This window comes from Callospermophilus lateralis, chromosome 17 (genome assembly GCF_048772815.1).
Source record: "Callospermophilus lateralis isolate mCalLat2 chromosome 17, mCalLat2.hap1, whole genome shotgun sequence".
NCBI lineage: Eukaryota > Metazoa > Chordata > Mammalia > Rodentia > Sciuridae > Callospermophilus > Callospermophilus lateralis.
Genome location: NC_135321.1, coordinates 40,028,194 through 40,100,282, shown reverse-complemented (window position 1 = coordinate 40,100,282; position 72,089 = coordinate 40,028,194).

The following is a 72,089-nucleotide window of genomic DNA, read 5'->3' as shown; positions in this document are numbered from 1 at the left end:
CAGTTTGTGTATCCAAAAGAAAAGCAGCGTTTCAGAGTACCTGAGAACAAGTAGAATCTTTTCTGAAAGTCATGAAAATAATAATAATGCCTAATCATTCTGTATTACAAGTTATAGTAAAAGGAGATTTAAGTATATATGGACATTTCCTTATACTAATCTTAGACTGAAACTTTGGAAGTATATGGGTTCAAATCCCAAAATCAGGCTCTTATTTTTTTTAGGAAAAACATAAGTGAAAAGACATAAAATGTAAGAAGATGATAAGCGTTTTCTTTTTGGCATTTCCATTTTCTTAGTAGCAAACTCCTTTGGAATCTTTCACTTTGGTTACTCAGCTTGCCAAATTCTGAAACTTCCATCTGTGTCAATTTGGACAGTGCTTTGGACTGTCTCTTAAGCATCTGCTAGTATATCTGGGCCTTGATTATGGGAAGAAAGGTGAGGTAAGGTTGTGCCACATGTAATCTCATTCTGAGTACAATTATCAGGATGTGTGGTTATATTTTAGGTTCATTTTAAGGTAAAGGACACTTTTTTTTAAATTTTTACTAGGAAATAAAAAAAGAAAAATCTTGAGAAAATAGACTGGTTTCACTGAAAATTTTGGTCCATGAAAAATGTACCATGGAACATTTTTGGTTTGCAAAGTAAATTAGAATGGTGCACTGTGATTGCGGCATAAAGGGAAATCATGTTATGTGTTTATTGCAAGAGCATTAAAAAATTATGAGTAGCAATGTGTGGAAATTGAATTTGGAAAACATGGAAATACCTAGAATAAAAAGGACAATGAAATAATTTGTCAAAATTGTCTAAGCTATTGAAATGGTACTCTTCCTGGATCCAGAAGTAGGATCCAGCTGAGAAGATGCCATCTCCAGAAGAGAAAATGGGACTATGAAAAATCTGTACGACAGTAGCTTAATAAGGAGAATGAGAATAAAAGTGGAAATCCTAGATAGTAACAGTGCCTGACTCAAGTTTTCTGGCTAATGCTGACCGTCTCTAGGGAGTGAAGTAAGGACAGAATGAAATGTTACACAAGCTACTGCTTCAGCCAGAAACTTAGATGGTTGATGAATATCTGTCACGTGAAGTATCCATAGAAGCCACTTGGAATTAGGGAATAGCATCAGTTCAGTGTGTCAAAGGGGAAGATAGGGTGGCCCAATTCAATCCCATGAGATGCTAACATTCGGTATGACTCATTGCATTGCCTTCCCTTCCATTCAAAAGCTTGGAAAGTGAGAGCCTCCAAAGTTTTGGTCTTATTAGCAACTGATATGATTGTTGAGAAATTTACTTGGGATGCATGATAGAAGACTTGCTATAACCAGTATATATGTACACTTGGGAAGAATTATGAAATCCACCACCCGATAATAGTGGCAAAGGAAATGATGCTAATGGCTTTGGGATCATGGTAAACACAAGTCTCTTCATATCTAGAAAATAGAATAATGGCCAAGACCCCATGGGCAGGAGCAGCTGTGTAGGTCTGAAATGATGCTAAGGGTGGTTTCAACACATGGGGGGCAATGAATATTTTTAGTTACTATTCATTTGTAATAAAAGGATAAATAAAACAAAAGAAATTTTAAAAGAAACATTAAGCCATGAAATAATAAATGTGGTAATTTTAGGAAGACATAAACATTTAGAAGAAGGCATACCAAAGGTTGGAGGGAAAATCTTAATGAATGAGAAATTCTATTATATAGTAATGGTAATGAAACATTTACTTTAAAAAATAAGTGGGATTCCGTATTACAATTTAAGAGACTCAAATCTCACAGTGAATTTCTTGGAGAAGCATGAGTCTCAAAAATGTTGAAGTTATGTTGTTGTAACATCCACTAAGTGGATTGGAGGAAGTTTTTGCCCTTTGAATTAAAAATAAAAATTCAAGGAAAATTGTACAAGTCAACCAGACACAGAGCAATATAAAAGAAAGGGTAAAAATTAAACTAAATTGTGAAATGTATTGGACTTCTTTGACTACCAAAAAAAAAAAAAAAGATGCCCTTCAACAGATGAATGCATAAAAAATGTGGCATATATATACAATGGAATATTACTCAGCAATAAATGAGAATAAAATCATGGCATTTGCAGGTAAATGGATAGAATTAGAGAAGATAATGCTAAGGGAAGTTAGCCAATCCTAAAGAAACAAATGCCGAATGTTTTCTCTGATATAAGGAGACTGATTCATAGTGGAGTAGGGAGGGGGAGCATGGGAGGATTAGACAAACTCTAGATAGGGCAGAGGGGTGAGAGGGGTTGAGAAGGGGCATGGGGTTAGAAATGATGGTGGAATGTGATGGACATTATTATCCAAAGTACATGAATAAAGACACGAATTGGTGTGAATATACTTTATATACAACCAGAGATATGAAAAAATTGTGCTCTATATGTGTAATAAGAATTGTAATGCATTCTGCTGTCATATATAAATTTAAAAAAATTTAAAAAGCAATGAAAGCAACAGCAAAATCCTATTTGGATAGGTTCAAGGGCGGTAAAAGGACTGAAACTGAGTGAATTCTATTCCCTGAAGACCTGGTAATAGAACTTTAATACTAATAGAATTATGCTGAAGAAAATTACATGTAAATGAAATACACAGCAATTAAGAAGTCTAACTTAACTTTTGGGAAAGTACTGGACACAGGGATTTGCTTTGGTTTGCGCTGCAGGCAAAGAATGAATTCATGTGATAAAGATTAGAATTTGGAATTGTATAAAAAATTTGACTTAACTTCTGGAGAATGCCACTGTTACCTCTCCAGAGGATCAGGTTCAAGGTGCAATAAATTATAGAGTTTATCCATGTTACATTGTGAATACTTCCCATTGGTTTTCTATTGTAGAAAAAGGGAAGTTCAGTTTCATTTTTCCTGTATTCTGGGCAATCATCATAAACAGCAGTTGTATATTATCTCTGAACACTGGGGCTCCTAGAATTGGACTTGAGCTTGGCATAAAAGTAGATACTTTGTCTACTATCTTGGCATCCCCTAGAGTTTATTTTCCAGTCTTATTTGTAACTTCTTACCATTAAAAAATTTAATCCTTATGAACATAGTAAACCATTATACTTTAAAAGAAGTTAAATGTCCAAGAAAATAAAACCTCACTGTGCATTTTTAATAAAAGCATGGGCCAGAATTATGCTGATCATGTATGTGGAAGGGAGCTCTTCTCCTTGTGGACCCATGCAGTTGCACAGTGCCCTGATTTATGGTTTATAAACACAAAGATTTCCAATTCCATAAATGACAGTTTCAAGGCCAAGTCACTTACTGGGTATTTATAGCTTCCCATTATAGCATTCTGTCTGAATAAATATAGATAATCCCTGTTTAAAAATAATTCTGATCAAAATGAGATCACAGAAATCCATTCTGCAATACTAATAATAAAATAGTGAAATGCAATTTTATTCTGAAGTTTTGAGCAGAACCATGGCATGAAATGGCTGAGGGAGGACATATGGATATGCAAGTTATGTCAGTAAATCCAGCTTTCAAATATGCTGCACTGAGAAGTATTCAATTCATTTTAAGAAAACTACATAAGTGACCTGAACATAATCATGCTATGCTTCTAATGGGCTTTAACACAAATGTTGATGCTCATGAAATTTTTCATAACCTCCTGGTTCACATAGAACTAACATACTTGATGAACTTGTAAAACTATTAAAAGAATATTTCTTAGTAATAATATTATATACATTTAAATTTCACAAATGAAGACAACACTGTAATTATGGAATTTCTTAAGACAGTATATTTTTAAAATATACAGTCTCTTCAAAGGAGTGTCTTAACTTTATACACTTATAATGACTTGGCAAATACTTCAGATTTAAAGTCTGTATATTTCATTCTTGTCTTTCTTTACATTTTCTATTTTTTTTTCTTTCTTTTGTGATAGGGGAGAGACTGAGGATTATACCTAGGGTTTCATAACCACTAAGCCACATCCCAGCCATTTTATTGATTGATTGATTGATTGATTGTATTTTGTGAAATGGTCTCACTAAATTGCTGAGGCAGGCTTTGAACTTATGATCCTCCTGCCTCAGCCTCTTGAGGAGCTAGATTTACAGGCATGTGCCACCACTCCCAGCTATATTTTCTATTTCTTTACTTCCTATTTATTCCTCCAACCAATCCAAACTGTTTCCCATCCCCTAATATACTCTACAGACTTCTACTCAATATATGGATTAGGTAATTTTTAATACAACATAGTTTGATTGTAATTTTTCTTGATATTTTGGCAATTTTTAACAATAATGAGCATTCCTTTTTCGTGAACCATTATCTTTCTTTAGACTACAAGGTGTTGTAGTAATAGCCTGGTTTTATTCCTCTTTGTAACACTGCCCCATTCTCCATCTGTTTTTGTAGCTTTGTCTCTCAAAGCAAGAATCATACCAAATTTTAAAGTGGCTGTAGGGTTTTGGAGATCTAGGGTGAAGGGGAAATCATAAACCTTTAAATAAGTGAAACTTTTTCTCACATAGAGATAGAAAAAAATTTGACAATTAGAAGTTAATCTTAAGTAAACACATTAGGAAAAAGGAGATCAAAGCCTAGTTAGAGTCAATGAGAGACAGTCTGAAGTTTGGTCAGGCTGAGAGAAAGGTTAAAGTCAGCCATCTTTATCAGACATTTTAATTTGGGCTTTCATTTTTCAATGCTTTTTTTTTCTCCTTTTAAATCATTCTTGTCTATTTTCTAAGGTTTCCATCATCTGTGTTAGAATGACTCTCAAATCTTTAAGTTCTACCTCACACAAACATTTGCACTCCAGTCCTGACTGTTCAGCTGCCTTCACGTCACTGTTCTATGGACCCTTCCACATGCACTCAACCCAGATTCTACACCTAACCCTCACACTTTCCCATGCATCCAACAGCCCAAATTAACATACATTTTTCTTTAGCTCCAAAGAGAAGTAATTATTAAGTTCTCTTAATTTTCTCCCCCAAATATCTTCTAAACAAATTTTGTTATCCAAGTTTCCATTATTTCCCAGATCATTCAATCCACTGTGACAGTGTGTCTTGCTGCCACCATTACCTTCACCGGGTCTCCCTATGTTCACCACTTCTGCCCACCCCCCACTTTCTTTCTTCACTATACCTAAGATATTTTTAAAACACAAAGACTGTTACATAACTCTATGGCTTAGAACTCCTCAACCAAATCCTCTGAGATAAAGTTCAAAATGTTTTACAAAACTTGTGTGTCCCTCTACAACAGAGCTTCCGTCCGTGGTTCTAGACTGATGGCTGGCTGTCTGTGCTCCAGGTATTACATCATGCTTTCCCACTTTATAGATTTCATTACAATGTTTTCTCGTTTTCCCATAAATCTTTTGATTGGTTCTATGCTTCCTTTCAATTTCAGATTAAACACTACTTTTTAAAAAAAATTTCCATCTACCAAACTAGATTCATTTTCCTTTTTATGTGCTTTCTTCCTATTCTGCACATCCTTCTGGGTACAGTCATCACAGATCCTCAACTTCTGTGTTCCCATAACCAGAACCTTCATGAGGGAGAAACCAGAGCCCAGCTTTATGCCAGTAATTCAGGCACCTAAAAAAGACTGGACAAATATGGAATATATTAAATGAGCCAAAAATTAAAACTGTAACTCCTAATATAAATGCTAATTATACAAAAACATTTATAACTTGCCAGCTCCAACACATACCCTTCAAAATAACTAAAGATTTGAGGCAAACTAATCACGAATATGGCATTAGAAAGTTATTCTAAAGTAGCTCTATCATATTAAAGCATGTGAAGTGCATGGTTTTTCAATGCCGAAAGAACCATATTAAAAATATTATATATGTATGTTTTATGCATACATGCACGTATTAAATGATATCTGATAAAATTATATAATAAATAATATACAAATTATATGTAACATAAGTGATATATAATTAATAGATTATATACTATGTATAATATTATCTGATAAGATTGTGTTAATATAATACATAATATTTAAATGTACTTTATATATTATATATGTACGGTATATATATATATATATATACATATATATTTATTTATATGTGTGTGAGTGCATGCAATAATGTATTGATTGGACATGAAAGAATGCCACAGTAATCACATCAACTAATATCAGTTGTCCTGTTCATTCATATCATAATTTAGTTCACATAGTACATCACAGCCAGAAGGTTAAGGGCAAGAATCCTGAGGAGGCTGCCAAACTTACAACAGTATTAATAAATATTTATGAATCTACAACATTTCCTTAAGATGCCCTTTGACAAACTTTCCAGGAGAATTGAGACTTTGTCAGATTTCAAAAAAAACACATGATTGATGGTTCTGTTAGCTTGTAAATATTCAGTGTGACTTTTTGTGCAAAAAGCTTTTTCTCATCACTAGATAGTTGTTGAAAGACTTTGGAAGCAAGTGTTTTTTTTTTTTTTTTTTTTTTTTTACCGACAGTAGTACTAAGGAGCCCATCAGATCACTTTGCCATAGAAAGTAACCAGCAGTGTAATCGGGATATGATCTGAGAGACTGGAACTTACTGAATCAAGAGACTAGGATAAACATTTATTCACAATAAATCTAATATGCAAATTTACAAACAAAAATCCTTAAAAAAAAGATGCAGAACATTTATACCCATATTATATTCTGAAAACAATTGTGCCCATCTAGTTAATGATGTCATGAGGATTTATAAAAAATGAAGTGACACTATGGATTTTTGAAAAAATAATAAATAAACCTTAAGGAAATTCCCAATCCTCTGTATTTAATCAATCTATATTTTTTCCAAACAAAAAAGATGGGGTATATTAAATAAAATACTGGAATTGTATTTTTATTACTTTGTAGAAACATAAAATGGTAAGGTTCTATGAGGAAGATGAAATGTGAAAGCAATTCTTATATGCTTCTAGTACTGGTAACATTTGATCTAAATTTTTGGAAAGTATTTCAGCATATTCAACAAAAGCCTCACAATTGTAATAGCCTAAGCATTGGCATTTCACTGAGAGTAATGTATCCTAATGAAACATTGAAATTACATAAAATGCTAGTATAGGGTTATTACAAGCATTGATGATTACAATTTTCCCAAATATCAAATAATAGGAAAATGTTATGTTAATATGTCTGAATATTAAAGAATTAAATATCCTTCAATACTGCATATAAATTTATGAATTCCATATATAGCATCATGTCAGTAATTTTAAATATGCTTACAGTCAAATGTAATAAAAGTTCAAATTAAGAGTTATTTTAGACTATTTTATTATATCACTTTTATAATCAGAAGACAATATTTTACATCAGCATTTCAAAAATGTTATTTTTAGATTTTTTTTGTACATGGCAAAATAGACACTAAAAAGGGAGTCCTCCACACGCTCCCTGACCCACACATGCACAGCCTCCTCTTTTAACATCGCATGTGAGAGTGGTATATTTGCTACAGTCCATGATCACACATAGAAACATCATCACCAAAAGTCCATGATCTACTTGAGGATTCACTGTTAGTGTTGTACATTCTGAGTTTTAACAGGTGTATACTGACACGTGTCCACCATTATACTATCATATAGAAAAGTTTCAATGCCCTCTGTGTCCCACTTATTCATCTCTTCTTCTCTTCTAAATATTTGCTACCACTAATTTTTTTTTATTTTCTCCATAGTTTTATCTTTTCCCAAATGTCATGTGGTTGAAATAATGTAAGATTGGCTTCTTTTACTTAGTAATATACATGAAATGATCCCCCGTGTCATTGCTTGGCAAATCATTTCTTTTTTTACTGCCAAGTAATATCCCATTGTATTAATGTACTACCATGAGGACTCTTGGACCCTTCGGGTAGGTTTCAACATTGATTATTATCTCCATAATTATAATATAGAATGCATATCAGTTATTTCCGCAGAAAACACAGTGAGAATTGAAACTGACATGAAGAAAATCCATAGAGATATTGTATACTTAAACATATTTCTTTTTTCAGGAAAAAAAAAAGTAAATAAAATGGTTTAATAAAACCAGTAACCCAATTTCCTCATGGAATTTTACAGGGAGCATGCATATTGTATATAAAATATGTTTTACTGTGACATACTAAAGTCAAAATAATAAGCAAACCATCATGCATTGTGAAAAGAATGTTAAATATGTATTAAAAATTTTAGTTATTTTTCCATGAATGCATTTTCTGTTTTGGCACCATAAAACTATAAGGAAAGACAAAAACATTTTCATGAGTGATTAAGTAACCGGAGGCATGGTACATGGGACTTTGCTGTCTATCCCTAGCCACAGGATTGAGGGGATCTGACCCAATATTATCTGTTCTAAGGTGGCATGACTTTCCACCAAATCCAAGGGGGTGGTTGGGTTTCCCCAAAGAATTGAAGTCTACATATCTGGCTGCACTAGCCTTCTGAAAAATAAAGTATTTTTCTTGTGGTTTTGTTTTGTTTTTTTCCTAATGACTCTGGACCATAGCTTTGGAAGGTAGGATCTTATTTGCATAACCTCCCAGTTTCTATCACCACAGGGAACAGGACCTCAGCTGGGAGACCTCCTAGCTGAGACAGCTCCATGGCCTCCAGTTCTAACTATTTGAACCCCCTATGGACATCTCAGAATTCTGGGATAGCAGGAGAGTGGAAAGAATTTTAGAGACAGAGTAGGCTGGCCTGCAAAGTTCCAGAATTACCACTAGCATTCATCTGTTAAGCTCCATTAACACAAATTCTGACAAAGTGATCTTTAAAATCCGAAATGCTTGCTTATTTTGGTAACCTGTACTTAGACCCTCAGCCTGTACCTGCTTAGATAAATGCGACCGTAATCAAGATAGTAAAGCTAAGCAAATAGGCTGTGTATCATATTAATGAAATTACTTATTTCATTTAATCAGAAGCATCATGTAAACAACTGTGAGTATAGAGAGATATACATATGAATGGCAGTAATAGGGAGCTTGGACCACCTTTAAACTGTTATGTAGAAAAAAGAACATTTGATAAAGGGGCTAAAAGCATGCAATGGAGGAAGGATAGCATCTTCAACAAATGGTGCTGGGAAAACTGGAAATTCATATGCAACAAAATGAAACTGAATCCCTTTCTCTTGCCATGCACAAAAGTTAACTCAAAATGGATCAAGGAGCTTGATATCAAAACAGAGACTCTGCGTCTGATAGAAGAAAAAGTTGGCTCCGATCTACATATTGTGGGGTCGGGCTCCAAATTCCTTAATAGGACACCCATAGCACAAGAATTAATAATAAGAATCAACAAATGGGACTTACTTAAACTAAAAAGTTTTTTTTCTCAGCAAGAGAAACAATAAGAGAGGTAAATAGGGAGCCTACATCATGGGAACAGATTTTTACTCCTCGCACTTCAGATAGAGCCCTAATATCCAGAGTATACAAAGAACTCAAAAAATTAAACAATAAGATAACAAATAACCCAATCAACAAATGGGCCAAGGACCTGAACAGACACTTCTCAGAGGAGGACATACAATCAATCAACAAGTACATGAAAAAATGCTCACCATCTCTAGCAGTCAGAAAAATGCAAATCAAAACCACCCTAAGATACCATCTCACTCCAGTAAGATTGGCAGCCATTATGAAGTCAAACAACAAGTGCTGGCAAGGATGTGGGGAAAAGGGTACTCTTGTACATTGCTGGTGGGACTGCAAATTGGTGAGGCCAATTTGGAAAGCAGTATGGAGATTCCTGGGAAAGCTGGGAATGGAACCACTATTTGATCCAGCTATTGCCCTTCGGGGACTATTCCCTGAAGACCTTAAAAGAGCGAACTACAGGGATACTGCCACATAGATGTTCATAGCAGCACAATTCACAATAGCTAGACTGTGGAACCAACCCAGATGTCCTTCAATAGATGAATGGATAAAAAAAAAATGTGGCATTTATACACCATGGAGTATTACGCAGCACTAAAAAATGACAAAATCATGGAATTTGCAGGGAAATGGATGGCACTAGAGCAGATTATGCCTAGTGAAGCTAGCCAATCCCTAAAAAACAAATACCAAATGTCTTCTTTGATATAATGAGAGCAACTAAAAACAGAGCAGGGAGGAAGAGCAGGAAGAAAAGATTAACATTAAACAGAGACATGAGGTGGGAGGGAAAGGGAGAGAAAAGGGAAATTGCATGGAAATGGAGGGAGACCCTCATTGTTATACAAAATTACATATAAGAGGTTGTGAGGGGAATGGGAAAATAAACAAGGAGAGAAATGAATTACAGTAGATGGGGTAGAGGGAGAAGATGGGAGGGGAGGGGAGGGGGATAGTAGAGGATAGGAAAGGTAGCAGAATACAACAGTTACTAATAGGGCATTATGTAAAAATGTGAATGCGTAACTGATGTGATTCTGCAATCTGTATTTGGGATAAAAAATGGGAGTTCATAACCCACTTGAATCTAATGTATGAAATATGATATGTCAAGAGCTTTGTAATGTTTTGAACAACCAATAAAAAAAAAGAAAAAAGAACATTCTGTCATGTGGAAGAAATTTTAGGAAGGCACATTTTGTTAGTCAGCTTTTTATTGTTGTTATCAAAAGAACTGAAAAGAAAACAATTTAGGAGAGGAAAAGTTTATTTTGGCTCAGAGTTTCAGTCCATGATAGATCATTTCCATAGATATGGGCCAAAGGTGAGGCAGAACATCATGGCAAAAGAGCATGGCTGAGGGCTGGGTTTGTGGCTCAGTGGTAGAATGCTTGCCTAATACGTGTGAGATACTGGGCTCGATTCTCAGCACCACCTAAAAATAAATAAAGGTATTGTATCCAACTACAACTAAAAAAATAAAAATAAATAAAAAGAAGGGCAGAAGGAAGCAGCTCAGATCATGACAGCCAGAAAGCAGAGGTTTGAAGTGCAAAGAGCCAGGGATAATTTAATCCCTAGGCATATGCCTCCAAGTGACCTACTTCCTCCAATCACACCTTACATGCCTACAGTGACCACTCATTAATTCATTCAGGTTATTCATGCATCAAATGGATGAATCCACTGATTAGGTTAAGGCACTCATAATCTAATTGTTTCACCTAGGAAAAGAAGGATCACAAGTATTTAAACTGCTGTGTACAGTGCTGTATGATTGTAATCCCAGCAGCTCAGGAGGCTGAGGCAGAAAGATCGCAAGTTGAAAGCCAAACTTAACAACTTAGTGAGTCCCTAAGCAATTCAGCAAGACCCTGTCTCTAAATAAAAAACAAAACAAAAAAAAAGGGTGGTGGGAATGTGGCTCAGTGGTTGAGCACTTCTGAGTTCAATCCCCAGTACCAAAAAAAAAAAAAAAAAAGTATTTAAGCTGCTGGAAGCACCCTAGCTTCTATAAAACTGAGATCTTACTAGTATGGCAGTATGTAAAAACGTGGATCGTGGATGTGTAACCAATGTGATTCTGCAATCTGTACAAGGGGAAAAAATGGGAGTTCATAACCCACTTGAATCAAATGTATGAAATATGATATGTCAAGAGCTATGTAATGTTTTGAACAACTAATAATAAAAAAGGTGATGAATAAAAAAAATAAAAATTATTTCAATGGAAAAAAAAATGAGATCTCCAAGTCATCCCTATAAACTTTCAATTTATGAAATTATTAGGGGATAAACTCATCTAAGGAAAATTAGAGAGGTGCTCAAGAAATTTAAAATTATAAGTGAAAATAATGTTTAGAGCAAGAATAGACTGATAATCACTGACATGATCTTCTAGCCCTGTCTTCTCTGTATCAGAAAAAGTGGACTATAAAACAGTGTAGTAAAGATTATCACAAAGTTCTGTCAGTAACTTAGAGGTTCAGGCCTACAAGTTCAGGCCCAGAAAGTCAATATAAAATAAACGTTTTATCTTTAAAATTCCATCTTTTATACTCAGATCAGTTATAAGATAATTAATTTTCATTTTAAACATTTTTTATCTATATCTATTATTTCTATATATGTTTAGAGACCCATATCACTTTTTAATTTGAGATAAAGTGAGCCATCTTTTCTTATCTTTAAACAGTCCTATTGCTAGTCAGAAGCTACAAAATTTTATAGGAAAAATGTAAAAAAGGGAAAAAACCTGAGTCTCCAATGGATATGTTATCAATATCTCAATATTGACCGAGAATATATTTTGAACCAAGTGTTGTCAATAATTTAAAAAAATAACAGAATATGTTCCCTCAGGAGGCCTAGAATCTTATTGGGGAAATCAGCCTCACTGCATATGAAACAATTGCAAAACAATTAAGTAGGTGACTATTTTGTACTGACTAAATAATGAGCACATTGGGAGCAGAGGGAGAGAAGATAACCTGTGTAATGTCTCCACTGCTGGCAATCTTACAAGTAATTCCGAAGCAGCTGAGGTAAGAAAAAGCAGTTACCATGCAAGTTCAGACAGCGCTTCAGGAGTTGAGAGGGACCAACACACGGGTTGACAAGACATCCACCATCACTTCAAATACCATGTGGCTTTATTAAAGCCAGGCATAAGGAGTGTTTTTGTTTGATTTCTTTCTTTTCACACTTCTATCAATTCTGACCTCACAGTTCACCCAAGGTATTTTATTCCTTTCTATGCATCCAGGTCATTGCTAATTTTCTCTGAGGAGATTATTTTGATGTGTTGCCTTTAGGAACATTACCAAGAACAACACACCTAGCAGGTGCTGATATCTGCCATGACAGAGTCTCTCTCTCCACCCACTGTAGGGAGTGACTCATTTGACTCCAACTTCTCCCCATGTTCAACTCCAGGGGAGATGTTGGTTGGGGACAAAGGGTAGCATTAATGGGAAAGTGATTTGTAAATTTTTATAGGCAAGTGATTCAATTCTTATTAAATATCTAATGGAATGTTTAAAACTGAATGAGAATTAATTGAAGCCCTTCATTCATTCAATGAAGTTAATACAGCAAATCAATTCAGTAGTGAACACCTATGTTTATAGTGCATATATTTACATGATACAACCGACAGCTGAAGCATCAAATCTTAAACACCAATAACCAGGAACATTTCTTATAGTGTATTCACATAATCACAGACATTTTAGTGATTTTCTACATGGGATGATTTTAAAAGAAATGTGAGGATGATTGTTATGATATTTCCCATAATAATTAGAAAAACTTTGAAGTAGTTGTTTGAAGTCAGCTTTATCATGTTTTTCATACTTTATATATATTTGTTTATGATTCTGTGATAGTATTTTCTGTCATTATCACATGTGGTTTTTTTTTTTTTTTTTTTTTTTTTTTTTTTTTGAGCTCATGGGAATTCGACCACTGAGCTACATCCCCAGCCCTATTTTGTATCTTATTTAGAGACAGGGTCTCACTGAGTTGCTTAGTGCCTTGTTTTTTCGTTTTTGTTGAGGCTGGATATCAACTTTCGATCCTCCTGCCTCAGCCTTCTGAGCCGCTGGGATTTCAGGCATGCACCACTGCACCTGGCATACATATGTTCCTTTTGACGGAATTTTTCTTCAATTTACCCAACATATTCTCTGTTACTTTCCATTTTTTAATTTTGTTGAATGGTTTTTTGTTGACTATTGCACCCTTGACTGATTCTTTGCATTTTTCTTTTAGAAGGAACTATGTAGAATGTGTATTTTCATAAATTCCTGGAAGGACAAAACTGAAACAGAGATTAAGATTATTAGGGGAGAAGAGAAAAGTAGATTATACTCTTTTGAAAGCAAAGTCCTGGTAGCTAATCATTCTATATTGTTGACAGATTTATTGAATGTATTTATAATTAAATACAGTCACAGTACAAATGAAAGTCTAATAAAAAGACATTTTATTTGACTGACAAATACAAAATCCTTCTTAATAAAGTAAGAGCACTTGAAAATATTATCAGTCTTTTCCCAATACCTCTAAAACTTGTTTAAAATTTAAGCAAAACGTTGCACTTAATATAAAGATGATTTTATAAAACCACTTTCAAGGGAAAAAATGTCATGCTAATACAGATATGATTTCCTTAAGTAGCAAGAAAAACATTTTATTTATCAATTATTCCCATTAGGACAATTGTTTGAGCAACTTTTACTACCATTTAACAATGTGTTGGTGCCTTAATGGCATAAAGCAACCAATTGTGATTTTGGGAGGTTTGTGATGATAAATCTGTCACTTACCAGTAGTTAGCAAATAATTTTCAGACCTTCCTAATGCAGAGCATATCCCATTAAGTTTAAAAATTCATTAAAGTTTCTATGTGCCAGATGGCACAATGTAAGGAACGTTTGAAGTACACAGCAATTAAAAGTCTTAAACATATAATAGCCTTGCGGGCAATTTGTTATATATACTGCATGTTAAAGTACCCTGGAATGCTGGCTAAATAATGCCCATCTGTGGATATGCTGACTTTCTAAGAATGTAAGTAAATGGATGAGGATTGATAGAAATTCACATTCTGATTCCTAAAGACTACAAAAGTTTCAATTAATTGTCCAATGTTTCAAGGTACAATTGCTATTCAATTGTGAAAAGCTCAGAAAGATGAAGGATACCATGCTCTTAGAAATTCATCTTCAGAGTCCAATAGCTTGATTTGCCTAGGATGGAAATTCATTTTTGAAAGCACTCTTGCAAATACCTTGTTTAAAGAAAATGTAGTTTAAATTAAAGAGAAGAATCACAAAAATGCAAAATTTCAAATTTAATACCGTATTTTATAAGCTGGATTTTCAACCTGAAGAATAATTCATTTGTATGCATGGTGAATATATTCATCAAAACTAATATATTCTCTATTTACACAGGAAAATCCACAAATTACCTTAATTATGTCATTAAAAATATTACTCATCCAATACCCAATTCTAAGACTTATTTGAGAAATCCTACAATGTATTATTCACCCTATGCATTATTCAGCACTCTTTCCTTTATTAACTAAAATACACCTTGTTGTTTAATTCAGTATTACTAAAGTGAAAATAATTCCCCAAATTCAGAACATACTGAACCACCATAAATCTTCTATTTACTTAAAGTAGTATTAATTAGATACTTAAAATAGCCTTGATTTTTTAGTAGAGCTGAACTGACATAAAATTTCCTTCATTCTATAATAAGAAATATTTTTTAAAATAATAAATAAACTATTTATGTAAGTCATGCATTCATTTGTTTATTTTCTATAACAAACTTTGCTGTACAATTTATTATTCTGGGTTTATAGATAAAGAGACTGAAATTTCAGAAGGTAAATACATATAAAAGTGGCTTTAAATGTGTTATATTATGATCACATGATGATATAAATGTACACATTCATATACATGCAAATCAGAGATAAAATTATGGCTTTTCCAATGACTATGCAGAAGAATTAAAAATCTGTGGAATCACTTGGTTTAATAGCTTGAAAAAGAGGTTAAAATTTAGTGAATTAATAAATTAAATGTCTGCATTATTTTCCTAGATCATAAATGTCTTAAAATATAGTACACTTGTAAAAATGAAAAAAAAATAACTGGTAAATTAAGAAGGAGTTTAAATCAAGTTTGTTTACTGCATCATTTTAATACTGAATCCATTTCCAGTATTAAATGAAGAAAAACACTTGTGTGAATTTAAAGGAGTATACAAACCCTGTTTCCCTAAGCAACTAACCTGGACTGTATTTAGAAAAATTACATATATAATGATTCAAAATAACCCCCAATCTATAATATGACAAACTGTTATAAAAATGGGAAATAAAATATTAAGTTGTAATCAAGACTATCTAAATATTCATGTATTTTGCTAAGAGGTGCAATATTTGTATAAAACCACAATAAAATCTCAATTTGAAGCATTATCAAATTATAGACAATTTTTAAGCAAAAAAAAACCCTCAAAAATCAAAATCCAAAGTATATGATTCAATACAAATCTTCTAACTTATTTTACCAGAGCAATGTTAGTTCAATGAAAATTATCTAGGTAATTATTTCATGAAATATTGTCCAGATAGATTATTTTCTTTCCAAATATATATGGATTTAGCTAAAAGCATATTTAAGCATTTTGTAAATATAACAAAATGTAACAACAGAAAAGCAAATATAAATTTACATTCCAAGAAATGTATTATAATGACTAATATCCCATAAAAAGAAATACAAAATGGCTCTGTTCTCTATGATGTCTCCTCTCAGAATAATTATATTGATTTATGATAGAACTACAGTACATTCAATTAGCACAGAAAGAGATCATACAGCATTTTAGTAACAATAACAATATTACTGGAAATTACAATTGTAATAACTAAAGGTAACTATGTAGAAAGTAACTTGATATATGAATTATTTTGATGTTTAGCAATCTGAAGAATAATAACTATTTCAAGTTATTTTTAATCAAACAATAAATTCTGAAAAATAAAGTCAAATAAGCATATTTATTTTTGTTATTTTAGATTGAAAATACCTCTTCATTAGGTATTAATATTTATACTTTACCAAATATAAATATTACATATTTGTTATTACAGTTTTTTTTTCTTTATGTTGTTGTCTGGTACCAGGGATTGAACCCAGGCGCACTTAACCAATGAGCCACATTTCCCAGCCAATTTTATTTTTTATTTTGAGACAGAGTCTTCCTAAGTTGCTGAGGCTGGCTTTGAACCCACCATCCTCTTGTCTCAGTCTCATGAGCTACTGGGATTACAGGCATACACCATCACACGGGTTTACATGTGATAGTTTTAATCTAAAATCTATTTAAATATTTTCAGAGCCAGTAATAGTTATATTTATCTATGTGTGAAGAAAAGTTTTATATGTGCATTTTTTAATTTTTAGAGAAAGACCATATTTTAAAAAACCATCCTCAACATTATTTTTCCCTCCACATAGTTTTCTTGAGACATGGCATTTCCATCAAGTTGGACTCTGGTACACAGGTGGCCTTGTGGTGGTGATTTGTTTTTTTTTTTTTTTTTAAAGATTGAACCTGCTATCTCAAAATTTCCTCTCTAGTTGGTTCTACACATTTGCTGTAGGTCTGGACATTTCCCTTCCTCCTCCATCCTGTTACATTCCTTACTAGACAAAGTTTGATTCATATGACCCTGAAGATGGTTGACAGCTGTTCACTGGCTTCCTCCATCACTATTGTATGTTTTCTTCCTGTAGTTTCACCATGAAAAGCAGACACTGAATTGTTTCCACTTGTGTTTTGTATCAGGAAGTGCAAGCTCAATGTATAATACTCATTGTGTAATAAATATTGTAGAATTTATTTCATAAGCAAATATTATGTCTCTGAATTTTTGCTTTAATCCCATGCCAATATAGTAAGTCCAAATTTACTGTCAATTTAATTCTGCTGACCATAATAGTAATTATGATTTAGTTCGTTTCAATACAAATAATATGCACCAAGACACCTAACAACTCCAAAGTAAGCAAAGCAAAATATACAATGAACTGAGAAGAAAACAAAAATGTTAAAGAGATATAGTTAATGACTTTGAAGAACAAGAGGAGGTATTACTTTTTTTTAAACAGAGAATGAGAGAGAGAGAGAGAGAGAGAGAGAGAGAATTTTTTTAATATTTATTTTTATTTTTCGGCAGACACAACATTTTTGTTTCTATGTGGTGCTGAGGATCGAACCCAGGCCGCACGCATGCCAGGTGAACGCGCTATCGCTTGAGCCACATCCCCAGCCCCAAGAAGAGGAGGTATTACTTTTAAGGAAAAAATATAACAAAAACTCAATTATTAATTATATAAAAATTTTCCATGAAATATAAATATCATGGAAGAATTTTTTTAGCTCATAAAGTAATTACAACTGTAAACCTAAAAAAAATTAGTGAATAAAATAGTCTCATCTAACTAATTTTAAAAGAAAAACTGGAAAGATATAAACTGTTTTAAATAACTTGAGTGCACATCAGAATAAACCTTAAGATTATTTAGAGGGCTAATCTCCAGGATATATAAAGAACTCAAAAAAAAAAAAAAAAGAAAAAACTAAGTCAATAAATGGTTTAAGGAATTTAAAAGACATTTTACAAAAGAAAAAATTACAATTGATTAATGAAAATATGAAAAAAAATGTTCATTATCTCCAACAATTAGAGAAATGTGAATAACAATTACTCTAATATTTCATCTCACTCCAGTCAGAATGGCAATTATCAAGAATACTAGCAACAGTAAGTGTTGGTGAGGATGTGGGGAAAAGGTACACTCATACACTGCTGCTGGGACTGCAAATTGGTGTAATCTCTCTGGAAAGCAATATGGAGATTCTAAGAAAACTAAGAATGGAACCACCATTTGACCCCGCTATCCCACTCCTTTGGTTATACTCAAAGGACTTAAAAGTCAGCATACTACAGTGAGGCAGCCACATCAATGTTTAGAGCAGCTCAATTCACAGTGGCTAAACTCTGGAGTCAATCTAGATGCCCTCCAGATCCAACAGATAAATGGATAAAGAAAATGTGGTATATATACACACTGGAAAATTACTCAGACTTAAAGAATGAAATTATGGCATTTACAGGTAAATGGATAGAGCTAGAGAATATCATGCTAAGTGAAATAAACCAAGCTCCCCAAACCAAAGGCCGAATGTTTTCTCTGCTAAGCAGATGTTGATCCATAATGACAGGGGGCAGGGTGGGGGGAAGAGTTAGAGAAGAATAAAGGAACTTTGGATTGGGCAGAGGAGAGTTAGGGGAGGGGAGGGAGCGTGAGGTTGAGAAGAATGGTGAAATGAGACAGAAACAGTTACACTATAAACATGTATGACTATACTACCAGTGTGACTCTGCATCATGTCAAAGGAGTGAGAAGATGTGCTCCATTTGTGTACAATGTGTCAAAATGCCTTCTACTATCATGTATATCTAATTAGAATAAATTAAAAAAAAGAAAGAATATTTATAGGAATATAAAACACCAAATACTGAAAACTTCACAGTGTCTGTTATCAAATAAAATATTGCTATGTATGTAAAGTAGAAAAATGCTAAACTTTTGGTCTTTGAAAGTCACTTTTACATTGCTGGTGGGACTGCAAATTGGTGTGGCCAATTTGGAAAGCAGTATGGAGATTCCTTGGAAAGCTGGGAATGGAACCACCATTTGACCCAGCTATTCCCCTTCTTGGACTATTCCCTAAAGACCTTAAAAGAGCGTACTATAGGGATACTGCTACATCGATGTTCATAGCAGCACAATTCACAATAGCTAGTCTGTGGAACCAACCTAGATACCCTTCAATAGATGAATGGATAAAAAAAAAATGTGGCATTTATACATAATGGAGTATTACTCAGCACTAAAAAATGATAAAATCATGGCATTTGCAGGGAAATGGATGGCACTAAAGCAGATTATGCTAAGTGAAGCTTGCCAATCCCTAAACAAATGCCAAATGTCTTCTTTGATATAAGGAGAGCAACTAAGAACAGAGTAGGGAGGAAGAGCATGAGAAGAAGATTAACATTAAACAGGGATGAGAGGTGGGAGGTAAAGGGAGAGAGAAGGGAAATTGCATGGAAATGGAAGGAGACCCTCATCGTTATACAAAATTACATATAAGAGGAAGTGAGGGGAAAGGGAAGAAAACAAGAGAGAGAAATGAATTACAGTAGATGGGGTAGAGAGAGAAGATGGGAGGGGAGGGGAGGTAAGAGGAAGGGAGGGGGGATAGTTGAGGATAGGAAAGGCAGCAGAATACAACAGTTACTAGTATGGCGGTATGTAAACACGTGGATGTGTGTAACCGATGTGATTCTGCAATCTGTATATGGGTAAAAATGGGAGTTCATAACCCACTTGAATCAAATGTATGAAATATGATATGTCAAGAGCTATGTAATGTTTTGAACAACTAATAAAAAAAAGAAATTTCCAAAGAACACTCATTTGGTAGTGACAGAGCTAACATGTAAACCAAGGAAATTTCCCCCTATTCGCCATGCTCTTAATATTTGCTCACCCATTCTTGCCTTTAGTAAATATCCTAAGTGTTCAAAAGTGGAAATTTGTTAAATAAATGTACCACTCTATGGAATGTTATTCAACCATTAAAATTACCATGAAAAACAAACAAACAAAAAAAGAAAATAAAAACATGAGTTTCTGACTGGAAAACATATTTTCAAATCAAATATTGGATAGAAAAACTTTATCCCAAATATATAAAACACTTTAAAACATGGATTTTAAGAAAACAAATACCTAAGAAAATGGACAAATACTGGAACAGGCACTTAAACTTAATAGATTATAGAGAAACAGACAGAGGTATAGACAGAAGGATAAATGGACAAATAGATACAATGATGGCAAATGGACAAATAGATATAATGATGGCAAATGGACAAATAGATATAATGATGGCAAATAAACCCATTAAAATGTCAATAATAATTATTAATTATTAGAGGGTTACTAATTAAAATGAAAATGGAGGTTAATATGCTCTTTTTAGAATGAGTAAGATTTAAAACACCATCTACATTAATTTCTGGGGAAAATATGGAAGAACAAATTCGCTCATTCCATGCTGGTAAGAATGCAAAATGATAAAATCAATTTGGAAATAATTTGAGAGTTTTATGAACATAAACACATAATTAGCATATCATCTAGCCTTCCGACTCAAATGCATTTCCCAATAGAAGTTAAAGCACATGTCCATAAAAAGACTTATACAGAAGTTTACCAGTCATCCTATATATACAAGGATGTCTCTTATCATATGGTTTTTGGGTTTGTCTTCTTCATTGGCATTGTCAGGACACCCTCAATATAGTGTATTTAGTCTATATTCTTTACTTTTTAAAATAAATTAACTAAGCAGAGTATGGTATTTGGCCATATTGAACCCAGGGGTGCCTAACCACTGAGCAACATCACCAGCCCTTTGTATTTTATATTTTGAAACAGGGTCTCACTAAGTTTCTTAGAGCCTCATCTTACTTGCTAATGCTGGCTTTGAGCTTTCTGACCTCCTGCTTCATCCTGCTCTTTTTGACATCAAATTAATTGTTGTAAAATACTATTTTTACATTATCTGTGTATCTTGAATTGAGTTATTATAAAAATATTTGTGTTTTTGTTGCTATTCTGTATTCTTGAATTTTGTTGCACTCAAAAGACCATTGGCTTTCTTTCACGAACAGAGTATTTGGATTTTATTTAGAGTATTATAATTATGCTTTAATTCTGAAGGTCTCAAAATTATTGTGGAGTTTTAAAGTAATCCACTGAGTAGAACCTATTAATTTATTTTGTATAGTTTTGAATCTCTTCAGCAATGAGATTATATAAGTTGAAAGAAAAGCAAAATTAGGTTACTAAAGTGTTCCATTATTTAAAAGAATTTGTTGAGTATGGTTAAAAACTAACTCATAAAAAAAAAAACTCTTTAATTGTCAAAATTTCCCTTCAAAGGGAAAACATGGGGCTGGGGTTGTGGCTCAGTGATAGAGCACTTGCCTAGCATGTGTGAGGCAATGGTTTCGATTCTCAGCACCACATATAAAATAAAATAAATAAAATAGAAATCCATCCACAACTAAATAAAAAAAATTTAATAAAAAAAAATTTTAAAAGGGAAAACATTCCTTATAAACAGGGGGAGAATTTCTACCTGTAAGTGAATGATTATTATTGCATTTGCCATGGCTGCTTTTAAAATGAATTTCATTCCTTGAAGAATCTGATTTTTTCACAAGGATTTTAGTAAATATCTTTTCATCTTGGAAGCAAATGTAATCATCATATGGAATATTGAAAGAGAGGGAAATAAAATTTGATGGCAATGTTTTTTTTCAGTAGCTTATATTTTTAAAAATCATTGATCAAGAGATACAACATGATATTTTAAAAAGAGGTAGAGGTTATTTCATGAAAAGTGATGCATGTGTTTTGTTAAACAAATTTGAAGAATGATTCTTAGATTTGTTAGTTTTATGCCAGAAAGTTTAGTATGCTAATTTTTAACTCAAATGGTTAAGGTGTTTTCTTATTAATGAATGTTCAAATGGACAAAGAACAAAGAACAGATGCACTACTTAAAATGTAAATGGAACATCAGACTATAACTGCAAGGGATTTTATAAGCAAATTATGCAAAAAAATTTTTAAAAACACATAAATAGAGCGAAAATCCTTAGAGAAATAAAATTCAAGAAAGAAGTTTGTTAATTGAGACAATTGTACTGTTTCACATAAATAATGAATAATTTTTAGTATCAGTATAACATTATTCTTTTACCTTAGTGAACATAGACAGAAGCAATTAGAAATAATTCAAATTTAAATGTGTGCTCTGTGTTTTTACTTGCTAAATAAGGCAGCCCTATTTGTACATAGATAACTGTAATATGTTTGTTTTTAATATCAAAACCTGTGAACAACCCAAAAGTTGATTGCATTGTCCACTGAGACTACCAACACAAAAGACCACAAACTGAATGACTTAAACAATAGAAATATGTTTTTCACAATTCTGAAGCAGAGGAAATTAAAGATCAAAGGGACGGTCAGTTTTGTACCTAGTAAAGCTGTCTTCCTGGCTCACATATGAATGTCTTCTCCCTGGATATTCCCTGGGTTTTTCCTTTGTGCTCTTGAGAAGAGAGAATTTTCTTGTAAGAAGGAATTTTTAGTTCCTTCTTACAAGAAACTAATCCTATTGGATCTGTATGACCTCCTTAATTACTTCCTGAGGTTCCCCTTGTCTAAATGGAGCCATACTGGGGTTTAAGACTTCAACATAGGAATTTTGGGAGTGACATAAATATTCACTTAATAACATTCATCAACAAATACATGGGTATACAAATTGGAAATGACAAGGAACTACTGATACAGCTACAAGAATGATTCTTAAAATAACATGCTAATTAACAAAATTAGACACAGAAACACTCATACTGTAATATAGCATTTTTATAACAGTTTATATAGTACAATCAACCTATGACATAAGAAAATTAGTGCTTGCCTGGAGACTGGTAGGAGGTTGGAGGAATTGTGGTGGGGCAAGAATTAAAATAAAATGCAGACAATTTGGGGAATGGGGGATATGTTCATTATCTTCATTGCAGACTTTATTTGTTGATAGATATATGTATGTAATACAACAATAAAACTTTTTAAAAGTCTTATGAGAGGCACAAAGTGCGTGCGAGGTCCACAGTTAATGTTGTCTACAGTTGGGCGCTTTGGCTGGAATTGTACTGGTAAAGGCTGATCTTTACCAAGATGCAGAGATACAAGTGGGCACAGGCGTTGTCCTTTGTATCCTTCTTACTGGATTTTCTCAGTCTAAAACTACTCCTGCCCTCAGCAAAAATACCTGCTTCCTTCTGTTCCTTGTTCTAGTTAAAGAACTGGATCCTTTAAACTGGCACAATTCCACCAGGAACAATTTGGATTTAAAGGGACTGCTTTGAAGAATTTTGGATGTTAACAAGATTGCTTATTTGAGAGATGTTTTAGATGGAAAAATGAGAAAAGAAATTAGGACTATCACATTATTTAAATTCCCTAATTGGATGAAGAGTTCAAAATGCAAGTTGAACTCAAACTTTCCCTCACTAAACATTTCTTTAGATGACACCAATGGAAAGCTAAAAACTTAAAACTAGTTCATTTACTAATCCATCCAAATCCTGATCCCTTCCTCTTATTTTTTCCTTTTCTTTTTCCTCCTCTTTCTCCTTAGTTAGATGTCTTTTGTTTTCATCTAAGATTCCAGCCACCATGTGGAGAAGAGATTGCATGTTGTGTGGATGGTGGTCAGGGTACTGTTTTTAAAGAATGAGTACTCTAAGGTAGAATGGCAATGAAAAGTTCAAACTTCTCCTTACCTCAAATGTTCTAAACTCTGCTCATCTGTACCAGCCAGCATATATTTTGGTTGGCCCAGATGACATAACATTTGGGTTGAAAGTTAATTGATACAATTGTGAAAAAGGTTTAAAAACTACTGAATCTTTTAAAAACAAATTAACAGGTTAAGAAAATAAAAGTAATTTTTGATTGAATTAAAAATTCATATATAATGTGCATATAATATACCATGTAGAAGACTACTTTATATATCTGTATTAAATACAAACATCTCAGTGTTAACTTTATTTATATCAAAGTTTCTCCCCACTCAAACATTTATGAAGAAAAATCTAATGCTTTACACTATCCCATTTTCCCATGGTTATTAAATCATGCTAAATATGAAAACATAGAAAGTGTTCAATAAAAATGTATGCAATTGTAAATAAATGAATGATGTTATTACTGGCACTAGTAAACAAGTAACACTTAAGCATTTTTATTTAACCCCAATCTTGATTGTAACTTCTTAACAAGTGAATAACATACATGTGTCTTCCCTTTTGCAACTTTTACTGTGCTTCTAAAAGGCATTTGTACTTTCATTGTGTACACATTCAAATTGCTTTCAAAAATAAATTTTTGTTGTTAAATGCAATTTTGTACCTATAAATATGTCTCTTTGCTATTTCTATATGTTAAAACTTTTGAAACAGTTTTGACTGTGCAGCTATTTTTTTCTTAACTCTCACCTCTGTACCTATGCAGAGAATTTATCTCTTGACTGCTCAGACAATTTTTCCCTGCCAAATTTGTCTCTTTCCCTTTTCAGATCCCCAATGATTTCTTCAAGGCTTACTCAGGTCATCTCCTAGTGTCTAATTTTACAAGTCACCTCAAGAATTATAAGATCATGTGGATTACTTTTGTCTGGATTTCTTTCAAACACAAGAGGTCTTATGCTTTTCAATTTTTTTCTTTTCTCTGAGAATTCACTCTTGACCCTTTCCACTGAGTTTCAGCCTGCCATGAGCTCTTCATCTTCTATATTCTATTACCCTTACAATCAGTGTCTCAATCTTTGTATTTTAATTGGTCCTTACTTATTTTCTCTGGGTCTTTATGGACAAAGACACTACCTTTTATTTTTGTCATCCATTTAGTGCCTTACCATAGTTTTTACAAATGATAGATGACTGCTGATTGCTTAATATATGTGATATATATGTTCATATATATACATATAAACCTAGCAAATATATAAGTATGTGTAACATACCTAACACACACACACACACACACACACACACACACACACACACACCTAGCAATTACTTATAACTGCTTCATGATAAGGAGTCCAAACTTACAGATACATATTTGATATAGATGAAAACTTACTTAAAATTAAGTAGAAATGAATAGAATTTCAGCTACATCATAAAAAATGAGCTCTCTTCAGCTAGTTTTTGAAGGAATGAAATGCTATCTGATAAGAATATTGAATGTTCAGTAGTTGGGCAAGGCTAGAGCATTAGAGAGCAATCAAATGGGCTATAAAACACCCATTTCTAAGATGATATTACATATACTAAATTATCTATAAACCACTAGTTAAATTTTATAGTTTAGATTATTTATTATTCTCTTTGTGGAGATTTAAAGTCCCCTTTGATCACTAAACCCAATCCTGATCCCTATCCCATCAGACACAAATTTACACACGTACTGTGCTCCTTGGAATTTTTTCAGGTTTAATTTTATGCAGTGTTATGTGACATTGTGATTTATTTTCCATTGAAACAGGCATCTATTGGTACATGATAGGGAAAAGTATGTTTAAAAAGCAAATCTAGAACTGAAATAAATTTTTATGTGTTAAGATAAAATTTTTAAAGATTTACATACATGATTTTAAAAGAATTCAAGGCTGGGATGTAACTCAGTAGGAAACTGTTTGCCTAGCATGCTCAAGGACCAGATCCAGATTGAACTTAGCATCACACACACACACACACACAAACACACACACACACAAATACACACAAACACTTCAATGCAAATATTTACAAATATTTTATAAATGGTCAAACTATATTTATTAACCAGGGTTCCTTACAAATACATTTTAATTTACATTTACTGTAAATTAAAGTAAAAATTAAAATTTACTGTATGTATGAATCACAGAAGAATTACCAGTCTTTGTGAGGTTCTTACAAAACAGTAATTCAAGCCAATCATTATACTGAACTGAAAGATAAAAAATACTGGTATAAAGAAAGCTTCAGTTTACTTAAAGCTTCAGTTACTTGATTAGTAAATGGCAGACCCAGGAAAGGATGGCTTTAGTAGTTGGCTTTTAAATACTATACTCTATCAACTCTCCATCATCTTTCACACATAGTAAATGTCAACACTTATATTCACACTAGTTGCCCAATCGTGTGTGTGTGTGTGTGTGTGTGTGTGTGTGTTTCTGTATGTATATGGCAACATGGATGAAAATGGAGGAAATCATATTAGGTGAAATAAGCCAAGTGAAGGATAAATAGCACACATTCTTACTCTCATCTGGATGCTAAAATAGTTGAATTCATAGAAATAGAGAAGGAAATAGTGGTCATTAGGTACTATTCAGAGCAGTGCTTTGAGAAAGATCCTAGAATTAGCCCAAACAACAGGCGAAGAAATTAAGGCATAGAAGTTAAGTAAGGTAAGTTTTCACTTATAAAACTGACAGTTAACCAAGTATTTTCTTGTCTTTAACTACTTTAACACAGTGGCTTACATAGAAAGCACACAAAGACAGCAAATGCATTAACATTGTTGTTCATATTTTACATTTAAAATCTTTATCTATAATTAGTTTTTATTCACCATTACTTTTTATTTTAATATGTTTATCCATTCTCTAATTTCTATTTATTTATTGGCACATAATAATTGTACATATTTACAGGTGCAGTGTGATGATTCAATACATGTATACAAAGAATAATGATTAAGCCAGAGTGAATAGCATTTCCTTTTCCTTAATGTTTATCATCTTTGTGTGTGTATTAGGAGACTTTGAACGCCTCTCTTCTAATTATTTGTAAAATAAAAATGGTTGTGATTTGTAGTCACTGCTATATTATAGAGCATTGGAACACATTCCTTCTGTTTAACATTGTACCTTCCTACAATCTCCCTTTGTCCTCCCCCCACCCCTTCTAGTGAATATCATAACCACTATCAACTGTCTTAGCATCCATGTATGAGAGAGAACATGCAGTATTTCTCTTTCTGAGGCTGCTTTATTTAATTTAACATAATATACCCCAATTTCATCCATGTTTCTGTAAATCACAGAATTTTATTCTTTTTTGAGTAACAGTACTATGGATGATAAATAAATATCAGTCGACTGGATGGTGACTGCCGGATGTGGTGACTGAATTATAGTCTTGAACTGTCCTGAGACAGAGGTGATGTTTATTTTGGGAACTCTTGGTGTGAAGGTGTTGATTTGAGACTTCCCAGTTGCTAAGGTGATGTTCTGTTCAATAGGAGGTTCTGTGCCAGCCATGGAGCTATTCATTCTTTACCTTGAGGTTCAGGTGCCAGCTGCTTGGGGGTAGAAAGTTATGGGTTCAAGCTAATAATCAAAACTGTGCTGCTCATACTCATGACCTTGGTTCTGCTTGCTTTGAAAAAGTTTCTCACAATAAATGCTTTTGATGTTATACCTTGCTGAGCTTGTTGTGTGTCACTACCTCTCTACCAGGTTATAGTTAACCACCAAGACCCAGATTTTTCTTTATTCCTGTGTCTGTTTGTCTTTTCTCTATTCCCTCACCTCCTGGTCCTGTAACCTGAATTAATACCCATGCAGGTCATGTCAGGTGGCAAAACCAAGTCCTGATTTTTTTTTCTATTACTAGGATGTGAGATATTTTATTTTCTATTTGCTCAGAAGAATATAAAAAAAAATTCATATTTTGCAGTCTCCAGGGATTTCATTCAAGCATTAATTTCAACAAGAATTTTGAACCTAAACCATTGTCATTACCTCAATAACAATTTCTTTGACTACCCAGGGTAAGTCACTTAAAGAAGTGTGATCCTGAAAACTATGGATTCTATCTTGTGCTATGCTACTAATTTGCCTTGTCCAATTGAAGTGATTTTGAATCTCATTAAATAATATTTTTATTTTACATTATTGAACGTAAAATAAAAAAGTAAAGATAAGAGAAATTGTAAAAGAAAAAATTTAAAGTATTTTCCTGAGGCTCAATATTAAGGGCAAATACTGCATCCTAAGTGATAATGCACATGAACATGAACCTGTTGATAACTGAAATTGGTGAAGACTAAAATGTCCTAGTGTTTGAATAACAGCAAAATACAGGAGGCGATTTAGCAAAGCAATTAAAGGCTTACACTCATAACCAGATGCCTAATTCTAACCTCAGGTATTTTGCTGGAAACTACCTTGGATAACTTACTTTATCTCTCTTTGTCTCCATTTTCAAAATTATGAAAAGAACCATGGCACTATTATGAATTAAATAAAAATATCCTTTATAATTCTCCCTGATTTATGTTAAGCATAGGATAATCATTTGTGAAAAATGTTATTTATTTTTTTTCATTTCATTATATGATATAGTTTGCCCAACGTTTTATTTCAACTAATTTAAAAACTTTCTTTATATATAAATTGCTTGATAAGGTCACTTTATGGTAAGTTCAAAACTAACTATCGATATGCTTTATTAATCTACATCCCTCTAGGGTCTCTCAGAATCAAAATGGTACTTCTAAATTTTGTTTTGTTTCACAGTGGCTATTGCACACTAATAGACCTGATGTACAACAAACAACATAACAACATAATACTTATTATAATTCCAAATTGAAATAATATATCAAAATATGATCTACTGTCATGTATATCTAAAGAAAACAACTAAAAAATAATAAAAAAGAAATATTCACATTATATTCCATTTTATACACATGTAGGTTACTAATGTTTCAATTTCAGATAATTAATATGTCTAGACCATAGAATCTATAGAAAGAATTTTTATTGTTTTCATGAATCCATTAATATAGCATAACTATTATGCCAGAATCTTGATGATATTTTAAAACCTAATTTTACTTTGCTTTGATGAAGGATTCAAACTATTTTTTAAAATGAAAGTAATGAATATTCCATTTACCTAAGTTCTACCACCTTTCTTTGCTTGTAAATATAATGATCAGAACATGGCAAATCTTACCATGTCAGATATCCTACCTATGGTTATGCTTAATGTCACATTTTATAGCCCAGACAATTTGTCTACTTTATGGAAGTGCTTACCATCTCACATCACTGATTCAAAGCACATGAAAGAATCAAGGTGTCCTTGATAGATATAGTAACAAGCTCATCATGTAGTTCTTTATTCACCAAAAACTAAAGCAATGAAAAATGTAATCATCTCACTATATTGACTATTTGATCATCCTTAATACAATAAACACACATACACAGCAAATAAGAAGATGAGGATATGAATTCTGGAGGAGAATTTGTCAAACATGTTCCTACAAGGTGTTGTTTGTTATTGTCATTGTTTTGTTTTGTATTTTGAGAGAAGGTCTTGGTATGTTGCTGAGGCTGTCCTCAAAATTTACCATCCTCTTTCCTCACCTTCCTGAGTAATCAGGATTATAAATATGTATCAACATACTGGGCTTTCATGTGGCTATGATCCTAAAATCTCTTCAGTTAATCAAATGTTCAGTAATTTTCTCATATCTTAACCAATGACATATAAACTTCAAAATAGGTCATTTAATTGCTTCTGTTCTGGAAATAAATGCAGTTACTGAGAAATAATTCCAAAATATAAGAAAATATATTTGTGATAATTAGAAAGTTGTGGAAAAATACTTTAAAAACATGTATTTGAAAAATTAATCCTCACACAACATAAAATGAAATTAAGAGTAAATGAAATTAACAGTTCATTCATACATAATTCATTTTTGTATCTGTATACCCACATGCTCTCTACCCAGGAATCTCAGGAATTAGCAGAGGTGATTCTAACCTCACCAATTAGAATCATGTGAACCTAAAATTTATTTCTTTATTAGAATTCCATGCTGTTGTAATGATTAAGTGAAGTTCTGAATATAAAATAATTAGCACATTCGAACTTATAACATTTGTTCAATGTATATTATCCCTTTTATTATCATTCCACACATTTTGATGAACAGTTTGAGTACGAACTTTAATTTCAAACAAATGACTACATTATGAGATAAAAGGAAAATGAATAAATATAATGTAGAAAGTGAAAAGAAGGAAATAGGAGAAATGTACAAATAAACTCAAGAAATTAGAGACTGTAGAGACTGTAGAATAATTGTGAAGTATAATATTTTTGAATACTATTATGTAAATTTTATTCATTTGAGCTATTTTTATCTTCTTCCTCACAGGAATAGTAAGCACAACTAAAATATTTTCAGGTTTTGTGTGATCCTGTGTATTTTGATGTTTAGCAAAATATAATTTTACGATCATTTCACTCATCATCATCAGAATGGACATATTGAAATCCTCCAAACAAAGTTTTACTGACCGAATGGACTGTTTATATTAATTTATAAAAATAAACAATTTTAGTGTTAGCTGAGTTTGAGTTTTGACCATTAGTAACATAAACTTGAAAGTTGTTTTGTGACACATTAATATCCAAAATACTAACTAGCAACAAAAATTAGAATGTAAGTAGCCAAAAGAGTTCTCAATAAGTATTATTAGAGTCTACATTTTTAAAATTCTGATTTCTAAGATTGGAATCTCAGGTCCTCAATTTACTGGCAGTCAGAATAAACAATGTGAATTTGAAATGCTCAAACTCAATATTTACATCTATCAAATGGTCACAAAATCATCAGCCTCTTGGGTTTATTATGAGCATATAATAAAATAATACATGAAAATATTTTTTAATGCTACTGGCACTTAATTTTAATTTAATAAATTTTAGTTATTATATTATCATCATTGCTATTATTAGTGATTAAGTTTCTGTGTTAGCTACAGTATAATTGACTTTCCCCAATTTAGAAATATTAGTGACACCTAAAATCCAGGATTGGAAAGGAGTTTTCATTTGAAAAAGTAATCTGTTAACCAACATTTGATTTTCTTCTGTATGCCTTATATCATCTGGCTGGGTCATCTCTTTTATCTTGGTGTCATAGCCTGTTTTCTTATGAGTGCTATAAAAACAAGCAAGCAAGTTCTTTTCATGTGGTCCTTTTTAAACTACCTCAATTATTACAAAACTTCCTTTCACTGCATAATATTCTACATCATTTCACCCATTTTTTTTCAATTTATTAAACCATCTTGCCAAAACAATTCCTTAGATTTTGTATTTCATACTTTATTAAAGTTAAGTGTCAAACATATTTAACATGAATAAAATTAACACACACATACATACACACGTACACACACATGAATTCCTTTTTTGTGTGAGCATCTTGGAAATTTCTTAACAAGAATAATTAACAGGTTTTGATGATAACTCATTAGAGGTTGTGTGTCCAAGGTGTAATTTGGGTCCAGGGCACAAATACACCTGTGAGCTTTTCATTATCACAATAATCATGAAAAAGGTTTTAATTTTACATGAGATTCTTTCTGCTGAACAATTGGATTTTTTTAGTTGCGTTAGGAATCATGATAATGTTATTCATCATGTTTTATGCCCAGGTCTCACTTGTAAACTTCCTACATCATCTTTTTTTTAATATTTACTGTAGAATAAAAGCAATAGCATAATGTGTGGAACTGAACATGATATTTATTTAAATCTTTTGTGCTTAGAAAACATAAAAAGAAATGAAGAGAATTTTTTTCTTTCTAATGAATTCTCTGTAATTTTGGTGGATCATTTTAATTAATGTATAATGTCCTAGTTAAACTTATTTTTTAAAAAAAATTTAAAGCATTTGGCAGAATGATAATTTACAGTAATCAAATTTCTAATCATAGAAGAAACACAGTGTTTTTCTTATATACTGTTATACAATCTGTGCTATTACTTCCAATGCAATGATATAGAGCACACTTCACCAGCCTGGGTTTATCTACTTCACTGCAAAATTTCACACATGACAGATTGCAAATTATTATTGTGCAGCTCTATCACATAATCAGCTGCCATTATCACATAGTTACCACTGTGGTGAGGAGATTTTCATAGGGCTATATTTTAAATGGACTTCAGAAAACAAAGCAAAGAAAAGAAAAATGCCTTCATGGAAACATTTTTTAAAAACTAAAATCATCACACTATTTTTAATGCTTTAGTGACTTATTTTAGAAAACCTTGACTGTACAGTAGCCTGTATTCAAAGTTTTTCATTGAATTCATAGCATTATTAAAATCCATAGTTAAATATCCATAATGGAGGGGGAACAGGGTGAGATTGCCACCCATATAAAATGTCAAGCTATTCCAATCAAGACAAAAGGTTCACTTAAATCCAAATATGTTATTCTTCATGTCCCAAATTGCTAATCATAGGATACATATACTTACATGAATTAAATTTCTTCCATTGAAAACAAACACACTCAACTTGTGTTCTCTGTAAAAATTTAAATAATAGTTTTTTACATCAGCTCATTGCCAAACAAAATGTCTGACAATAAAATTTTGTAAATACTTTTTTTTTTTCCTTAAGAGTTTACGAAGAAACACCTAGGAAATGACACTTTGTTCAACCGTCCAATCATTGTTCAATGATACCTACCGCCCCCTGCTGATTCATCACAGAAATCAACACTTTCCTTTTGAAATTTATGCAAAACTCTGAATAATCAACAAGAGTATGGGAGATATATTCATTAAGATGTAAAACTGACCCACCCAGGAAAATGTGGTCAAAAGACATTTCCCTTTATTCCTTTGTTGGAATGAAAATCTGAGCACGGAACTTTAAGATCTAAACAATTTTGTTTCAGCTCTTTGGAGACATTGGTTTCTGGCAACCTACATCACAGCTGAGAAGTCAGATGTCAGTTTCATTCTCTTTACATGTAAGCCATCTTTTTTTGTTTTTTGATGGGGGAGATACTGGGGATTGAACTCAAGGGCATATGACCAATGAACAACATCCCCAACCCTATTTTGTATTTTATTTAGAGACAGGGTCTCACTGAGTTGCTCAGGGCCTTTATTTTGCTGGGGCTGGCTGTGAACCAGTGATCCTCCTGTCTCAGGCTCCAGAACCACTGGGATTACAGGTGTGCCCCACCACATTTGACTCACATCTGAGTTCATAAATAACTTATTCAATATGACTTTTGTGTGTTCTCAAGTGATCTTCTACTACCCTCCCTTTGACCCAAAAGATCTACTTATAAATATAAAGCTAATAAACAAATAATTAAAGAAGACCACTTGAAGTGTGAAGAACTTGATGTTTTAGGGAAAATGAGTAAGATTTATTCAGTAAATCAGAAATACCTTTTCACTATTAGTCAGTGTTTCTCGCTATTTCAATTTTGCCCACCAGTTTGACAACATAACTTCTTGCTAATATATACATTACATGTATGTGAAAAGGCATATTTTCACATGACTAATGAGAATACCAAAATATACATTTAGTCATTATACAACTTATATTTTGAAAAAAGTGCATAAAATAGTAGATCAAAACATTCCTCTTCAATTATTTGTTATTTTTTACTTTTTTGAGTACATTGTGAAAATATTAAGCAGTGTTTTTATAATTGATATAAGAATTGATGACATTTTTTCCCTTAACATTGATTAATCTGTAAAATGGATTTTATTTTAATCACACTAAAGAGTTGTTATTCAAAAGAAATTATTGTCCAATGAGAAGATGGCCGCGAATAGAGTGCATCACACCTCGTGTACCGCATCACTGCGCAGGTGAATAACGAGTTAGAACGACAAAAAAATTATCTTGTTAGGAATTTACAGCAAAATTGGGGTGCACTGAAACCTAGAGGAAGGATTTCCAGCACCGAGGTCCGGTAATTGAGTTTCAAATATGAGCCAACTGTGCGACCGGAGATCCAGGCTGACTGATCTGTGCAGCCTGCCCCGCGGCTACAGATGCGGAGCACCACCGAGAAGCGACCAGCAAGCAGAGAGAAACATTGCTATGGATTCAGTGGAATCCTGCCGGCTGTGCCCTCACTGAGCCCTGGGCTGAGTTCGAGATTTCAGACGGGGAAGGAAGCGGTCCAGTTCTATCCCCCACAACAGAAACTCCACCAAGGAAGTCAGTGGCCACCATCTTGGAAAGCTGACATAACCACCGCCACTCTCCAACAGATTGCAACAATAAAAACAGGTGTGTGTTACTCAACCCATCTCCCATACAGTGGGGAATTCGCATAAAATCTCTCCTAGGCTTTCTGGGGGAGGGATTATCAGAATGAGCCTGCAAGGGAAAACTAGAGACACCTGACCTCCAACTGCCCCTCCCAACAGCAGCGAAAACGAAACCTGCGCTGGGGGAGGGGCAAGTGGAAAAAATCAAAACAATGGAGTGCTGGGGTTTCCAATAGCCACCCTCCACACCCAGCAAACTGCAGGCCCAGAGTACAGTTTGAACTGCCGAGAGGCATCACTCAGGGGAAGACTGGGCTACCAGGAGAAACCAGGACTAGCAGGAGAAACCAGGGGACTAGAGGCCAGGCCCTCGCAACCGGGCAGCAGGAGACTGCATGCCCACTGGCGACCAACCGCGCGACTGGGCGGCTAGAGATCGCCCGCCCGCCGGCGACAGCCCACACGCTACCACCGATTGCCCACCGGCTGCCCGCGCAACTGGACAGCTAGAGTCCACCCACCCGCCGGCGACCGATCGCCTGCCGGCTGCCTGTGCAATTGGGCAGATGAAGACCGCCCACCAGCAGGTGACTGCCCACAGGACTGGGCGGCCTGAGACCGCCCACCTGCCGGCGACTGACCGCCCGCCCACTGCCCGCACCATCGGGTGGCTAGAGACCGCCCGCCCGCCCGCAGGCGACCACCCGCGGCCTCCACAACTGGGCGGCTGAAGACCGCTTGCCCGCCAGCGACCGCGCAGCTAGACCCCGAGGTGCGGCCCAGCAGGTATGACGCAGAGACTCTAGGAAGAGGTCTATAGCCAGGCCTTCATGAAGTAGCCAACCAGGAGCTGAAACGAACCAGAGACAGTCCAGTCTCACCGCCCCCTTCGGACACCCCGGCAAGGAGTCTGGGCCCTCAATAGCAGAGAGGTGATGTCACTGGAGCTCGGCCGAAGGAATTGCTTCCCAGCGGAATCCACTTTAGCAGGCATAGTCTACCAACCCAAAGGAGAGACAACAGAGATATACAAAACCAAAACAAATATATAGGAGAGAGCAGAAACAAAGGAATCAAATAGAGCTAGAAAGTAACGTGAACAACATGAAAAAACAAGGGAAAAAAGGATTACAAACAATGCAGGACAACTTAAATCTACAGGAGGACCTAGAAGCATCAGAAACATGGATAGGGAAAGAAATCAAGGCATACCTAACTCAGATGGAAAGGAATATTAGAGAAGACATGAGATAGCAAGTCCAAGGAATGAAAGTATATTTTGAAAACGAATTAAACAAACAAATTCAAATGGCAAAGAACGAGCTTTACCAGGAGATAGAGATCTTAAAAAAAAATCAAACAGTAATCCTAGAAATGCAGGAAACTATAAAACAAATTAAAAACTCAAACAAGAATATTACAAACAGACTAGATCAAGTAGAAGTCAGAACATCAGATAATGAAGACAAAGTTTATCAACTTGAAAAGAATATAGTCAACACAGAAAAGATGCTTAAATCTCATGAGCAATCTATTCAAGAGATATGGGATGTCATAAAAAAAACAAATTTGAGAGTCATCGGGATAGAAGAAGGCATAGAGATTCAAACCAAAGGAATGGACAACCTATTAAATGAAATAATTCTAGAAAACTTCCCAGAGATGAAAGATGGAATGGATTGCCAAATCCTGGAAGCCTACAGGACCCCAAACATTCAAAACCGTAGTAGACCAACTCCAAGACATATAATTATGAAGATAGCCAACATACAGAACAAGGAGAGAATATTAAAAGCTACGAGAGAAAGGAGGCAGATTACATTCAGGGGTAAACCAATTAGTTTAACGACTGATTTTTCATCACAGACTTTGAAAGTGAGAAGATCCTGGAACAATATATTTCAAATGCTGAAAAAGAATGGATTCCAACCAAGAATACTGTATCCAGCAAAATTAAGCTTCAGATTTGACAATGACATTAAAATCTTTCACGATAAACAAAAGCTAAAAGAATTCACATCAAGAAAACAAGCACTGCAAATCATCTTGAGCAAAATACTACAAGAAGAGGAATTGAAAAATAGTGCCCAAAACTAACAGTGGGAGGTATCTCAGTAAAGGGGGAGGAAAATAACCAAAAAGTAAAACCAGCCAAACTAGAATAAATAAATAAATAAACATGACTGGAAGTACAAACCATATTTCTATTGTAACATTAAATGTTAATGGCCTAAAGTCACCAATCAAAAGACATAGGCTAGCAACCTGGATCAAAAAAACAAATCCAACAATATGCTGCCTTCAGGAGACTCATATGATAGGAAAAGACATACACAGGCTGAAGGTAAAAGGTTGGGAAAAATCATACCACTCACATGGCCCTTGGAAGCAAGCAGGAGTGGCCATACTCATATTGAATAAAATCAACTTCAAACCTAAGTTAATCAAAAGGGATAAAGAAGGACACTATATACTGTTAAAAGGAACCAACCACCAACAAGACATAACAATTATCAATTTGTATGCACCAGACAATGGTGCTGCAACGTTCATAAAACAAACTCTCCTCAAGTTCAAGAGTCAAATAGACTACAACACAGTAATTATGGGTGACTTCAACACACTGCTCTCACCATTAGACAGATCCTCTAGACAAAAGCTGAATAAAGAAACTATAGAACTCAATAGCACAATCAATAACCTAGACTTAATCGACATATATAGAATATATCAACCATCATCAAGTAGATACACGTTCTTCTCAGCAGCACATTTATCCTACTCAAAGATAGACCATATATTATGCCATACGGCAACTCTTAGTAAATATAAAGGTGTGGAGATAATACCATGCACCATATCTGATCATAATGGAATGAAACTGGAAATCAATGATAAAAGAAGGAAGGAAAAATCCTACATCATATGGAAAATGAACAATGTGTTACTGAATGATCAATGGGTTACAGAAGACATAAAGGAGGAAATAAAAAAAATTCTTAGAGACAAATGACAATACGGACACAACATACTGGAATCTATGGGACACAATGAAAGAAGTTTTAAGAGGGAAATTCATTTCCTGGAGTTCTTTCATCAAAAAAAGAAAAACCAACAAATAAATGAACTCACACTACACCTCAAAAACCTAGAAAAGGAAGAGCAAAACAACAGCAAATGTAGTAGAAGACAAGAAATAATTAAAATCAGAGCAGAAATCAATGAAATTGAAACAAAAAAAACATTGAAAACTTGATAAATCTAAAAGTTGGTTCTTTGAAAAAATAAATAAGATCGACAGGCCCTTAGCCTTGCTAATGAAGAGAAGAAGAGAGAGAACACAAATTACTAACATACGGGATGAAAAAGGCAATATCACAACAGACACTACCGAAATACAGAAGATAATTAGAAAGTATTTTGAAACCCTATATTCCAATAAAATAGAAGATAGCGAAGATATTGATAAATTTCTTAAGTCATATGATCTGCCCAGATTGAGTCAGGAAGACACACACAATTTAAACAGACCAATAACAAAGGAAGAAATAGAAGAAGACATCAAAAGACTACCAACCAAGATAAGCCCTGGACTGGATGGGTATACAGCGGAGTTTTACAAAACCTTCAAAGAAGAATTAATACCAATACTTTTCAAGCTATTTCAAGAAATAGAAAAAGAAGGAGCTCTTTCAAATCCATTCTATGAGGCCAACATCACCCTGATACTGAAACCAGACAAAGACACTTCAAAGAAAGAAAACTACAGACCAATATCTCTAATGAACTTGGATGCAAAAATTCTCAATAAAATCCTGGTGAATCGAATACAAAAGCATATCAAAAAAATTGTGCACCATGATCAAGTAGGATTCATCCCTGGGATGCAAGGCTGGTTCAATATACGGAAATCGATAAATGCTATTCATCACATCAATAGACTTAAAGAAGAGAACCATATGATCATCTCGATAGATGCAGAAAAAGCATTCGACAAAGTATAGCACCCCTTTATGTTCAAAACACTAGAAAAACTAGGGATAACAGGAAATTACCTCAACATTGTAAAAGCTATATATGCTAAACCTCAGGCTAGCATCATCCTAAATGGAGAAAAACTTAAGGCATTCCCTCTAAAATCTGGAACAAGACAGGGATGCCCTCTATCACCACTTCTATTTAATTTAGTTCTTGAAATACTAGCCAGAGCAATTAGACAGACAAAAGAAATTAAAGGCATACAAATAGGAAAAGAAGAACTTAAATTATTGCTATTTGTGGATGACATGATAATATATTTTACAGACCCAAAAGGGTCTACAAAGAAACTGCTAGGGTTAATAAATGAATTCAGCAAAGTGGCAGGATATAAAATCAACACGCATAAATCAAACGCATTCCTGTATATCAGCAACAAAACGTCTGAAATGGAAATGAGGAAAACCACTCCATTCACAATATCCTCAAAGAAAATAAGATACTTGGGAATCAACCTAACAAAAGAGGTGAAAGTTTTATACAATGAAAACTACAGAATCCTAAAGAGAGAGATAAAAGAAGATCTTAGAAGATGGAAAAATGTACCCTGTTCATGGATAGGCAGAACTAACATCATCAAAATGGCGTTATTACCCAAAGTTCTCTACAGGTTTAATGCGATGCCAATCAAAATCTCAATGGCATTTCTTGTAGAAATAGATAAAGCAATCTTGAAATTCATATGGAAAAACAAAAGACCCAGAATAGCAAAAGCAATTCTAAGCAGGAAGTGTGAATCTGGAGGTATAGCGATACCAGATTTCAAACTGTATTACAGAGCAATAGTAACAAAAGCAGCGTGGTACTGGTACCAAAACAGGCAGGTGGACTAATGGTACAGAATAGAGGACACAGAGACCAATCCACAAAATTACAACTTTCTTATATTTGATAAAGGGGCTAAAAGCATGCAATGAAGGAAGGATAGCATCTTCAAAATGGTGCTCGGAAAATTGGAAATCCATATGCAACAAAATGAAACTGAATCCCTTTCTCTCGCCATGCACAAAAGTTAACTCAAAATGGATCAAGGAGCTAGATATCAAATCAGAGACACTGCGTCTGATAGAAGAAAAAGTTGGCTACGATCTACATACTGTGGGGTTGGGCTCCAAATTCCTTAATAGGACGCCGATAGCCCAAGAGTTAATAACAAGAATCAACAAATGGGACTTACTTAAACTAAAAAGTTTTTTCTCAGCAAGAGAAACAATAAGAGAGGTAAATAGAGAGCCTACATCCTGGGAACAAATTTTTACCCCTCACACTTCAGATAGAGCCCTAATATCCAGAATATACAAAGAACTCAAAAAATTAAACAATAAGATAACAAATAACCTAATCAACAAATGGGCCAAGGACTTGAACAGACACTTCTCAGAGGAGGACATACAATCAATCAACAAGTACATGAAAAAATGCTCACCATCTCTAGCAGTCAGAGAAATGCAAATCAAAACCACCCTAAGATACCATCTCACTCCAGTAAGATTGGCAGCCATTATGAAGTCAAACAACAATAAGTGTTGGCGAGGATGTGAGGAAAAGGGTACACTTGTACATTGCTGGTGGGACTGCAAATTGGTGAGACCAATTTGGAAAGCAGTATGGAGATACCTGGGAAAGCTGGGAATGGATCCACCATTTGACCCAGCTATCCCCCTTCTCGGACTATTCCCTGAGGATCTTAAAAGAGTGTACTATAGGGATACTGCCACATCAATGATCATAGCTGCTCAATTCACAATAGCTAGACTATGGAACCAACCTAGATGCCCTTCAATAGATGAATGGATAAAAAAAAATGTGACATTTATACACCATGGAGTATTATGCAGCACTAAAAAAATGACAAAATCATAGAATTTGCAGGGAAATGGATGGCATTAGAACAGATTATGCTAAGGGAAGCTAGCCAATCCTTAAAAAACAAATGCCAAATGTCTTCTATGATATAAAGAGAGCAACTAAGAACAGAACAGGGAGGAAGAGCATGAGGAAAAGATTAACATTAAACAGAGACGAGTGGTGGAAGAGAAAGGGAGAGAGAAGGGAAATCATATGGAAATGGTAGGAGACCCTCAATGTTACACAAAATTACATTTAAGAGGTTGTGAGGGGAAAGGGGCGGGGAAACAAGGGATAGAATTGAACAACAGCAGATGAGGTAGAGAGGGAAGATGGGAGGGGAGGGGAGGGGTATAGTAGGGGATAGAAAAGGTAGCAGAATACAACAGTCACTAATATGCCATTGTGTAAAAATGTAAGTGTATAACCGATGTGATTCTGCAATTTGTATTTGGGGTAATAATGGGAGTTCATAACCCACTTGAGTCAAATGTATGAAAGCTGATATATCATGAGATTTGTAATGTTTTGAACAACCAATAAAAAAAAAGAAAGAAAGAAAAAAAAGAAATTATTGTCCATACTCACGCCACAAGTCTACATTACAGGAGATGAGTGTTCTAAATAAATTATTGCTGACATTTTCAATAATTAGGGCTAAGGAAGAATGCATATAGAAATTGATATTCTAATAAGGCTTCAAGAAATCAGCTCAACTGTGCAACTGGTTTTTCTTAACTTTCACCTCTGTATGCAGAGAATGTGTCTCTTGACTGCTCAGGCAATTTTTCCCCTTCCAAATTTGTCTCTTTACCTTTTCAGATCCCCATTGATTTCTTCAATGTTGAGAATCTTATTACTAATTACCTTTCATTTTGTTTTTTATTGGGCAGGGGGTGGGGCGGTTACCTGAGATTGAACCCAGGGGTGCTTAATCACTAAGTAACATCCCAGCCCTATTTTGTATCTTATTTAGAGACAAGGTCTCACTGAGTTGCTTAGTGCCTCACAGCTGCTGAGGCTGGCTTTGAAATTGTGATATTCCTGCCTCAGTCTCCCAAGCTCCTGGGATTACAGGTGTGCGCCATTGTACCCAGATCCCTCTTCATTCTGAATGACTAAATACAAGCACTGTGTTTCACTAAGTGAAATTAAAGCTTGCCATTGAATACGATTGTTTAGATTATCTATATTTGTAATATGTCTAGCTATTTCACCTGGAAAATGTATATGAATATGTTGCTAAAAATGTTAAAAGGAAACACAATGTGAGCCAAGAAAAATATAATAATATAGTAAGAGTTACTAACTCATAAGTGAAATAATTGTTTTCATTTTCTTGTATTTGGCACTAGTTTACTTTTTGCACAATGCATATGCTATAAATAATGAGTTTTAATTATTAAAAATTAAATGTTAATAAATAAAAGCTCTAAAATACAACATATAAAAATTAATTTCCTTTAAATTAGGTAATTGGTATTTAATTATTATATATACAGGTAAAGAATATCAGAGATTTTAAATAAATGCACAATGAAAACTAGATATTTTATTTTTGTATATTACACACAAGTGTTCATGTGTTTCTGTTTGCACAAGAAAATTATGTCCATAAACAGAAGATAAATATCTACCAGATGCATATATTTGAAACATCCCACATAATTCAGCACTCCATGATTAAAAACATTTCTCCTGGTATTAAAGAGGAATATAGCACTGAATATGTCACATTAACAATTCAAAAACATATTTAGATTTTTGAATTGTCCTAGGACTATCAGAAAAGAGAAAGGAATATATATGAGAAAAAAAAAAGTCTGAAAAGCTGTAGTACTTACACAACACCCACTTTATAATATGCTCTCTTTTGAGCATGACCTAATCAAATAATGGTCAAAAGATTATAATTGTGTATGGGGGGTGCATCTGAGCATTATCAGGATATTAAGAGATTAATCTAAATCTTTTTGTTTAGATTCTGGGGATTATGAATAATTTTAATATTTTTCAGTATACAGGGAAATAAATATATGTATGTTTTTCCCTAAAAAATTGGTTGTAAAACTATGACCTAATAGCAATCACAGGCTTTTAAAATTATTTTAAAATTTTATTGATGTTTTTCAAAAGATAAAAAAAATGACACATTACATACCCATAGAACCAGAAATTTACACATGATTCTCAGTAAAGATGTTTAAAATTCCAGGACTGGAAACAAAATTGCTTTCCTAAAACACATGCTAGGGTAATTTATTATTCTCATCACATAATTAATGCCATTTACTTAGTGAAATAATTAAGGAAATTTATTTCAACCACTAATGTAGAATTAGGAAGAATAAATTCCAGTACTTCCATAGCTTTTGACATGCTATATAACCTTGAAAAATCCTTGTAACTTATGTTCTTTAATTTCCTTATTTGTAAATAATGCAAAGGGATAGAATGTTTTGAAAGTTGCTTCCAGTTATATATTTTACTGAACATCACAAGCTTCCATTAATGGTCCACCTCAAACTCTGATTCCTCTAATTGTCCTAATCTGAATATACTCATCTACTTTTAAGAACAATCTTCTGAACACTTTTTCATATATTTGTTAATTGATCATATATCATCTTCTGAGAAGTGTCCGTTCAGTTCTTGGCCCATTTATTGATTGGGTTATTTGTTTTTTTGGTGTTAAGATTTTTGAGTTCCTTACATATCCTAGAGATTAGTGCCCTATATGATGTGAGTGGGGTAAAAATTTGCTCCCATTCTGTAGGCTTTCTATTCACCTCACTGATTTTTTCTTTTGCTGAGAAAAATATTTTCAATTTGAATCTCTCCTATTTATTGATTCTTGATTTTATTTCTTGTGCTATAGAAGTCTTATTAAGGAAGTCAGGGCTTAATCCAACATGATAAAAATTTAGGCCTACTTTTTATCCTATTAGGAACAGTGTTTCTGGTTTAATTTCTAAGTCCTTGATCCACTTTAAGTTGAGTTTTATGCATGGTGAGAGAGGCTTAATTTCATTGTGCTACATGTGGATTTCCAGTTTTCCCAGTGCCATATTTGAAGAGGCTATCCTTTCTCCAATATATGTTTTTGGCACCTTTTTCTAATATGAGATGACTGTATTTATGTGGGTTTATCTCTGTGTCCTCTATTCTGTACCATTGGTCTACATATCTATTTTGATGCCAGTACCATGCTGTTTTTGTTACTATTCCTCTGCAGTATAGTTTAAGGTCTGGTATTGTGATGCCACCAGCTTTACTCTTCTTGCTAAGGATTGCTTTAGCTATTCTGGGTCTCTTATTTTTCCAGAAGAATTTTATGACTGCTTTTTCTATTTCTATGAGGAATGTCATTGGAATTTTGATTGGAATCACATTAAATCTATATAGTGCTTTTGGTAGTATGGTCATTTTGTCAATATTCGTTCTTCCTATCAAAGAACAAGGAGAATTACACTGCTATCCCCCCTTAACCAGTGAGAAAGTAGAAATTTAGAAAGGAAAACAGGCCTGCTGAAGTTCACAGGGATGGAAACTGACAGAACTAGGTCTCTATCTTAACAACCAAAAACAACACTGTCAGTGGGAGAGTGGCTTTCTCAGAGATGTTTATATGATAAAAGGGGTTTCTATAAGAACAACAATAAGATACACAGATGAATCACTCATTATTTTTCTATTTCTAGGGATTATTTTATTTATAGCTTAAATAGATGTAAGATAGATAAGTAAATAGACAGATAAGTAAACAGACAGATGGATGGATGATAGATAGAACTAGCCAGGGTTCCCCAGAGAAATAGAACAAATAAAATGGGAATTGATTCATGAAATAATGGAGACTGAGAATTCCTGAATTCCTTCCATCTGCATCTGCAAACTAGAATATCAGGAAAGGAGAAGGGGATGTAGTTTAGCCTGTGCCTGTTTCTGCTTTCGGAACTAAAGAAAAGGTTGAGGTGGAGGGGTGCTACTGCTATCAACCTCATAGCCTGAAGAGCCTGAAACCAGAAGAACCAACATCTCAGGGAGGAGAAGACTGTTGTGCCAGCTCCAGCTCCAGGAACCGGAGTATATTTGCCTGCTCTCTACTTTGTGTTCTGGGGGGGGGGGTCCTCAAGGTATTGGGAGATGACCCTTCACATTGGTGAGAGTGATCACCTTCTCTCAGTGAACACATAAAAATTGCAGTAGCGCTGGGTGTGGTGGCACATGCCTGTATAATTCCAGCAGCTCTAGAGCCTGAGGCAGGAGGATCAGGAGTTCAAAGCCAGCCTCAGCAAAAGTGAAGCACTAAGCAACTCAATGAGACCCTGTCTCTGAATAAAATGCAAACTATGCCTGGGGATGTGGTTCAGTGATTGAGTGCCCCTGAGTAAAATCCCCTTGTACCATCAATCAATCAATCAATCAATCAATCAATCAATCAATAAAAAGGCAGTCTCATCCAGCAACATCCCATCATACCAAAAATGCTGTACCACCTACATCCTTTACCCCAGCCAAGTTGACATATCAAACAAATCATCAGGTAGATAGATGGATGGAGAGATAATAGACCAATGTTCATCATTATATACCTTAATACAATTTTGTACACTAAGCTGGAAAATATAACCTATTGAAGTTCGGGAAATTAGTCACAAACTTATTTTAAATTAATAAAGTATCCTTACAACTTATGCAACAATAATTCAGCAAACTTCTAACAATAAATTTGGTCGAGTCAAATAAAACTTCCTTGCATTATTGGACATATTACATTGGTGAAATTAATCAAAATGGACCATCGTTGGAATAGATTCCTTGTTATTTTCTGACATTGCAGTCAGGATACAACATGTATCCTGGATATATGGACTTTGCTGTCTTGTCTCATAGAATTTCTCATTATTTAAATTATTTCTGTCATTTAATGGATTTTTCACTTAACAGTAGAATCTCATTATATTTAATTGCAACCAACCTGAAATTTTACCTTTTAAAATAGACTTTTCTCTTTGCCCCTGACTAATCTTCTCTAAATTTCCACTTCATTTGCAATTCTCTTTTTTTGGTCACTGAGGATCTCCAAAATGAAGTCCAGTTCATTATATGCCTCATTATCAGTATTATCATAGAGCTATTATTGTCATTTACTCCAATGACCTTTGATGTCTTCAATTCACTCTTTTCCAGAAGAACCTAGAAAATGCTACAGCCAGATGATTTGGACCACTTTCAAAGCACAGACTGATTTTATTCTGATGGACAATAAATCTCAGGATCCCCCAGGAAGAACAGTAGTGAACTTGGAAAGTTAATGTCTTTTTCTCAGAAAAATTTAAATAAAGTTTCTATAATTTTTGTCTGTGCCTTTGCTTGGTTGCATTTTTTATTTTGTTTTAGTTTTTGGTTTTATGTGTAACCTAATAGAGATTAAATATCAAGATGGTGCTGAAGTTTTATCTCAAAATTATGCAGTTCTGTGATCTTATTCTAGGTTTCTGTACAACATTATTCTTTTTAGTTTGGGTAATTTCAAAATAGACAGGAAAATTCTTTGAAAATAGTCATGATATCCTTTAAGGAAAACACATGCAAGCTCTCACCAGCAGAAATTCAAATACTAAATTCAGATAGAAAGGTTTTTCTTGTTGTTGTTTCTTTTTTTTATTATTCATACGAACATATTTCTGATTTGGTGGAAATACATAAAACCAATTAGGGTTATAAATCTATACAATTGATGGTACTAAAAACCTGGTTAATATCTCTTTAAAAAAACACTTATAAATGGTGATCATTAACATCATTGTTATTTAAATTTTCCCATTTTCACAAGTATATTATTTGCTAAAATTTATATACATTATGAATTAATAATTCCAGATTTCTCAGAATCCAATCTTTATCATATTGATTACAAAAACAAACATGTGATATTTTAAAAATAAAATAAGACCATCTTCAGTATCACTTTTCTTCAACTACATATCCCAACACCATTCTATTGGAATTATTTACTCATTGCTGTTTCACACTTGTTTAGGGTTTTAAAAAGGACATTCTAAAATTTACATATTATAGAGTAAGTTTTGAATCCTAAAGAAAATTTTTTTGTTCCAGATAGCATTAATATTTTAGTATTATAGTTTACGTTATTCAAAGTAAGCATATTGTCTACAGACAAAGAGGAACTTAACAGTAACCTCAGGTTGAGTAGATTTAAGAAGGTTTCTTGTAGAGTAGAAGTTTCTGATTTCTTTCTTCAGGAGCATTAACTTTATAAATCTTGTAGTGGGAAGTTCTTTCTGTGCTCCTTTGAAATATAAACATTCTACACCCAGGAACCATTTTCTCAAATAACTGGAGTCATTCTCTTTAAACGTAATCATAAAAAAGACATCTCTGCTCCAGTGTCTGGGAAGGCAGGAATGAGCCGAGTATGAGCACAGATGGGTTTGCAGGGATGAGGACAACTAATGCACACTGTGCCTTGGCCAGACCCCTCCTGTCGCCCCCGCTCCCCAGTGTTTTCCATTTAGCTCACTCAGAATTTAAAAATCCTTGTACTTTTGTTTCAATGAAGTTGAGCACAGTTTCTCTCTCCTGTTGTTACAGTCTTGAATTAAATCTTCCTTGCTGTCCTTATTAAGTATCTAGTGCAATTTCTTTTTGACAGTTCAATGATTAATTGAATAACCTGAAAGCTTTACTCCAAGTTCATGTTATATAAAAAATATATATAAATATACACGTGTATATTTATATATATATGTATTTTCTCCATGTGTTCATATTCATCTCAGAAGTAACTTTGTAACTAAACTGTCAGGAGCTATTTCTGATTAAATCAGAGCCCCCAAGATGTGAACCACTCTCTTCACAGTTTTTTTTTTTTCTGTTGTCTCTTATGCATTTGGTAAACCAAATAAGGTTTTACCAGGAAAAATATCTTTTGCATTAAAATAATATTCAGAATGTTCTCAGTACTCCTATAATCTTGCTTTTTTTTTTAAAAAAAAGGTTTTGTTTATTTCAGATTTGCTGCTACAACAGAACACATTTCTGTTATTTTACACTTTACATCTTTCCATTTTGATTTCACAATAGGAAACATCTTATTAGATACATAACACACAGACTCATGCGCACACACACACACACAAAATTACTTTGGGTCTTTTTCAGGCTGCAATTCATTGGATAAAATAACTTGGAAGACACACATACTGTGAACTCAGTCAAGAAGCATCTGAAGAAAGAAAGCTTTGTAGTCTGCCAGCTTACCTGGGCCCGATATTTATCTGTTAATGATTTGTTATTAGATAATGTATTTCTATTTCTTTGAATTCTTATGCATTATTAGTATCAGTCCTTCCCTATTGCAAGAAATATGAATAGTAATATTTTTCCCACTTTTCCAAATATTGTAGATATATTGTTACTTTCAAATAGTGTTTTAGAATCAAATACAAAAACAATCAACACTCATGAGACTTTCGTAGAATGAGTAAGGCTCATGCAATATCAGACCACCAAACAGATTGCCTAGGTATAAAAATAAAGGTATTTTGTCTAAATATTACAATTGTCCAATACTTTAAACTTTTATTTTTAAACATTTTACTAAAATATCAGTGGATCTAAGTTATTCAAAAAATACTAAAAGTACAAGATACCACCATGCTACCATACCACATTCTGGAGTGAAAATACAAACAAAAATCTTCTAAGGAGTATTTGCAAGTACAGAATAGAAGAATATTCAACGGACCAATTAATATAGGAAAAAAGAAAGTACCACCAAGGATAAGTTCTTTAAAAGGCAAAATATGAAAAAAATGTAACTGTCGTGTGAAGAATGGGGTACAGGTTTTCCATATCTAGCAGTCAATACATACAAAAATTGAGAGATGCACACAACTCATGCCACAGTTTATTGATTCTCTATGACAGAGTATTGCCAAGTGGATCAGCAAAGTGAGCATCACCTGAAAACTGTTCGGAAACCTAGGTACCACTTTGAATCTAATGAGTTTAAAATCAGGGTAAGGCACCTACCTACCATGTGTTTTAACAAGTGCTCCTGGTGATATCCATGTTTGAAAAGTTTAAGAACTTGTAATACATACTTCAAATGTCATTTATCAATATTTGGGCAAAAAGAGGGGATCAGACTCAGATTCTGATAATCATTCATGAAATTCCTCTGGCCTTGCTATATTTCCTATCTCTTTATCCCTGATAACTTTCCCTAAATTTAAAAAAATTAGAAACCAAAGAAAGCAATTATTTCTATCTCATGGTTAACATTTTATATTTGAGGTATTAATTTTTAAATTACAAAAACAAACAAGCAAAAACAAATTTAGGCCCAAATGTAACAATGTTTTGATAAAACTAAAATTTCAAACACACTAAAAGAACGGAGGCCAGAATTCTCTCTAAAGGCCTTTCGATGGGGGAATAAGTGCAAATGTATGCAAAGATGTTCAGTTTAGTGCAATAAAAGCCAATTTTAATTATGTTGGAATAGACTCGCAATGAAATATTAAAACACTATGAAACCAACTTCATCAGGGAATTTTCTCATTTAAAAAAGAAAACAACTAGAGTAGTATGCTTTTCACAATTGTTGTATGATAGGAAATGTTGTGCTGAATGTATAGCTCTGGAGAAAGAGGAAATGGATATGAATAGAATATTTGCTTTTCATATGATGGGTCCATGTTAAAGCATGTACCTTTAGCTATTTTTTCAAATGCCCTCTTAACAATGCATGTCTACAAATAAATTTCTTTTATTGTAGTTGCATTTATTTATCTCAAGACTTTAATTGGAAGTCTCTCACTCATACCCTTTGCCTGCTTTATTTTTTCCAAAATTTGGTATTCTATTTAAAATTATCCCTATAAGGATTTTAAAAAATTATTTTTTTTAATTTTATATATATGTATGGCTCAATTCTTCTGGTTGTGAAACATTACACAGAAGCAAGTTCATGTATATTTTTTCTAATTTTTTTTTAGTTGTAGTTGGACAATACCTTTATTTATTTATCTTTATGTGGTGCTGAGGCTTGAACCCAGTGCCTCACACATGCTAGGCAAGTGCTCTACCACTGAACCACAACCGCAGCCCAAGTTCATGTATATTTAACACAGCATCAGAGAAGCATGTCATTGAGGATGGTTTATTAAACATGTCATGTAAAATAACTTAATTTTCTTCCAAGAAATCAAACAGAGCTTTAAGGAAAATACTTACAACTTACATAGCTTTGAAGAATGCATACAGGAAAAACACCTAGCAAGGAGAAGGAGTAAGTTTCAGAAAAATCCATAGCAACTTCAGTGTTATGAAGATGAGAGGGAACGTGGTATCAGAAAAAAAAAGCCATCTGATAATTGTAGAGTAGAGAGCCAAGAAAACAACTGATGGGGAGAGTTCTTTCTTCTGTTAGTCAGATTTTTATCAGTGTAACCAAAATACCAGCTATGAACAACTAAGAGGAGGAAGTTTATTTGGGCTTATGGTTTCAGAAGTTGAGTCCATGGTTGACCCACTTGATTGCTTTGGGTCCCAGTGATGGTGGAATATCGTGGCAGAAGGGCATGACAGATGAAAGTTGCTTAGCTCATGGAAACCAGGAAGCAAAGAGAGAGCAAGAAGCCAGGGACAAAATATAATTCCCAAAGGTACACCCAAGTTATCTAATTGCTCCAGTCATGCCCCTCACCTGCCTGTAGTTACTGCCTAGTGTGATGTAGGCTGGAGAAACTTCAGAATGTCAGCAGCAGAATGTTATAGTGTGGATATGTGGCATCTCCTGGAAAGATCGTGTGATAGAAAATGCTGAAATTTTCAAAGTTAAAAGGATTATCTCTTGAAAAATATAACCTGAATAGTAGATTAATTCATTTGATAGATTAGTCATTTGAATGGATTACTGAGTGGTAACAACTGAGCTACATCCTCAGCCCATTTAAGAGATTCTTGGCAACTGTAGTGGGGATATGGAATAAAGATCAATTTATGAAGGAAATGTTTTTAAAATACAATCACACATTTAATTAGATTTGTTAGGTGATGAAAAAGAAGAATTGCACACAAGATAGACGTGAGGGACAGTCATACTTATCTAAATTAGCAAATACTGGAAAAAAGGGCAGATTTTGAAAAAATGTTAGCTTTAGATTCTATTTGAAGTACAATAAAAAGGACATATTTTATGGGTTTTATTGGTGTATTATTATTATTATACATAATAGTAGGATACATTTTGACACATTTGTACATTGGACATAGCATAATTAGGTTGATTTAGACTTTCAACAGAATATATTAAATCCCTTAAGTTTTACAGGCCTAAACTGGCCATGATTCTTGAATCATCAATGTACAACTTGAAATAATGCATTGGGTGCAATGGTACAGTTAAATTGTGCAAGAAAGAAGGTTAAAACTAGAACTTGGGAAATTATAATGGGGAAATAAAAATTATTGACATAATAGGAATTTTACATGCAGCAAGTTACATTTAAAGACAAGATGCACCGTGTGTTCCTTTTTTCTTCTTTTTTTAAGCTTATTTTAATGTTATTATATAAGTTAACAGGAGACCATCTATAATTATGTAATTAATGTTTGCAAAGAATTCTGAAGTCTCTGTTAGTATAAATGTATGCATTATCCAAATATTGAATGCAACCATAAAACTCACAACTACCAAGAAAAGAGCACAAAATTTTCTACTTTTATTTTTCATCAACATCCCTGCTTTCTAAATGCAGGACTAATCCTATTTACCTTCAAAGATGCATTATCTCTGTTCACATTAAGTACATAATTTTTGTTTCAAATAACAACTGAGATGATAATTCTTCACTTTATGTCTCTTGCATGTGTATTACCAGAAATGCTGCCAATGGATGTGAATTGGGATCATTTTGCTTTTATTCCTGATTATATTTTCCAGAAAACTATCATCAATTTTTGGCTTCAGAAATAAAATCTTAGATGTACTAATGCCAGCCTTTTATATTTCTATCATTTAAAATTGATTATTATGTTCACAGCTCTATTAAAATCCTATCTTGAATATTCAGGTTAACCTTTTTGTCAATGCTGATAATGAAAAATTTAGGATGACTTAGATATTGTCCATATGTTTTAATCTACATTATTCAGATGTTTCCTTAAAATGTCACTTTTTGCTGTTTTATTGTGTTAATAAGAAATATTCTGCTTTATTAATGCAAATATTGTTCTATGAAAATGGAAGGTATATTTTGAAAAATGCTTTTAGTTATCAACTTATACTGTTTCTATATTTTTAAAAACATTGAGAATATTATTCTGACTAAATACACAAAGCAAATTTTATTGATAGATCATTTAATCTAAAAGTAGATATGTAAACATGTGAATAAAAGATAAGGATTTACATATGAATTCATTTCTGTAGGTTGATCAGGTTGAGCAAATCCTCTGTTTTAAATTTATGTATTCTTATATACGGAAAACTAATGGTAATGTGTTAAATTGTGCTGTTACAATTAGAAATCTATTGGTTGGTCTTTAGAAATCTGACAATTGTATTTTATTTCATATCTATTAATTTGAGTATAAAATTTATTTGTTTTATATTGACCATTGTTTGTGCTTCTCTTCTTCTTATGGTTTTTGCCAGATAGCAATATTTTTATCTTTTTTTTTTTAGCTGAGCAAAAATTCTCATCATATACCATTTTAGTATTAAACCCTTCAAGGCTATTTCATTTAGTCTGATTCTGTGGAAGTCATTAAGTATTCACTTTTTTATTTTCATAGAATCTCAAAAGTAAGCTTTATATGAAAAAAGAATTAGGACCATAATATTTTCCCTATCTTTTAAAACTTTTCTGTCTTAAAAATAATTTTGAAATAATGTAGCTATGTTTTCTGTTTTTAATCCAACTAGACTTTATCTTAGAATTCATTTCTTAATTTATGTTTAGAGATATATTTCCATAGTTATAATTATGAAGAAAATAGTTTGCAATTTTTTGTGTGGAAAATACTAGCAAATTAACTTTTTATTTACCTAGTTTTTAATTCTTACATTTCCCTTTAATTTTCCTACTTGAAAGAACAATTAGTCCAATCTTTAAATTTCTTGTGATTTATTTTATCTATACTCTTAAAAAAGCAATTAGCATCAGAAATCATCTTAATTGTGAGATAAATGTATTTATTTAATTATTCACCTTTTTTGGTTGCCTTCCTTGCTCATTGATTATCCTCTTTTAGCAGAAATTTTCCAATCTTAATATTCTTAGAGCAATTTTTCATAGATTTTGGTGCATTTTGATTGAGTTTTTAAAGAATGTCTAAATAATATATTTTCTTCAAAATCTGAGAACTGCTTTGGTTGTCTTACAAAGTGTAGTACAACTGACTACAATATACTTGAATACTTTGAAAACTTTAATATTGATCTGGAATCATCTGCCTCTATTTTTGTGCACTTTGTTGTTTTGATGATTGGTTTTAGATTTTCTTTTTATTTTTCTCTACTAAGTTTAATTTTTAAAAAATCTATACATGGTTTAAAAATCCATACCCATATTTCTGAAGTAATATGCTGAAATATGATTTGAAGTTAAATGCATTTGTCTAGCTTAGAAAAGCTTTCTTATAAGAAAAGTTTTTTTTTTTTAGATTTTATTTTTATTTTAGATTTTATTTTTGTTTCTAGGCCATTTTTCTTTCTGGTTTCAGGAATCAATACTTTCCATCTGCATATCTTTGTGAGTTTTCCTGTGTACATTTTTTTTGGTCTTGTCATTTTCTACACTTTATACAATTTTGCTATATTCTCAACTTTGCCATCTTTTTCACTAGGTTTGTGTTCTGTGATCCAAGTCTGCCCCACTAGCAGATTTTTTCTTTTTATAAGAAAAAAATCTTCCTTTGGGAATGTGTATATAGGAAAAAAAATACACATCAAATATATAATTTTATGAATTTCAACAGTGTACACAAACTACTTACTGCATATTTAAATTTTGTTATTAAAGAATATTTTGCAGTGTATTTTTGACAACTATAAGCACCTCATGTATTTTTTTTTCTTTTTTGTATTTTTGTCCTTATCCTCTATTCCACCTACATTGATGTATATATGGGAATTACAACTCACGATACAGATTATTTATAGCTCTTGTTACATCCTGGGAGCTATGCTTTCTGAGTGGATAGTCAAAAAGATAAGTCAATGGGCTTATATAAGATGTTCTTACATAATTTTATAATTTATAATACTCATAATACTTGTATATTTTCAAATATATTGTCAAACCAGATATAAGATTCACGAAAATAAGTAGAAAGTCTTCATAATTTACAACAATATTCTAGTGTCTTTCACAGTGCTTTGATCATACTAAACACTCAATGAGATTTTGGTGAATACAAGGGTGGTCAAATAATTGGGGAAAAAAGTGACTAAATGAAGTTTAAAATTGTGCTGAAATAGGTGTCAACCTTTTGTTGAATCCTCTGACCTCAGCATTATTGTTTCAAATGTTAATAAACTTACTGCCTATTTACTTTCTTAACAAACATTCTTATCCATTTAAAATGTAGAGCAAGTTGTATTTCTAGACAAGTTCCATTTTTATGGTACAAAGAAAAAAATCTTGTCAGACCTTTGCATATATAATAGCTCTCATTGCAGTCTGGTGTTCTTTTTTTTTTTTTTTTTTTTTTAACTTTACTCAAGGGTTTCCATGGGTTTTTGCAAAGGGACAGGAAAGGAAGCTTTAGAAAAGTACAACTTGAATCATATTCATAAAGAAGACCCACCTGCATTTCACAGAGAACAGATATTTTTGAAAGTTGTTTGTTTGCATGAAGTAGCTATTTAATAAGAAGGCTTTCCCTCCAATTCCTTAGAAAAAGTTTATCTTTCCTCTACCCTGGTGTTTTTCCTAAGCCCTTAAACCATAAAAAATATATTTCAGTCAAGTATAGAACAATAAAAAAGATGAATTTTCTCATTCATTCCAATGATATCTGAAGTTAAGAGACACACAAGAGATCTGTGTGAAACATTTGGCTCAGTTTTCCTGATAACAGCAGTCAATCAACAGCTCAAAAATGTGAGAATTTAGGGCTCAGAGTAGGTACCATTTAGATAGCTTCCTTCCACCTGATTGCAGAAACATGCTTAGGACCAACGTGTATCCTGCTGTTAAACAACTCAACTTCCAATTTAGTTTTTTTTTTTTTTTTTTCTCAATTGCTGCATGAAAAGATTTTATAGTTAACTTTGCACAGTGGAACATAGCTATAACCTATGCTTTTAAACTACAGTGGAACATAGCTATAACCTATGCTTTTAAACTATAACCAAGCTGAATGAGCTTAAGTTGTAAATTTAAGTTTTTCTTCTTTGATACCACTAGTTCATTTCCAATGAAAAGAGAATTAAAAACCATCAAAATCTATTTTCAAATGGCATATAAAATTTATCAGTTATATTTAATTTAAAATGTTTTCTAAAATTCTTTAACTCTCTGACATGCACCTCATTTTGAACCTCCAAAATCTGGTTATTTTAATATACTACACCAGCCATAGTTGGATCATGGTACCCTCACTAGGAATCTAAGACTGAGCCATCATCAAGATATGCCTTCCCCTACTTTTTCTCTAATAATATGATTACCACTGATAATGTCTCGTATGTAAACTTGGCAATTTTTATTTAATTGCTTCCATGTTTATAAAAGACTAACTGATGATTAATGTCTGTTCTACTTTGGAATAAACTTTGGAAATTATTTAAATAACTTGGTGTTACTCCCTTGGGCCATAATCACTAATGGCATATAGAACTTGCAAATGACCCAAATCATTTTTTTTCTTAAAAATATTTAGCAAAATAGTAATAAAATACATCCCAACCTAAAACTGTCGTTGATTTATTGAAGGCTTTGCATAACTTAACCTAATTATCATTTTTATTTTTTGATAAATTCTTTATTAACCTTCCCTTTGGTTTTTAAAATGAACATTTTTCAAATTGACTTGCCCATAGAAAACTTTAAATGATCCTATCTGAAAACATCAAAATAGGAAATATTCCTTAATCAGCCAAAAATAACATTTTTATTCCCTCTTTAATTTTTTTATGAAATATGGAATGTCATGAAGTAATGCAGGTACCAATGATCAGTGATATAAAATTTAACTCAAAATATTCACTTTAATTTTATAAGAACTTGTAAAAATGCTATAACATGAAACACTTGTAATTTGAAGAAAAATTCCAATTGAATTAGTGACTGTACTATGAATCAGGAATACCCAGGTGACACTTCACTTTTAGCCCTCATAGGCCACAGCCAGATAGATGCGGCACTAGAAGGTGTGATAGTGTGAATGCTAAAAGTTGACCTGTAATAAAAACAAAGGAAAGCTGGGAGATTGGGGATTTCCGAAGTGTTATAAATCAGTTAAGAGTGTTATGTACAGGTCACTTTGTTTCTCTTGGATATTTTATTGCTTTCTTGTGCAACAAAGGACATCTTTTGTATTTGGAGAAAAAATAGAACTATATCACCAATGCACAAATCTTTAGTGTCTTGAAATGATAAAATGTATGAATCGTTTTTATTGAATTAAAATATATGTACATATACGTCTACATATATATTTAGTGGTCCTCAAAAATTTCCAAAGCAATGCCTTAGCTGTTTCCTTCCAAAGAAAAACTAATCTAATAAACTAATGAATTGGCTTTCATTACATTTGAAGAGATTGAATGATAATAGTTTTAAGGCAACTTGCATGTGAAAAGTTGGCACCAAAATAAAAAAAAATGATGTGCCTTGACTAATGACTTAGAATGGGAGAATTACAATAGAGAAGGAGAATATTTAATAATTATGATTATAACCTTTTAAGAATTAGATAAATATTGGAAGAAAATAAAATATTCCTTCAATTTAATTAACCAGAGATAAGCCCAGTTGTTATTTTGAATATTTTCTTCTGTTTAGATATCCATGATCTTTGAGTATATATATTTTTACTTTTTATCATTTCACTAGGAAAAGAACAAAAAGATTTATTTAAATGTCATATTCATCTACCAGGACAAAATTAAATAAAATAAAAATAAAGTTAAACCCTAAGATTTTAAATTCCTGACAATATCTAAGAGAGTTATGAATCCATAATGTGCTTCTCTGACTTCCCTTTGCTTTCCCTCCCATGACTCTACCCTTCAATGCCATAAAATCATTTCTTTTCAATGTGTTCTCTGAAACAGAAGTTCTATCATGTTTCACCTCTGGACAGAAGGTCATAAATAGGACCTGTTTCTGCTTTCCCAAGGCACTGCAGGTTTGAAGGACTCTCAAATGGAAGCTATAAATTCTCCAGGCTGGGACATGAGATGAATAGTCTACTTAATATCCAATGCCACTTTTATCACCCTACGCTCCAGTGTGCAGTGTGGCTTGTGTTTTCCCGATATGTGTAGTTAAGAGCCGCCATATACCCAGGTCTCCATTGTTACTAGGCCCCTAATTCTGATCAGTGATCCACTATCCAGCATATCCCTCCGTTAATTTCTCTATAGAAAATATCTCTCTACTTTTCTCCACCTTAGATTGCAACTTCTTTTCTCCTATCTTCATAAGATAACCTCACTTCCAACCTTGGAAACAGATGGAAAAACCTTCTGTGTGTGATGTAAAAACTGAAGACCTTAAGATCATTGAACATGCTCCTTTTTTTTCTGAATTTTATCACAGTGAAAACTATTGGCTTTGTACTTGAATCTTCTGCATTCCCACTGTCTTATACACAAATGCTATTAAATATTGTCCATCTTTCCTTTTATACTGTTTTTTTTTAATTATGAACTTTAAACACTCTGAAATTGGGTAGGTCTACTTTTTTTAATTTAAAAAATATTACTTTATTGCAACATTTCTGGTGAATTTTCCCTTATCCCACTGTCAAAACAGACTTCATGATCTTGACATCTTTTTCTCCTACTAATGCTTCAACTTAAAGCAATCTGACTTCTGTATTTATTGTTCTACTGTTCCACTGAAATATCCCTAGGTTTGGGAGTAATGATGAGGTCTCATGATTGGGCCATTAAAGGAGGAACCAAAGGGGTGATAAGAGAATGAAGGAAAAAAAACACACACACACAAAAAAAGAAAAAGGTGGGGCCAGGTGGTTCAGCCAAGCCCTGGTGAGGCTTGACTAATGCCAGAGCTAGCCCAGCACTTTTATTACATAGGTTTTTGTCATCAGAAGATTATTTGTGAGACAGTTTTAACAGAGCAGGCAGTTTGAAAGACACAATGAAACTTAGGAGATATCAAGGTCATCCTGTTATGCCCAGAACTCTCTACCACTGGGAGGTGGTGTCGGAATCCAGGATTCTGATTGTCAGAGCCCTAAACCTTCATGTAGCCACCTCTGGCCAGAGTTACCATAGCAACTGGGACACCTTGACCTGCACTTTTGCATAGTCAGCTCCCAGCGCAAACACAGCCATGAGGGAATCAAAGACTAGGGTTTGAGTCACCTATCTCCACAGAGTAACTTTCTTATTGAGGACTCTGTTCATTGCTTCTTCATTCTTAGCTCAATTGTCTTCTCAGTACTATTGGATACTTCTTTTAAAATCACTTTTATTGGATATTTCTTTTTAAATCACTGTGCTTGTCTTCCCTGAATGACAACTCCTAATAATCCTTCTGTCTCTCTACTCACAGTTACTGATATACTCTGTGTGGATATATTTCTTCATTTAATATTATTTTCCAAGATCAGACTTTCTTCCATTTTTGCTCTTTTTTCTTTATCCCTAGATGATATTATGGCCTGCTAATATCTGCCACCAAGTCAGATCTCCACCCAGAGATTCCTGCCCCTCTCTTCAAATATCTGGAAGCTAGATGTCACTGAGACTGCTCAAACTCAACTTCTTTAAAATAGGATCTGCTGTCATTGCATAAAACCTACTATTCTTTCACTGCTTCCTATTTCATCCTAGAAAGTGCTCTTGACTCCAGTACAGTTAAGCTATCAGAAAGTCCTATAGAGTTTATGCATTTTTTTCCTATGACAATGTGATAACTTTTCTTTTCAATCTTCCCTACTTTAAACCATCTGCTACACTTTAAAAAGAGTGATCTTTCTAAAATATCTGAGTAGCAACTCTGAAATCTTTCAATAACTTTCACTGTTTTTTTTTTTTTTTTCTCTTTTTTGATACTGAAGATTGACCTCAGGGGCACTTAGCCACTGAGCCACGTCCCTGGTCCTTGTTTTGTATTTTATTTAGAGACAAGGTCTCACTGAGTTGGTCTCACAGGGTCTCCTTTGCTGAGGCTGGCTTTGAACTTGTGATCCTCCTGCCTCAGCCTCTTGAGCTGCTGGTATTACAGACATGCACCGCATGTTCTTAAGAGAAATTCCTGAACATGTATGATGGAGTTTTCTTACCTCATTCTTTTTAAGCTCTTCCTGTATGCACGTGTGTGTGTGTGTGCATGCACGCACACACACACACACACACACACACACACACACACACACACAACCTTTCTTTCAAGTATTACTGTATTCTGGCTGTCATTTCATCCTTAATTTACTGATTTTATTATTTCATTTACCTTTAGGGTTTTGAATAGTCAATTCTGTCTAAACTTTTCTGTACTTTCACCTCCTATTTCTAACTCTTAGTCATCATTTTCTTTATCATTCAAAATTAAAATGTGCTGCAGTAATTCTCAAAATCTTGATTAATTAAAATATCAAAAGCATATTTAGATGAATTATGCACAAGCTCTTTAAGACATCAATGGCTCAATTCATAAAGCTATTTCTAAACCTGAGATGATGGAGACTAGAGTGAGAAAGTATAATACTTACAAAAGCACAGAAGAAAGATATGATATTTGTGAACAGTGACTAGCAGGAAGACACAGAGAAAACTTCTGAGCAACCTTATCACATATATCTCATTTCAGCTTAAGTTGCATTACATTGGAAAACTGGCAACATACTTGTTCACCAAATCTGAATTAGATGCCTTCCTGAATAATTTTATATTAAAAGTTCTCTATCATAGAACTTAAACACATTGAATGCACTATAATTTTTTAATTACTTATGTGCATTTATTACTAGATTATAAATTTGTGGAGATAAGACTCTTTGTTATGTTAGCATGTAGCAAAGCAGTTAGCACATGTGGGCTACCCAAAAATATTCTTTGTTGCAAAATAATTGCTATTAAATATTGTTTTATATTATCACAAAAGTATTAAGTGTCATACACAAATTTGCATTTGTCTTTAACTTAGTGGGTTATAATAAACCATTAACTGAAACACAAATTATGTAATTTTGATATGTAATGTAGATCATTAAGAACTTTTAAATCTTATAAAACTATGATTAAAGGTCAGATGGCATATACTTGGACACTTGAATCACTGGGGAACAATTAACAAACTATAAATTTAGAAATTTTTTTCTAAACTACAAGATGTACCTGAATTACATACATTGATAGTGCTGTTAGAAAATAATGAACTTTGGTGATTTCATTTTATTGCATTTGCCAGTTATGTATCTGAATTGATATTTAATGGTAGGCTTCACAGGGTATTTGGATGCATGGCATAAAAAATAACATTAACGTTGGCACTTACTCTATGTAGAAACAATTATGTTGCTAATTGTTATTGGGAAACTGTAGTAATTTTGCACAGATTATATTTAAAAGAAAAATAATCTCATAACTATTTTTAAACATAAAATAGGCTCTCTGCCAATTCATTTAAAAAGCCAGGTATATGTCATTTTGCTCCGATATGGAAAGAAAATCATCAACAGTCTAAAATTTTGTTTTTCAAAAGGTGGTTCAAGACATCTAAGACCTGAGTAAGATAATCTATTGAGTATAATAGTATATACTATTAGTATAATAATTATTGATTAACCAAAATGACTTAATTTTACCTATAATAATATTAGCAAAAGAGTTATATACCTGGACCATATGCCCTTTGTTATGTAGAGAGATGCCTTTATCAACTTAAAAGTTAATGCTATATCAGATTATATTTAAAAGAATGAAAATTTTGATAACTAAATTGTTGTTTTGCTTGCTAAATAGAACCCATCTAAGACATAGTAATTATTAATATGAACATAATTCTTATCATACATGTATTACTAAAGTCCATATTTCCTCTTTACCATTTTTTTCCATACCTACTAAAGCAAAAAAAAAAATGGAGTTCAGAAGATGAATTTATTACTGAGAAAGGTTTGATTGTAGAACATGTCTTATGTATATATACAGGAATAGTGAACCATGGAATTTGCTAGATTTTTTCATTGATGATAAGGAAGTTGGCTGACTTCTCCACTCACTTCTAACTGCATGCAGAGGTGATTGGGAGCCTGGAGGAGCAAGCACTTCCAGAACCATTTGGCTGGAAATAAAAGAAAAGAATGTGTTGCATCAAGTTCTTCTACTGAACATATTGTAGAAGTCATTCTATCTCCAAAAGAATGTAATGAATAAAGGACTAAAGAGAAGACTTGAGTGTTTTACTAAGAAGACTTCATTCTCATGGAAATAAATATCAAGTTTTCATCAAGGATGGAAGTGGGGAATATATTTGATTAAGTTATATAGTAACTTTTATATCAATAAACATTGAACATATCTATTTATTAATATTGTGGGACTACAATATGTATGTATATGCACACATTTAAATCAGGGAATGAGGCTATGAACAGAGCACTTCCCTGGAATGCAGGAGGCCTTGGGTTTAATACCCTGTATCATAAGAACAAAGCAATAAAAAAAATCTATAGTTAAAGCACCACACACACACACACACACACACACACACACGAATCACAAATTCAGTACTGAAATTTTCAAATAAGCTATGTTATCCTGGGTTTCTCAGAGATTAAAGTAAAAGTGTGAGCTGTTATATTAAAGAGTATAAACTCAGGGAGAAGGAGTGAGAAGGAAGAGGAGAGCAAATGTTAATAATGCTATTGAGAAGACTGATGCTGACAGCTAGCAATGGTTTTATCATGTGGGATTTTATTCTGAACAATCAAGAAAACTGCAACCCATCCAATGATGTAGAAAGGAAAGGATTTATTCACTGGCTTCTGTACCCACTGGGCAATAGTTCTTTCAAAATGTTGTTAAAACCCCCATTCTTCTGGGTGCTGTGGATATGAGTGGCAGGTATGGTTCTGCAGTCACCCATATCTCATTAAATGCAGAAAAAGTCCTAAGTGGGAGGCAAGAGCTCCCAGTATGAAGATGAGATGAAGTTCTCTCAGTCTGCCAGCCCACCTATATGGTCTTTCAATGATAGCTAGAGTAAAGTTGAAATAGTAGATCAGAGATTACCTAAATAGGTGCATGAAGAGACCTACTGCAGACCAGCATCAAAGGTGAGCTTAATTGTCTATCATTGAAAAGTTGCATTGAACTCCATTAATTTTAAGATATTTTCAGTCTTATAAAGCTTTAACAAGTGCAACTTAATAACTGATTTATCTATCCACTGAAAAACATGCACTGAAAAGTCTCCCTGCATCTTAGTTTCTGGTATGGACAGATCTTTTGTCTTTAAGAAACGTGAATATAATTGGAAAGGCAATGCATTTTTTCCTAAAATATCTGTTTGATTTAGTAGTACAAATTTTTATAGAAATAATTTCAAAGTTTTAGTTTTTCTTTAGTCACTATTCAGATGACAAGGCTCCTCTTGACTTCCGGCACGTGGTTCTTAAATATTGCTGATTTTGTTTCCCTAACTCCAGAGCTGTATGTAATATTCTCATGATATCAATATGACAAATCCAATAACTCTATAAAACTATGCTAAAACAATGAATGAAGTCAAAGATAACGGCCAGGAACATGGATTAAATTAAACTCCACCACAGAATTCTACTGCAAGCATAGAAGGGGAGACTTGCCTTCTACAACATTCCCCAGTACAGCTTTCAGCAGATTCTCATTCCTATTCCAGTCTGAGCAGTTGCCTGACTCTCCCTAAGGTTCACTCCACTTGAAGTGAGTGAAAGTGCCTTCAGTAAACCAGTGGTTTAAGGCCTTCAGGAGGGATTCTCCTCATGATTTCACAATAGGGATTGGGAAGCAAGTTCCTGGGAATAAGGACGTTTTAGCTTTTCACAGTAGTCATCAACAGCTTCACAGAGGCAATGCCTCTGTTTGACAGATGCCTCATTTCTCATATGAATGGTGACCTGAGGACAGTGCATAGGAGAGAAGGGACCATATTGGTGGACACCTGCATTGACAGCATTTACACTTCGTGCCAGATAAGGACAGAACTGCTTCTGGACCACACAACAGGCTGTCACATTTTTCCTTCATCTTTCTCTTGGAAACAAATAGGTTTTGTCTCTGCTTCTCACCTCCTCCCTCATTTATTTTTTCTTTTTCCCTTCAAGGTTAGAAAAATGTCAACACTTTCAAGTCGAGGAAACAAGAAAAATATAAAAGTTGTGATGGAGAGGGGAAGGAAAAGAGGAAAGAGAAAGAAATGTCTCAAAGCAAAGTGCAGAAGGGCTGCCTGGTTGTGCCCAGGTAAACCAGCTCACTAGAGTTTGTGTTTTTCTGTATACTTGATAAGTTAGTCGGGTTTGAATATGGCCACTCTGATCGAAAAGTGTTCTCATTCTGGAGAACTTTCATTTCTTATCTTTGAGTTTTTAGCTTTTCCATCCCCTTCTGACAAGGAGATTATATAAAGAATATTTCCCAGTATGTTTCTCAAGTGAAGAAATACCACACTTACCAGGTGTGGCTAACATCCATTAAATTTTAGAAAGCTTTAGTGTGTGTGTGGTCAGTCTCCAAATATTTACCCCTTCAAAGTAGGTTTTTCTATCAGATTTTGTAATTTTTTTTTTAAAAAAAGAGGTATATTATTTAATCCCATGGATGCCTTCTACAAAGTTAGATAACTGTTAGGTAGATTTATCAATTGAGAGGACATACTTTTCCCCCAGGCATGTTAAAATGAATTTCCACTGAAAGCAAAAAGCAAATATAATTTTATTTAAGGCATTTTCTACAATTTTGCCCCCATGATTCCTCACAAAACAAATCCACTAAGGAGAAAAATATAAAATTTTAATCTTCACATACAAATATACCATTCTAATATGTTAAAGATAGGATTTTTTTAAAAAAATGTAAAGTGCAAAGGTCATATTACATCATTATTAAAATTTTTGTGATAATTAACTTGGTTGTACATATTATGCCATTGTGAAAAATGCACTATTAAAATGGTTTTAGTAGATAATGTTTCTTAATGAATATTAGGAAAAATCAAAAGGAAATATTTGGCATAGAAAGTTAAGTGTTGAAAACATATAATAAACCTGCCTTTTGTGAATTACCGAGTATCTGGTAGATGAAGTAATAAATGTAGTAAATTGCTGTCTACCATAGGCTCTCTACTGAATGAGACTCCACCCATCAGGTATTACAAGAGAAACCACTTGAATTTGTTCATTTCAAGGACAGTGAAAAAGAACATAAAATTCAAATAGTTGAACTTGTCATAAAATGAAGTTTGATGTCAAAACAATAGCTAAAAGACTAAGTTTAAAATCATTCTAGGCTAATTGTTTTTCTTTCCAGCTCAGATAATTTCTATTGAGAAGCATATCAATGTGAATATGTTAATTATGATTTTAACAAGATAAAAAAATATGTATTTCTTTCTCTGATTTCAGAAAAGGTAATATTTATACATCCTGAAGAGCTTAAAAGAAAATATAAGTCTTCAATATAAAGAATATGATTTATGAAATGTGGTTGAATGATTTAAAACAATGATACATGATCAATATTTAAGCTACAGGCAAAATAACTGACCTAAGGACTTCAGTGGGACACCTTAACCCAAGAATGTTTGAACTGCGCAAACATGATGCAACTTATTTTATTCAATTTGGAAAATGTACTTTAGTAAGCATCTGTATGCTCTTTTGCATATGATTGACAAGAATCTGTAAATCTTTTCTGCAGTTTTTCAAAGTAGGTATAAGTATTACTCCCTGCCACAGATATAAAATAAAACCTAGTCTTTAAATGATTGACTTGCTCCAAAGGGATTGGTTTGCATACAGACAGGTATGACTGGAGGAACGTACTCTTTTTATAAATCAATCATGTAATTTTTTTTATTAAATACAGAGCTAGAAAGCTACAAAAGGATGATTATCAAGGAAAGCATAAGAGCAACAGAATGAGAGAAAAGAGGCAAACATAATTTTATTCTACCAGCAAAGGAATTACTAAATGGAAAATTTGAGTACAATTTATGCGTATTTTTTGTTTTATGTTATTTTTATGTTTGCATTAACATAAAGGTAAGAATGATAAATGTTCATGTAAAATGTGGATGTGTACTTAATAAATGTTAATATAACTTTCTACATCAGAGTAGTGAACATAACAATTCAAATAGAAAGATCTAAATATTCCATGGTTACGCATTAAATACCTTAAGTTTTCAAAATATCTAGAAATTGCTTTTTGAAATAAAATAAACAATCTAAGTTTTGATGGATTTTGTGTGTATGCTTATATGAACATATATATACATATGTACATAAATATATACTTAATTATGTGTATATGATTTCTATATATGTATGTATATAAACTATATATATATATTATATAGATAGATAGATAGATAGATATCTCTAATTCATTTTACTACCGAGTATGGGTATTTTCTGAAGCTACTAACAAAGACCCTTCTCCTTCTTCTAGCTGTTTCACTTTCAATATTCAGTTGCCTTAGTATCTAGGAAAATATAGTCACCCATTTATTTATATTAGGGCTGTACCCCATGTGCACACATCATATACCCAATGGTGACTATCAATGTAATTCTCTAAACTAAACCATCACATATCTTCAAAAAATAATTTTATAAATTTCTTAGGGACAAAAGCAGAGGTCACATTTTGCCCATTCTTCATTTATATTTAGAGAAACTATGGTTTGATCAAACATTCAAAATATAGATTTAGACTTTAGCATTGTCCTGCTGAAAGGAGTTAAGTTTAGTGCTTGTCATATAGATAGATCTCACATGTAGACCTTTGACACGTCATCTCTGGAATGGAGCTGAGAGATGGCAGAGTACAACAAATCATTTTTTAGCATTTTTCAGACTAAATTCATGTTAACAGATAACAAGAAAAAATGCTCTAGATGGCAAGGCTTCAAAACGATGTTTTAAGATAGAATGGAGATAATATTCCAAATGGTTGCAATTTTTTAGACCTGATGTTAGAGTAAATAATACATTATTAACTGCAGTTAAATAATTTTTGAACACAGTAGAAAATTACAGGGTTCTAAATTTGGAACAAGAGAATACTAGTTCTGAATTATATGTCTCTCTTTAAAAACATGAATTCAGAATAAATCTTTTTTTTCTGACATTTTAAGTTATTTCTGAACAATAAAAAGCATTATTTTTGCAGGTAGAAGTGTGACTTTTGTTTCTTTAAATAAATGATGTCCATTCAGTTAGACTCATGACTAGTATGTTTATTTAAAACTTTAGAAATGCTAAACATAAAATGATTTGTAAAACTTCAATCTTTAAAGTCATAATTCCAAGATTATTGATTGACACCAAAGCCTTACTATGACAAGATATATATATTATATGAAAGAAAAGGGAGGAAAATTATTTGTATATTATAATATCATGTATATATATAATGCTAAGCTTCTGGTATTGTGTTTTCTACTGACTGTTATTATTTTCTCAAAAACAAATTTGTAATCTTTCTCTCTCTCTCAATTTTTTAATCTACAGAATGATATTGATGACCTTAAATATTGCTTGAGTTTTCTTGAGATCCTTTCTTCTCCTCTGTACTATGGAATTCTGGTAAGTTTAGTGAGCTAAGAGTTGAAAATTTCTCCTTACTATGTCAATTAGGAATTTGGAGGAATCATCAAACAACCTTTTCCAGGACATATTTCTTCTCCAAAAAGCAAAAATTGATTAGAAGGCTTTGTTTTTGACCTTCACCTTCTTACTTCACCACTACTTTTTTTTCTTTCCTCTTTCTTATTAAGAAACAAGAAATGTGAGAGAAAAAAATCTATCTGAGCACATGAGGTGTACAACTTTGTGTACAATCCTGCCTGATATTCCTTAATTCTGGTTACTTTTCTATCATTATGTTAACTCAATTAGACATTCCCCTCTAACAAAGCTAATACAAATAAAGATTCTTTTAAATGCCAAAGCACCAAAAACATGAAAAAATAATCATTTTTCAATGTCTTAAATACATCAATTCAATTCACTGACCATTTACTAAACTCATTATTTGTCTATAAAAATACTTTTTAAAAATATACTAGGTATTTTTAAGTACCTAAGTGGGGCTTTTCTCCTCCCCCATTATTCTCAAGTTTTCAAAAGAAAAAACTTAAACAGAGAGGTAAGTTCTGTGAATGCATAAGACTAATAGAATCAATAATTGAACCAAGGAAAATTGACTTTAAAATAGTATTAAGCATCACTCTCCAATATGTATCTAATGATCTGCAACTCCATTTGAAATGAGCTGAAAATACCTAAACTTCATTTCAAAGAAGATAAAACTCTGAACCATGGAATGAATATCCACATGTTCGTTCTTATATATAATTATTCTTACATAAAGGAGACTTGAAATTTTACTAGTTCAAACTACATAATTATTTTTTATCCAAAGAAAATAAATAATTTACCACAACACATTATACCAATACATTTGCTAAAGTGAAGACTTACACAATATCAGCCTTTTTTTAAATTTCACAAATTTCCCTCCTAAACTTTAAATCACAAACTATTCTCTCTCTCTCTCTTTATACATATAGGGAATCTGCACAAAAACCTGTATACATCATACATAGAATTCCCTCAGACCATGTTTCTCATCTTCAGTGTTTTCCAAGAGAAAATAGCTTTTAAAATCACAAAATGAGAAATACTTATTCATTTGAATGTATGAGTAATGAATGACCTCTATAAAACCATCATTTGTAATTAAATATGAAAGTTTTCATATGTTTAAAGCTGTTTTTAAATAATCTATGATAAAAAAACCTTTCCAACCAATAAATATTGGAGAAAAAAAGAAAATAAGTTACAGGATTCTAGAAATTACTTCACTCCCAGAAAAAAAAAATTGCTTTACATTTGCACATAAAAGAACATGGATTTTTCCAAAGAGTAACCATGGAACCTAAGAGGAAGCAGAGGGGTCAGTAGGAAATTTAAAGTAATGATGAAGAGAAGAAAATACAAAGAAGTATATACCTATTTATATTTTAATTTTATGCTGACATATGTTGTCCAGTATCTTCTAAAGTTTGTAGGATACCTTGATTAAAATTTATTTTTCAAGAATGTATTCTAGAAGTTCAGGGACAGTATAGTCTCAGGATTAAAATTCATGCTTCTTAAGTTAATTTTTTTTTTTAAAAAGCAGTCCCTAAAAGAGCTCACTTTAAGTTTTTCTGATACATGAGAAAAGAAGAAACATAAAAAATCTTCTTTACTTCTTGTCACTTCTTGACATTTTCTTAAGAGATATTTCATTCAAAACTAGCAGGCAGAGGTTTAGGTCTACCAGTTATATATATATGTGTATATATATATATATATATATATATATATATATATACACACACACACACACACACACACATATATATATATATATAAATCAGGCATCAGCAATCCTCAGTAGCTTGTTCTCTGATCTTACATTTTATCATCCTAGTAATTATAGTGTTATGCTTAAGAGACAACTACTGTTTTTAATTTTATAATTAGTTAAAATTATGTTTCCTAGTTTGTTTTCTCAAGAAGAAAGAGCGATGATATCCATAGATTTAAACAAAACCATTCTGCCATTATTAGCAACTAAAAATGCTTATTACTCTACTAACCAGAAAGTTTCTTTAGTGCATTGAAACCATTCTTGAAATTATCTTACTAGTTTACCACCATACTTACTAGTTTACCACCATACTTCTTCACTAACATTTGGCCTTTTACTGATGAGATTTTCTGAAATCGATATATACAGTTTCTAATCATTTTTTGTCAGATATGATAACCAATGAAAAGAAGAGTGGTGTTATATGTTTTCTTTTGGCTTGCTTTAATTTTTATCTAACTTAAAACACATTGGACTTTTTCCTAATATGATTCTGAATCTAGCTACCAGGCGGCAGAGGGTCAGAGGGGAACAGGATCAATTCAACTAATTTTAAAGCACTTGAAAAAAATAAGAGAAATTTCAATGGGATACTTTTGTTGCATTTCAGTTTCAGAAAGATCTCTCTGATCACAATATAGACAGAAAAGTAAGTACCTAAACTAAGACCAAGAATGATATATAACATGAATAAGGCCAAGTTTGAGAAGAAAAAAAAACTATTTTTAGTATTGACAAGATTTATGACTGATAAAGGCAGGGGATGAGTGGCCAGACGACTTGCACATATTTATTTTAGATGACTCGAGACATTGAGGTACCTCCAGTTGATATGAATGGGCAAAACACAGGAAATATTGATGGAGGGTCAAGATGATCAATAAACTTCGGTTTGCTGAATATGATGTTCCTACAGAAAACAAGGCAAACAGCCCACCTTTGGGAGTTGATACAGTTTAATTATTAAGAACATAGATCTAGAGTAGAGTCAACTTCAATCCTTAGCTCACCTTTCAGTGTGTAACCTTGGGCAGATTCTTTAATTGCTTTGGACCTCTGTATCTTCACTGGAACAATATGCATAATCACAGTACATTCCTTATGGAGTTGTTCCCTAGATTAAATAAGATAATAAAGCACATATAACACCTCATCCAGTATTTGAACATAAAACGTACAAAGTATTTAACAATTAAAGCTACAGAAGCTTATATGAAGAGTCTGTATTTGCAACATATATTTTGGAAATTTAGTATATAAGGGGCAACCATATATACATCAGGTTAGATGAAATAATCTAGAAAAAATACATAGAATATGAAGCAAAAGTGATTTTTCTTTTTTTACCTTTAAAAAAATAAAGAAATGAGCCACTGAAATATGTAAAAGAAAACTATTTATAAACAGGCACTCTGGTTGTTAAAGCATATGTCAACTAGTGTATTAACTAATGTCAAATAAAACATGATGTAAGTTTATCTGAACTATAAAATAGTTGGATTATAGGTATATTTTGAAAAGTGAGAAAATTAGGAGAGATTAAATTATCAGGTATTACTATAAAATATAAAGCTTCAAACAAAAGTAATGGCATTTACTAATATAGAATATGCAAACCTATTAAGAGAAAGCCAGAGAATGTGATCCTTTAATTTGAAAGATGATGCTAAGTACGTTAAACTGAATATTTGTATCAAAGTCAGAGACAAGTCTTTCTAACAACATAAATATATGCTATACACACATACAAAATTAATTCCTAAATAGCCTAAAGAATTATTTAAAAAGAAATAGGGAAAGGACTAGAAATAGCACCAATAAACATCTGCTGTTAATTTTGAGATATCTTCTAGTGAGAGATATCTCCAAAGAAAGAAACTAAAAAGAAAAAGTAAGAAATTTGACAGCACACACATTTTTATAAACACCAAGGACAAAATTAAAGTAGAAATATCCTAAACATATGATAATGTTTCATTTATATGATATATAAAGATAATGTTTCATCATCTATTTATAACATCTATAACAAGTCTATCAGAAAGAAATTTTAAGCACAGGACACAAACAAGCAATTCATGCTATAAGGAACACATCAGAAAAATAGTAGAAACAATGCAACCTGAATCAAATATGTCATTTCTCCTGCCCAAAACATGGCTTTTCAAAGGCCATGTTACCACTGTTAGGAGTAGTGAGAGTTATAAGCTATTATTGTATAGTGGTACAAAAGATGATATAGTCAACAGGGGCCATTGGAACTGCTTACATAAAGTTTTAAAATGTCCTCCTAGCAGTTAACAATTAAGAAATTATCTTTAAGTTATGTCAGACTAATGTAATGTCCTATCTACATTCAAATAATTATACAATGAATTGCAAATAAATGTATATGGTTCTTTATATAGAACAAACGTATGAATGAATATTTGTGTGTGTATAGGTGCCTCCAACAGTATTTTATAGGTTTAATGAGGTAGATACACCTTTAAATTGTAATTGTATCAATTAACTATCAGCAAAAAAATCAAGATTTAGAAAATTTTAGTGACACTGAAAATGTTTGTAATTGTTTAAATTTCATATACCATTTTATTTATATTTCAATTTCATATACAATTATGAGTTTATATTTCATATACCATTATATTTAATATACAATTATGTCAATTCATAATGTGTATTTGAAAATATATCTAACAACTATTTTTTATCTGTATTTTTACCTATTTATACCTAAAAACTTATAGCAATATATATGTGTATACATTTGTAAATGTATACATGTATGTAATTCTGATTTTTGGGGGGTACCAGTGAATCTAGGGGTTCTTAATCACTGAGCCACATCCTCAGCCCTTTTTTATTTTTATTTTGAGACAGGGTCTTGCTAAGTTGCTTAGAGCCTTACTCAAATGCTGAGGCTGCCTTTGAACTTGTCATATTCATGTCTCAGCCTCCTAAGCCTCTAGGATTACAGCTATGCACCACTGCACCTGATTGAATTCTTACTTTTAAAATTTTCTAGTAAACACAGTTTCTTTTTTTCAGTCATAAGATAGAGTGATCATATTTAACAACAAATATCTATTTCAAAATATCCAGATGAGAAGATTTCAAATGATCTCATCTCAAGAAAATGACAAATGTTAAGGTGATAAATTAATTACCCATATTTGATCATTGAATCATTGTATCATTATATATTATATATGTGTGTGTGTATTGGATGTGCACATTGCTCTACAAAAATATGTCCACTTTTTGTTCACTAATTTTAAAAATATCTTGAAATACTTTAGAAAAAAATTAAGAACTCAGTTTGAAATTCTTAACTTATTTCCTCTTGTAGCCACAGTCATTCCTCCAGTATGAAATAGAAGAGATTTAACATTTACTTGAAAAAATCTGGTCTCACCAATTGGTAGAGTGAATTTGAACAATAAACAGTTTAACTATATGAAGTCCAAATGTAACTTTAAAAATACTCTGTATGTGCATTATTAAATAATAAATGGCCTCAAGAAGTGTCAGAAAAACATTATTGGAACATATATATTCTTTTGTATTTTACTAAGGTTGAATGTAAATTCCTAATGTAATGATGATTGAATTCTACTTTGCTTAACTTTCATTGACTCCTTGTCTTCTAGATAGACCACATCTGAATGATGACCGTAGTCATCTCTGGAAGTTAGGAAAATGTAGGTAGTTGAGTTACTTCACAAAGAATCCTAATAGATTAGAACAAGATTAACACTTATAAACATGGAAGCAGTTACATCTATAGATGTAATCATCTCATTTGCAAAACCAAGAAATTCAAAACGGTAATAGAGTTTTTAGGCTACTAGTTTTAAAGTTAGAATGGCTTTAATATTTCTATAAATATTCTTTACTAGATATGCTACAAATATATACCTTACATATATTAATGAAGGTGTCCTATAATCATCTATTTTTAGAGGAAGTGCACACATCCTTCTTGAATTTAACAGTT